The sequence below is a fragment of the Vigna unguiculata genome, chromosome 3, assembly GCF_004118075.2.
Source record: "Vigna unguiculata cultivar IT97K-499-35 chromosome 3, ASM411807v1, whole genome shotgun sequence".
Taxonomy (NCBI): domain Eukaryota; kingdom Viridiplantae; phylum Streptophyta; class Magnoliopsida; order Fabales; family Fabaceae; genus Vigna; species Vigna unguiculata.
In genome coordinates this window covers 47281901-47353989 of record NC_040281.1, presented here as the reverse complement: position 1 = coordinate 47353989, position 72089 = coordinate 47281901, and the positions used below count along the sequence as shown (strand labels likewise).

The window sequence follows — 72089 nt, the reverse complement described above, 5'->3', positions numbered from 1 at the left end:
TACAAATTTTGCACCTCTTAAGAGTTGTTTATTGTGTACGATTTTAACTGGGCTTTACCAAGTTCACTCTCATATGTTCTTTCTGATCTTCGATGAATTTGGATCTTTCTTTCTGCACATCCAAAATTTCTTTTACACCTCCAAAAAAAATTAAATCACAAAAATATCATTTGACCATTTAAGTGAAGTTAGGCACATCACACCCCCAAAGGATGTCGACTTCTGATAAAGAATATTTTTGGAAGTCAAAATATATTACCTAAACTCGACTTTCGAAAGTCAAAATATATTATCGAAAGTCAACATATATTAGTAGAAGTCGACTTTCGAAAGTCAACATATATTATCGGAAGTCGACTTTCAAAAGTCAAATATATTTGAAAGTGGAGGTGAATGTCAATATGACACAAGCAAACTGATAGACATAAAAAAGTAAATATAAAAACTATTTTTTATTTTTAGATCTTTATATATTTAAAAAAAAAGAGATTTTAAAATGAGTGTCATACAACATGAGCCGAACAGGCACTAAAGAGATAGGAAAAGAAAATATTTTCTACATTTTTCTTTTTCTTCCCTTATCAGCACTCACACAAACACACATGCTTCTTACATTTGTCAGGAGAAAAACAAAAATATTAAAAAATAGACAAGAAAAAAAAAAGTAAAGGTAGTTGTAATACGGAGAACGAGAAAAATTAGTAGAAAAAAATAGACATTAAAATAAATTGTAAGTTAGAAATAAAAATTATGCACACAAAAAGATGTATCCTATTGATATATTTTATTTATTATTATACTATATTACTATTATTAATATTTAGAAATTATTCTGATATGAATATTTCTTATTTGTTTTCTACATTCATTGTATCACAGATATTCCTTTAATATTATCAATGGTAATTTAAATATAATGTATTTTCGGATTAAAAAATATATCCTGGTTTATATAATTCAGAATATAATGAAAAAATAAAATACATCCTAGATTACAATTTCGCAATTTCGAATTATATGATCCAAAATGTATTTTTTATTGTGTTACTAATTACACTATTTTCCGAATCTGGAAATAGATTTCAGACTGGACAATTCCGAAAAAATCACTTTTAATGAATACCAATTTTGGGTTATCACGTTTTATGGATTGTAGGAAGAGAAAGAGGTTCAGAAAGAAATTCATTAATGCAATCAGGCTTGGCCCATCTCTTTTCATCTATTTGGGCTTGATAAATTATTATAGAATGGAAATCTGGTCTGGATGGTGAATTCTAACAAATATAAACAAATCATAAAAAATAATTTTCTAGGTATATGTACAAATATTTGTTTTACTATTTTTTTATTTACAAGTGAATAACAAATATAAAAGTACTAGGGAAGTGAATTATTAAAATCAATTACTTTTAATTTGGTTAAAATATCAGAATAAAAAATGTAATTAGATGTACGTGTACTGTTGTTTTAATCTATAATTTTATGGAACACAAGTTTCCACGACTTGGTATACTTAAATTCTTCCTTTTAACATTGCATTATCAATATTATTGTGCTATGGTTATTATCATATTATACTGTTATATTATTACTATTGTAAGGCATTTTTAATATATATATATATATATATATATAAAATACTGTAATATCATTAAATTAATATACAAAATACATTTTTATTTATTAAAACAAGGTGGAATAAATAAAGAAAATAAAAAAATAACTGTAAATAAGAATATATGTCAATTTTTAAAAAATATATAAATAATTAAATTATAATAGGTAAATATTCTTTTCATATACAATTATAGATTATTATTATTATTATTATCGTGTATAAATATATGATAATATAATAATAATAATAATAATTATAATAATAATAATAATAATGATGATGGTAATAATAATTATTATTAATATTATTGAAAATACATAATTATAAAAAATAAAATTATTATTTTTTATTATTAGAATTTATAAATAATTTATGAAATTGAAATAAATAAATTTTTAAAATTTTGTTGTAAATAATTCTTTGTTTATTTTTAAGTATTTTATAATTAAAAATGGTTAAATTTAAAAAAGGCAGTGTTCACTTTGTTATAATAAATAATAATAATAATAATAATAATAATAATAATTATTATTATTATTATTATTATTATTATAATTATAAAATTAAATATAAATAATCTATATTATCTTCATCTATATTATTATATAAAGGGTTTCTTCTATTTGTTTTCTAATTTTACGCTTTAAATAAATATTTTGGGATCTCCTTCTTTTATGTCCACATTTTTTTTTTTAAATTTTAAATAAAAGTTTTTCTACACAAAAATAGTTATTTTATTAATTTTATCTTTAAGTATTTAACTCTAAAACTTATCCATTTTTAATTATAAAATTATGTAAAAATTATTAAAAAATTATAACAATTATTTACATACAATAAAATTTTAAATATTATTTTGTATTATCATGAAAAAAATTAAACATGTAACAACACAGATTTCTTCGTATACTTTCATTAGGTACTCAATAATCATAAGATTTTGATAATAGTAATAATAATAAATAAAAATGAATTTATTCATCTTACAATTCTTAAAGTTATAAAAAATTGTTTTTCAATATGCATTCCACATAAATCATAAGTAATTCAAAACATAAAATGGAAACTTAATATAATGTTAAAAAAATGAAACATATTTTCTAAGATATCCGTATACTAATCTTTTAATTTTATATTCTAACTTTCGTGCTAGTGTCACCTTCAGCTCATATAAGTACTTCGGTATATAAAAATATACAATCATAACATTAGACAAGAAACAAAAGACACATAAATGTAAGGGTAAGCTAATGCAAAAGAAAAAAAGAAGAAGAAGAAGAGCGAATATACCAGAAATAGTAACATGTCACACTAATTATGAATAATATCAAAGTATGTTTGATAGAAGAAAAGCTCTAGAAACATCTTGTCTCATTTCTCCACATATTACTACATAAATACTCACATAGTGAACATTCTTTTTAAAGACCAACATAAAAACTCACACAATGCATTTAAAAGAAAAAGTTTAAGATGAAAGCAGTACTAACTTATTCTAAAGATTATAAAAAAAAATGCTTCAAATTTATGGGTGGCAATGTGGGGATAGACAAGCCCGCCAGCTTGCCAAAATGAGCAAGTTGACATTTTTAACCCGCTAACGCGTTTTGATCCTGCCCACGTAGTCCATCAAATCATTGGACCAAAGGCCAACCAACCCGTCTTTAGCCCACTAACTCGTTCTTATTTTATTTTAAATTTAAAGATAATTAAAAACATTAAATTTTTCATATTATATATTTATAAAGATATAAATATGTAATACTATTATAATTTAAATCATTAACACTTACAAACTAAGTTCCAATTTTTAGTTATAATAATTATTTAATTAAAAATATTAATTAATTAATTAAAATATTACAAATATTTATATGATTAAATATTCTTTAAATATTCATTTCTAAGTATATATACAAACAAATTTTATAATTAAAATTAAAAAAAAGTATCGGGCCATCCGATTAGCTCGTTGGCTTGTCCCGTGGCAGGACGGGTTGCAATTCCAGACCCTTTTTACAATGAGGGACCAACCAGGTGGACTCTTTTTGGTAGACCAGGGGTGGGATGACCCATTTTGCGACCCTTATACTACTCCATTACTTTAGTTCAATATTATAGAGAATGACAAAATAGATATAGATAATGTTTGACCAGGGATGTCAATGGGGCGGGTTGGGAACGTATAGTAGTTCTCCCGTACCTTACTCGCTGGATAACTATTTGTCCCGTACCCGTACCCATATCCATCAGGTATCCGTTATGCGGATACCCACATAATTTTTTAATATCCACGAGTATCCTCGGGTATTTACCAAAAAAAAAAATTATAATATATTTTAATCGTAAATTCAAATAAAAGACAATACATAGCATTCATAAATTTTAAACAAAGTCCAAATAACCATTTAAGTAGTGTTGAATAACAATTTACAAAGAAATTAATTTTTTTTAAAACTAATTGATAAAAAAGTAACTCATTCAAAATCAATATGTTAATATTTTATTAGTGAATTTTTTTAATTTAAATTAGAGTATAGCGAGTATGGGTATCCACGGGTACGAATATTATTATATCCGTACTCACTTCGTTAACATGCGAGGTATTAAAAATACTCGTACGTACCCGTTACTCGCGAATATCCATTTACAACATTCATTTCTTATCTGTTGTAGGTTTTATCCACAGATACCCATAAATACAGATTTTTTTGACATCCCTAGATTTGACAAGTTTACCAATCCAAAAAAATCTTATCAAGATAGAGTTTAAAATCCGCAAACTTGATCCAATCTGAAAAAGGTCAAGATGATCCTTTTGTCACCCCTAGTCAGTGTTGTACAATTACACAATTGCAACTTTCTTATTAAGGAAGGATAATACCTTACACATGGATGAATTTAATATATATATATATATATATATATATATATATATATATATATATAACTTTAGGTTAATTATACAAATTTGTTGGGAATAGTTTAAGTGTGAGTCAAAGTCCCACATTGGATAGAATAGACAAAGTTAAACCCTATATAAAAATAAAGACCCATAACACCATTACTTTAAGGTTTTTGAGTTAAAATGGTTTCAAAGGTCTTATATGTGTAAGAGTAATGTCATATAACTATGTGGATCTACAATCTCTCAATGATCATAACCATAAACCATATGTGAAAAATATATATAAACCCATCAAAATTATATATTATACAACATGCTTTTATATTCTCAAATAATATGACACAATTAATTCAATTGTACATTTGAATAATTTTTAAATCTTCAAAAATATCATATTAAATAACTCTAAATCTAAAATAAACTTGAGACAATCTCAACTTGTCTTAAATCATTCATTTTCAACTCTAGATTCAAATCTATATCAAAATCTGAATCAACTAAAATACATAAATTTATTAACTCTCCTTACCTTAATTTATGCCTTTTTAAGAAAAGAATCCAAAAACTAGTGAAGTTGGGGAATACTAACTTGTCCCTGAATAACATAAAATCTAATTCACAGATAAGATATATATTAGTACAAATTTGAACTACAAAAATTAATCTAACCAACTTAAATATCACACAGAACAACCAACGCACACATGCATAATTACAAAAAAGAGAAAACTAATTATTTGAGAGAAGAAAAATATTTCAAAAATATGATTGAGTCAAATTATCTTAAACTTTGTTGAAAAAAAATATAAGAATTAGTTTTAAAATTAAAAAAAGTAGAAAAATATAAAAAAAAATGTTTAAAGACGTAATAACATTATAAAAATAATTAATAAATATTTAAATTTATAATTTATGTACTAAATATATCTTAAAATTTTAATTCTTTTCTTAAATAATTTCTGAAACAAAAATCATTTACTTTATCGATTTTTTAATGAAAAAAATCATGAATTATTATGTATATTAAAATACAATCAAATAAGATAATTGAGATTCAAGACACTATAATCTCACAAGTAAGGTATATGAAAAATAAAATTATACCAGTAAGTATTTTCTGGTTGATTTTTGTAGGATGTTACAGAAATTAAATTAAATATCAATTAAGAAGGTTATAATTAATATATAACTTAAATTAGATTTTTTTAAAGTACTTATATTTTTATTCTTAAGCTAATTGAAAACTAATATATAAGTAATAATATCTTCCTATAATCATACAATTTTTTATTTTTAATTCCTAAAAAAAAATGAATATCGTTTGACATTTTTGTGTGATAGTAGCTATAATATGCATGTCATTGTCACACATTCACAAGGTGGGTTTGATGTATACTTTTGTTGAGACACCTTAGCAAAAAATGGTCCCAAACAGATGTTGTTAGAAAATAAAACTACAACGATATTTAGGATGATTTTTGTAAAATTTTATTAGAAAAGAAATAGTTGAATATGACGTTTTTTATTTCAGAAAAAAAATCCATATATAAATTATGATAATTTAATGGATAAAACTCATCTTAAAGATAAAAACATAATAACTAAAAGTTAAAATTAAATATTTTATAAAATTGACTTGAATATGACATTTATTGTTACTTTTATTTATGATACACGAATTGTGATAATTTAAAAATTATAATATTGTAATAAATATAAAAACAAACAACATAATATTCCACAAAAACTATATAATATCAAAAGGTTTAAAAAATTATCAACATTTTTATTATCCGATCAAAGATACATTTTCATGTATTACAATTTTTATTTTTCCATTAAGAGGACGAAATTTGGAATGATGTTTTCTAACTCTTAAAATTTCCATTTTATTTATTTTTTTGTTAATTTAACTATTTGGAAAATTTTAAAATATCAAAAAGTTAACCAAACACGTTTTTAGATATACTTAAAAATAACATTCTAATTAATATTTCTAGAAAGCAGATTCTTAATAATAACGAAACAAAATAGGGTATCCTAATAGATAAGTAGAAGTACATGACTATTTTTCTTTCCAACACAAAATAGTAAAGTTTAATAATTTTCAAAAACAATAAAAATAAAACTCTGATTTTGGTTGTAAGTATTTATTAATTATTTAACAATGCTTTGATAATATTTATTTCCTTCCAACGTATTAGAATTAATATTTATTGTGATTAATCTTTTTTAACACATAAGAAGATTTATCAACCTATTTATAGATGTGATAAAGTTTTGAATCTAATTTTATTTTAAACTTTTTTTTTTGTTTTGAAATTTTTTTTAAACATTTTATTTAATAAAATGCTTTGTCATTTTGTTACGAATTCCACTTTGACAATATTTGTTATAATTTTAGGTAATGTTTGACTCGGACAAAATTAAAATTGAAGTGATATTTTAATCGTATAAATATATATGGTTAATGTTGAAAATGTATTTATATATATATATATATATATATATATAATATTAAAACGGACATACATATATAATTTTTATGTTATTATTTTTCACAAAATACATACAGAGGAATCAAAAGTAATTTAAGAGTGAACTGTTTACACTTTCAATTATGCATACTTGTAACATTTGTTTATCTATGAAGTATTAACATAATTTCAGAACACATAACACATAAAATAAGTATGAGTTATCCTTTAAACGAATATCTATCAAAAAAAAAAAAAAAACAAGTATTGAAGGAAAAGTTTTTCACAATGGTAGTTAGTGCTTTTGTCGGCCGATGCTATCTGTTATCCAAATTATGTATACGAATTTGGGCCAATCACGTGCAATCATTTGGGCTATAATTGGGCAGTGTCGTGAGTTAGGTTAGAATATAAATAAATGAAGAATAGTGACCGGTCCTCATCACGGTAACACAGCATCGCATATGTGATCTGTCCTCTGAGTTCCGTAAAAAATGGTGATTAATCCAACGTTGTAGGACCCATCATTTATGGCCCAATTCCACCTTTTCTTACAACAATAGGTTCCGCTGTTGAACATGGTCAGGGTAAAAACACCATGGTATTTTTATTATATCACCAGAGTCTTTATAACATTATCTTTATCACTGTCTTAATTAAAGAAGAAAAAAAATATGATACATGAAAAGTATTCATTTTAATGCAATAGAACTAGTTTTTTGTGATGATAATGGTGACAAGGACCAAGGTTTTGGGCCACAGAAGATGCGAGAAAGAATAGTGACAGTTACTTGAAAAATGATTGATATCATACCATGAAGACATAAGATTAAAAACGATACCGATACGCTAAACATTTGTACTGTTATTTGGGGCATGACACGTGACAAGTGAATGGTGGTGAGTGCTACATTTCCTCAGATCTGTGCGAAATTAGAAATGGGAAAGTTGTATGCATGCGTGTTTGTTTATCTACCTAAATTGGTGTCTAGTTGTGGGAAGAGGTTGAATGCAAGACAGCGATTTTTTATTGTTGGGCAATCTGTTTGTGTTGTGCAATTAGAGCGTACATACATGTGTATACGAAAATATGGCACGCAACGATGCTATAGTTGCCACCTGGAGATGCTGAATTTGATGACGACCCAAACCCAAACCCCATTCACTTTCTTCAACACACTTGCTATTAGCCCAACAACACTCCCTTTGGATCACTCTTGAATGGACAAATGAAAACGAAACTACCACACTATCATCACCATTAACTTCTTTAATTCCTTTCATCAATTCACTCTATCTCCTCCTTTACTCATTTTTTATTAGGTGCTGGGAAATTCTACAAACAACACTGCCAAACTTACAACTCATTACTGCATATACATTTTTTTTTAAATTATAATAAATAAATAAATAAATAAAATAAAAAAGAGCTGATGAATTAAATAACACGGACTAGACAAGATTAAAAATGTGAACCTAATAAACCAAATTGATAATAGACTAATTGATTAGTTCCTAAAATAAAACAGGTTTTGCCATTCCTAAAAATAATTCATAATCTCTAAACATGCGAATATGATCATTTCATATTATTTAAATGTTTTAGCGAAAGACTAAATGAGAATTATAAAAATTGAAGTGATCAAAAGCATGGACTAAAGTAATCCTAATTTCAGGAGCTGAGTACATGCTTTTAATGTGTTCGGTGCGTATGAGGGGCGCAAAATAAACGCGGGATAATTATAATAGATTTGAATAAATACGAAATAAATTTAGTTATTAGATACGTTTTCATCGTTCTTCACCTTTTCCATTGACTTCTTTTTCCAAACTAAATAAAACCGTGAAATAGAGTTGCAACTCCTTTTTCTATTTTTTTAATGTTTTCTCTGAAGTGGAGCTTCCTCGTGTGGCATACAAATGCCTGCTGCTCAATTATTCTATTTTATCTGTGTGTTAAGTGTTAATACGGATAAACTTTTTTATGTGAACCCACAAGAGAAAGATAAACAACGCAAGAGAAGAGACGAATTTGGGTGTCTTATTTGGTTATGTTTAACATGATTAACTACAGATTTATTTTCTTTATAACCTGTCATCATCATATTAATCAGTAATATGCCAAAATGAGAACATTTTTCTACGCTATACGAATTGTAGCAAAGTAGATTTATGTTGTGTTTTGGATGCGTAGAACAGAAGAGAAAGTGATGCATGTATGTATGTATTTCATGTAATTGAGTTTGTTACATCACGGATTTAGCATAATTAAAGTAATAGGTATGGTGGTTGGGTTGAGGAAAACATTGATGATATAATTAATGGATGATGTTTGTAAGTTAGGTAATGTGACAATTACTCCACGTTGGAGATAGGTATTTAATTTGTATTTAAGAATTGGATGAAGTTGCGATTGCAAAGCATAAAGTATAGGTCGTAATTAATCCGATGATTGAGTTGAGTGTTTAGAAAGGAAATTTATTATATTGGGAAGTGAGTTAAGATGATTAGAGCAGAGAGGCATAGTGCTTTCCACCAATGATGACAAAATAATAAAAACAAGGATTATGGTTGAAATGAATACCATTTAAAGGCCGACAAAGAAGCCACCATAAGACATTTGTCTTTGGCTTATCTAGGAGTATTACGTGTGTGCACACGTATTATACAAAACACTAAATCATAACATCACACTACCTCAACTAAACTTCCCTAAGACTTTTTCACACACCTCTTGTGATTCTCAATCCACAAATCCCTCTTTGTTACTCTTTTTCACTTTTCAAATATGAATCCACTTCCTATCATACATGCATCTTTCCCTCTCACTTCCCTTTTTCTTTTTTTATATTTCTTACAAATTTTCAGTTTGCTTTCCATCGATAAATGTTTATCGAAACACTTGTTACTTTTCTTTTTTTTTAATTTCATTCCTTGTTAAGTTAGTATATTACAAATACATTCGTAATCTGTACTCTTAGGTTTGTCTCCAACCAATCTTATTTTGACCAAATAGTTTCCATTCCCAAATAACAAAGTCAACTTGAGTTCTCCTTTTTTTCTAATATGCTTGTGAGAGTCTCGTGTGAGGATCACGAAACATGATTCAAGCCATTAAGATTGAATAAATTACTTGATGGAAAAGACTGTGACCAGAAGGTTAACCTGATTGATCACGATGTATAAATATATGTATAAGACCTAAAGCGTAAGAAGGACAATAATGAGAAGAATTAAATGTGTAAAAATATAATGACGAAGAAAATGAGAATGCTTAAACTGATTTTTTGGGTCGCGGCTTTATCACGCTAGTTTTTGGCAAGGGTACGTAGCAGGGTCCATGGAGCGGGTGGTTCAGCAAATTTTGGGTGATGGAACATGCTTAATTATTTTTCGTCAAACTTAGTTATGAATGCATGAGAAAGTGAACCACATAAATTATTATTAATTATAAAAAAATTGTTTGTCGGATTGATGATAAAAGGAAGAAATTGACCTGTGACCGGTTCAATTGTGAATTTTGGTTTTAGAAGCTACATTTACGAGTAGAAATACTCAACTGGAAATATCTGAATTTTGGTATAGCTTTCACACTATTTGGGTCCTCGCGTAATCAGCGTAACTTGTAAAATTGTTGGTCGTGGAATTGGATGGAGTGTAGAAGGAGAGAGTTTGTGGGATGTGATGATGACGAATTCAATGGTTAAAAATGGCGTATGAAAGTGATGAGGACGACGACTCTCATTAGTAGTTTCCAGGAACTTGTCTCCTTTTCCGGGAAACTCTCTCACCATATTTATTGGCCCACCCCAATTCTCAATCATGCGTCCAATTTTAATTCAATATAATTTCTATACGTTTTTAACTCTTGCTTTTCTTTTTCTTTTTTTTTTTTTTCACCGTGTGATTCGTATCATACTCCCACTTGATATTTTATCTTTTAAAGGAATTGTGAAAGGGGAAAAAAAAAAAACTGTGCAAGCTAATTTTTTTACACAATCACTGCAATATATGCAGAATAGTTAAATATATAAATAATAAATATTTGGGATAGTCTTATCCCGTCTCTGTTTTTCAATGTTGAAGCGTCCAATTCCAATCATGATAGCGTGGCTAGAACGTATATAGCAGTGGACACGTGATCGTTACCTTTCATTTTGAGCAGTTGGGAACACGATATAAAATGACAAATGAGAACTAAAAAAAGGTTTGCACGAATTAGAAAATAATATATAGTAAAAGCTACGCTTTATTGTTTATTTTTAAATATTTAATTCATTAGAATAAATTATTAAATTAAATAAAATGATAATAACAAGTACTACTTTGATGGAAAATATTTTGACAGGGGTTTGAGGCAATTTAATAAAAAAGATGTGAGAAAAGGGAGATGGAAGGACTGAGCTTGAAGGAAAATCTCATGTTGAGATTTTGAGAGAGACCGGCCCATTGGGTTATCACGTGGAGGTGTGACCCACCAGTCCCCTTAAAGGTAAAGCATCTCACTACACCACATCATCTACATAATAGATTCTATCTCTATCATCACCACAAATTACTACTAAATCTATTTCTCAAAATTCAATGTTATTCCAATATTTATTTTCAAAATCATAAAATATTTTTTAACCTCTAAAATGTATTATAATTATCTTCACTAAAATTCTCAACCATAGGCCAAGAATAAAAACAGAACAATTGCACACACTGTAATTTTAGAAAAAAAAATTCTAGTAATACAATAACAAAAATAAGATTTAGAGACTAAATTAATGTTCCACTATCTGATAGTAATTTTTCTTAGCTGTAGTATGATATTTAATTAAATTGGTACGGTAATTCTTTTTTAGAAAAAGAATGTACTTAAAAATGTGTAAAGTACCTTTTTCAAATTTTGTGATTTGGTGGTTCTTGATGGTCAGTGAGAGAGAGAGAGAGAGAGTCCTTTGTTTCCACACATGCTTAATCACAGCGCTTGGTCATTCTCTCTCTCATTCGGTTTCTCCTTAAGCAACTGATTTTCAGACAAAAACACGTGAGCTAACTTCCCCCTCCGGACCTTCAACCTTCGCTAACTTAATAATCATAGCCTCCAACCCAAACTCATATAGCTATCTAGCTTTTGAATATACCTTCCCTCCTCCCCCACATGCATTAAAAATATTAGGTAGCATAGGAGCTATTACATGATTGCAATGACTTCTTTTTCCCTTTAGGGTACTACATTAATGTTCAACTTCATCTTTCATTATAAGAGTCAACATACATGCACTATATTTCAAAAATAATCATCAATCTTTTTATTAAATCCAGCTAAAATAACGTTTAGTGATATCATTTTCCGTAGACGTGACTAGATCAATTAACCGCGTCCGAGTTACTCATTTTTACTAATTCACAAACATTGCATGATATGACTCATTTCTTTTTCTTCGGGGCATTATATTTTAGTAGCGTTTTAGTCAAAGACATATAATTCGGATTTGGACTTACAATAAAAAATGTTTTCATAGGTACACACACGCGCACCAACATCACACATGTAATGAACAATAAAATAATAGTGATTCATTCCTTCATACATATGGATGTCTTCTTCTATAACCATTTATAAACATACAACAAAGGATCAAAAGTAAAAAGTAATTTTGATCAGCAGTTACAAATTTCTACAGTATTAGTTAATTACACCCTTAACCTTTTCACTACCTGATGCAGTAACCCATCATACGTATTCTATCCCCCAACCAAAAAAATACAAAGGTTGCCGGGAAACTCTTCTTTCGTTGTTCTTTTTTTTTTTTGTTCTTTTTTAACGACAAAAATAAAACTAAAAACCTAATTCATAATAAGAATCAATCAACATGCTGCAGAAGGATTGGCGAAGGGGTTGAAGAAGTGAGGTTTAGGAGCCATGGAGAAGGGTGACTTAGTGGAAGCGCCGCCGCCGACGCCGCCACCTAGCCTCTCACATGAGGGACACATGGTGAGGGTTGCCGCAGACATAGGCATGTAAAGGGGCTGAGCCAGTTTCAGTGCCTTCAGCTCCTGCAGCTCCTTCTGCAACCTTCTGTTCTCGTCTGTTAATGTTTCACAACACTTTTTTAGGAACTCGCAGTCCACCTCTGTCTGCTTCAGCTTTGTTCTGGAACACAAAAGCAAAAGATATTAATTAACAAGTTCAAACATTGATATAACATATGACCCGTTTCAATAATACGAAGATGCATAACATATATAAGGTTTTAATGAATCAAAGATATTTACCTGGCTCTCCGGTTCTGGAACCACACTTCGACTTGTCGAGGCCGAAGACCTAACTGCTTGGCCAAAGCTTGTTTCTGTTTCTGTAACCCCAATTGAAGACGACAATATGAGTGATGATATTGAAAGTCATGATATGTATTGATGCATGGAGGAAAATAATATTAAGAGGGAGATTATGATTACAGGATTGAGGGTGCTGTGTTGTTTGAAGCTTTCTTCAAGCAAAGCGGACTGTTCTTTGGTAAGCCTGAGTTTCTTCCTGGCGGTGGTGCCGTCTTCTTCTTCGTCGCTGGCTCTTGAAGAAACCCTCTCTGTCTCTGTTGCATCGGCCTCTTCACAGCTGAGATCCCTCTCCCTCTTGACCCTTCCACTTCCACCGGAGAAGGAGGAGATAGCACTGTGAGGTGAAGTCTGTTCAAGAGGGTCCTCAGAGGAGAGTTTGAGCAGCTGGTCCGGGTAAGTGTGGCGGGAGAGAGCCAACGTGAGTGAAGGCTCAGCCTGGGAGTTAGTTGTGGAGATGAAAGTGGATTTAGAGGAATAGGGGTTTGGCCTGTGAGTGGTGGTGAGATGATGAAGGGTGTTGGAAATGGATGGTGGTGACGGAGTGACGGTGTTGTCTGGGGTGGATGTGGTCAAAGCTAATCCGAGAATAAGCTGAAGGCCTTGATCGGTGGGATCCTGATGAAGACCCATCATAATAAGGTGATGGAAGGAGGAAGGAGGAAGAGAGGAAGGGAATAGAGAGTGGTTTAGTTTAGATGATGATTAGATGATGGTGTGGTTTATAAAGTGTGATGGGAGGTAGGAGAAGGGTGAGAAGAGAGAAGAGAGAAGAGAGAAGAGAGGGAGGGGAAAGAGAATGAATGTGACTTTTTGTGGGGGCAAAGGGTGGGTGGGTGGGTGGCTATGATTATTATTAATCAAAGGGCGGAATGAGTAGGGAAAGGAATATGGGTGTTGGAAATTATGAGCTCTATATCTGTTGCATAGGTTGACCATTATGTGCCCCACTACTGTTACCTCCATTATGATAACAGACAAAGTTGGATAATCTTTCTCTCTGGGATCCTATATTGCTATACAACCCTAACATCTTCACATGCCAATGCCAATGCAAACACACATCAAGAGGGTGGGTGATTCGCTTCCCTTCGCCACCCACACACGTACCTATATTACAATACATAATTATTGCCACACTTTAATTCCCTTCCCACACCGTAGTATGTAGCAGCTTCACTTTACATTGTCCCAATTATTGGCCCCCTTTACTCCCACTTTACTCCTGTCCCACCACTCCCTTCATATGTTTTATTATTATTCGTTACATTACATGTATGTAATTTGGAAAAAGATGGAGATGGATTTGTGTTTTCCATAATTGTAACAGACCGGCATGAAGTGTCTCCCACTCCATGCCGGGGTTAAGCAGCATGTCATACATGCATGCACCTTGCTTATTACCAATCTAGCATAGTAGTAGTAGTAGTTGTTAATGAAGGAGGAATGTGAGGGATGATGGTTATTATGAATGTGGAGAGTAGAAAGGGATGTGGGGGATTTGTTAATTTCGAAAACAAAAGAAAAGTAGGTAGAAGACAGAAATGGAGTTTCAAAGAGTTATAATGGCGCCAGAATATGATTCATCAACAAGAATCCGGATCTTTGCTTAACTAGAAAGTTGATGTGGAGTGTTCCGGACCTACTTCTCTCTATTAGTACTACAAGCACTTCCAATAATGCATTGTCGGCGATGCGTTGCACCAATTGCCTCACTCATAATTCATGATCAACCTATAATATATTCACAGCCCTAGCTACCAAATATGTAACGCCGTTAACCCCACATCCCATTTAATGCTTACTAATTATCTAATTAATTTATTTATTCATCTAATCTTAAATTTCTCATCGCTATGCATTCATGCACGCCCCCTCAGCCACCGCATTTCTTCAAATCAATGTCTTACCACCCTACGTGCTAATTAATTCACCACCCTAGTTGCAACTTCTACTCACTACATGACCTTATTATAGTTACAAGGAAAAATATCTCTGAGTCGTTCAAGTTGAATTAGAACTGAGAGGAATTTGGTTGGAATTTTTCTTTTGCCACATTAAAGGTGTATCTGGGTAATGATCACAGCTCACTCAAATATGGTGATGAAGTAAATGAAAAATTCAAATGCATTTCAATTTGGTTGGATCGCGTTGATAAAGTAAATGGAGAATTTGCAAGTGGGTAGTCTTATTATGAAGAACGGCTTATTAATTATTTTACTTATCATCATAATGCTTTCGGTTGAGCAATTAAATTGAATATATTTAAACCTAAATTAAAACCTATTAAGTGATTAGCTTATAAACCTAAATATAAACCTATTAAGCAGAATTATAAATTGATTTAGTGATTAGTTTATAAAAGTATCCAATACTTTGTATTAGTTGTTGTATTACTATTTCATTGTATAAAATTTAGACCGGACCAACTGTTATATATTTTCAGTAATTGAGTTAATGACAAGCTATTAAATTATATATGACAATAGAACATAATTATAGATAGAATGATCGATTTCTAAAATAGTTTTTATTCTAAACTATATAAGGATGGAATAACTATCTCTAAATAAGTTTTATACTTACAAATTTCACAATTCGAATAAAAAATAAAATCTGCCTTATACAATTAGGGAAAAAAAATAAAGACCTTAATTCGTTGTCTTAAAGATTTAGAAACATTGATTGGACTTCTTGATGTCTATAAATAGATACAAATAAAAAATTTAATATTTGTTATACTTATTTAGCCCATAATTTAATTTTTTATTTCACACTGTAGTAGACTAAAATGATAAGTAAACATGATCCAATTTGCTGTTGCGTATTGATTGTACTAGATATCATTTAAAATAGATCTAATGCATATTTTTTAAGATTATGTTTTGAATCCTTCTGACTCAGTTTAGTTGTGAGATTTAAAAGAAATACAAATTATTTTGCAATGATTATATATTAGTAAAGAAACTTATTTATTAAATAAAAAGCATTTTTATGACATTATAATATATATAACTTAACTTAAGTTTATACCTGATTCATTTTATTATTTAACTATGCATAAGGTTAAAGTGTATATATTATCTTACAGAGTCGGATTTACTATTTGGATTAGGTCGAGTTCGCATTTAAATTAAATTATTATACCGAATCTTTGGGTTGGAATGATAGTAAATAGGGCCAACTCAAATGTAATCTGACATTAATGTTGGTATAACTATTAAAAATATTTTGCCGTGGAAACGGAATGAATATTTTAGGTAAGAGGAACAACCATAAACTAATGAAATTTTGTTTTTTTGTTTTATAGAATTTGTAGATAATCCAGACTATGAATGAAATGGAAGTACGAAAAGAGAAAAGATTCTGATTGAAATGAATTTAAACATTATTATTATATCGAACCATGCCGACAAATAACCCGAGTCAGCTTACATAAAAAAGAATAAGAATGTATTAACTAAGCAGTGTGTAGACGAAGGGACACCAAGCACGCTTCTTTTGTCTAACTTTATATGGATGCATCGTTCATTATTTATACCTCAAAATTATTTCAATCTCATCATGGATCATAAGGTCAAAAAGAAAACAGAAATACTACCTTTATATCATATTAATAATAATTATCGTTTCCCTTTTTGTTGCCTGCAACAAATTTCTATCATCCGCATGCCTACTTAATTCATTTTTTTTAGGTGAACTTCTTTATTACGACGTGGCTACCTATATATGACGCAAGGATTACCAACTCTTTAATATTTGTTTCCCAAAAATTTAACAATGCATATTTTTTTTCTTGCTACATAAAAAAAATTAAGAAAAAAAATTATATCCCGGTCTTGAGTAAGTATTTTTCACAGTAGGAGAATGAAAAAAATCCCCAAACAAAAATCTCTAAGGTGTAGAGATAATCATAAAAGATTATAGTTGTTATCCCCTTTACGAATGTTTAATTTAGTGGATAATAAATAAATAAATAAATAAAGTCGATTTATTAGAAGGGCATTATGTAGGTGTTTTGTCAGGGAGTGGGTGAATACGAAAAAGAAAAGCAGACAATCAACCGTTGTTTTGTTTTGTTTTGTGAGTCCAATCAAGGCACCCAAAGTGAATGGAATTTGACGTTGACACAGTGAATGAATTTAAATTTTAAGGCCGAAAGCCTGGAATTGAACATGATTTGATGAGGATTAGGAATGGTATTATTGGGGTATTTGTTCTCCTAAATTTCACTTTATGGGGTGATTGGCTATAATCATAATAATATTCATTAATGTGAAATATAGTGATGATCAAAGTCTTGGATTTAATCAAATCAGCCAACAATCTGATTCCACGTCACATCCCCACAACAGAGTGACATGAAACCCAACAAATCAATGGCGGTGGTTCTCATGTCATCTTCACTAAATAATTTTGTTTTGCTTACATACCAAATTTTACACATACCGTAGATTTTGTTTTTTTTTTTTCTTTCAATTATTAAAATCATTATTTTTTTTAAATGATATGAATTGGTCATTTTCTCTTAGATATATGATTTCAAGAAAATATATTGTAAAACGTTATTTCATATAGCTATAATTTGCTTTTGTTGGATTTATGTTCTAATGTATAATTTTAAATATGTATATAAATTATTTTAAATATTTGAAGTTTTTTTATAATAAAAAAATGTTTAAAAAAAGTCATGTTAAAATACAATTTTTATTTAACATAACTGAAAGAAATCACATAGAGGACCAGTTATTCACAGAATTAAAAAAAAAACTAAATTAATCTTTTGTTATAATTTCTCAACTTTCTTTTTATAAACAATTTTTCCAGTTTTTTTATATATATAATATTTATGTATGTATGTGTTTGTGAGAGTGAAATCTAAGATTGTGTTTATGTGTAAAAGAAATAGCGAAAGTATAAAAGAAAACAATATTAAATGTGTGTATTTTAAAGTGAGAAAAGAATGGGATAGGTGGGAAGCGTAGACACGTGGGGAGATGAGAAGATGTATGTGCGGAACAGACATATGGGTCCCACCAATGATTTGGTGTTGATGGCATTTGATTCCGTGAGAAAAAAATAAAGTAAGATTATTATGGGGCTTACATTACAACTTATGATTTGAGTTTGAGATAAGATTTTTCTCATATTTGTCTCTTCCTATTCTCTTTCTCCATTTATAACCTTTTTATTTTAATTTTCAGTGTTAACAACGTTTGAGTTGATATTAAAAAAATACATATCTTCCGTTGTTTTTAAATTATAAATTATAGTGATAGGTTTCATTTTGATTTACTTTTTCTTTTTTTACTTATTTAAATTAATAATTGATTATGTATATTATGATTTAAATATGAATAAATAAATTATAATATATATATATATATATATATATATATTCATAAATATGAAAATATTTTATTACAAATAAATTAAAATAAATACGTAATTTAAAATATATTTATTAAATAATATAACAAATTCTAATACCAATATATATGATTAAATAATCATAAAATAGAATTTAAATAATAATATAAAATAAAAAATTAGGACTATGAAACTTAACTTTAATATAATAGTTATAAATCCAGTTGCTAACGTGACTATAAATAAAATTAATGACTACGAAGAATAAAACAAAAAAAAAAAATCATCATTTCTCTTGACCATAATTTAACACTACAAGTTTTAAGTTAATCGTATTTAATATTTATTAATAGTTTTACGTCATTCTCTAATAGAAATATATAGTCCATACATATTAAAAAAATGGTTAAATATATTTATTATTATTATTATTATTTTCTTTTTATTCTTTCTAAAATGTTTTTTTTCTGTAAAATAAAAAATCATTATAACGATGTAATAAAAGAAATCAAACATAATTATAATTGAATATTTATGAAATATTATTAAATAAAGTAAAGATGATTTTTTTTTTATATTTAAGAATATTGAAGGTATGTTTTTCTTAGTGGGGAGGGTGATCGTTTGTGTTTTTATTTTTAGTGAAATTTTAAAATCTTTATCTCAAAAGGTTAGGTTTTTGTTTCTTCATCTTTTTGGGATTACTGCTCCTGTTTTCGTATTTATTAGTTATTATTAGTTTCGATTATTTTAAGTTTTTCTCTGTGATTAGTAAGGGTGGTTTGTGTCGACCTTGTTATTTTGTACTTATTATTTCCACGTCAAATAATTTTCTAGATTAGGTTTTGTGGTTTTTATTCTCTCATCGAGGAGAGTTTATGTTAAAATCTGTGTTCTGTTTTAACTTCTTATGCATTAATTCTTTTGATTCATTTAGATATTTTGTGAGATTACTTATTATTCTTCTCACGATTTTTCTTGGGAAAAATATGAACTCATCCGTTTCCATATTTTTTGGTTGCGGTTTCTAGTGTGTTACTTGAACAAATCTTTTTACCATTCAATCAATATCATTTTATGATCATGCAATTCAATTTAAATTAAAAATATGTTGTTGTTAAAATATTTTTTTAAGATTTCTTAGTTTTTGGATATAGAGTAAAATTGTAATTCCTTTGACTATATCCACTTACGAGAAAATAGAATAAAAATTTCTTTTCATTCTCATCATAAAATATCTAAAGAATATTTCTCTCGCCCTCTATTATTTCATTATATTCCTTGTGTCATTATATATCTATTTAGATACCTCAAACAATGCTTCATTTCATGTTATGTTGAACTTTTTTAATAAAATTTCAAAGTCAGAAGTCAAAACAAATAGTTGTTTTAATTAAAAAAAATGGTACCTAGCTTTGCCTTAATAGTATTGCATCGATTTTTTTCTTCTTGATTACTTGTAGGAGCATTGTAGTAAAAATTAGTTTTGAAAAAAAAAAACATTCTGATAAAAAAAATATTAGTTTAGAATATAGAGTGAGTGAAAAAAAAAAAAGAATATGTGGTAGTAATTAATTTAAAACATTAACACATTGCAATCCCAAAATTTAATAATTTCCACCCAACACTTGTGTAACAATCATGTTGAATGAGGGAGGTTTTTGTGAGTATGGTGTAATTAACTTTTTTTACATACAAAAATAGATTTGATGTTCAAAAAGCTATGAGAAGGGATGTAAAAAGAAAGTACTTACAAACAAATATTTGCAGGTAAAACTTATAATAAATAGAAAATAGATAGTATAAATAGATATTAACAAAAAATAATTATGGATAATTTTTTTACTCACTTATTAACCGGACGGGTACCGGTATCCATACCCCATAGTTTAAACATAATACAACATATAGTAGTGTATTTCTATCATAAATACAACATTAAGCTAAAGTCGTCAATATAAATACAACATTTACGTAAATTAAATTTCAATCATAATCGTATGCAGGACATCCATAAAGTATTTAAACTAAAGTACTTTTCAAAAATATAGAAATAAGAAATTGAAAGAGAATATTTTTATAAATTAATACGGTTTATGTATTATAAATGGAATTACAGAAAAAGCGTGAAATTATAAATGGTTGTTTCTAAAATTACTATAATCATGGGAGACATTATGATGCCCAAGATATAGTGTAATAGTTATTATTAGTAATCAGTTTTAAAGACATTATTATGGTCAGTGTTTGCATCAGATGTCGTATTCAACGAAACCGTGGCTTACTCACCGTCTATACTACTTCCGGGTCCACTCCACTCAGCTGTCACACAACATTACTCTTCTTGCCACGCTCAATCATATCCCTCAAGAAAACACAAAAAAAGTACCATTAATTGCGACTCTGCGCCAAGACAAAATCAATTTCGAAAAACTTTTTTCATTAAACTAATTAATCAAATTTTATATTAATTATACCTAATTGTTATCCTTTCCAAATAATAAATATTTAAAAAATGCAATTCGACCACTTCTAAAAATAAAAAACTAATCACATAAAAAATCTATGAATGCAAAAGTAAAGCAATAAAATTATGGTTAAGAGTAAAAGTTTAAAGCACCGAACCGGATGATGAAAACTAGAAGTAGTATATAAGATTAACACAGTGAAATGATTGAAATGGTGGTGGATGTTTTGTCATCTCTTGTTTCTTAATCGTACACTTAAAATATCAAGTTGATTCATAAGTGGGATCAAACATCATACATTTAACAGGATAAAGTTGAAGAACAAGAAAGAGACGAAGAAATGAAGCAAAACAAATAGGCATATAAAACTATAAGGAGCTTGAGGTGAATCAGTTTTCATTTCCAGGTGCCACAAAACTTATCTTTACATCCATAAAGCTCCACTCGTAAATTGTATTACTTACCATTCCAAACTAATTAAAAAGAGGAGGGAAAATATTTTATCTATTTGATCGAAAAGATCAATTAATCTGAGTGAATATAAGATTTCACACCAGCTAGAAAATGAATGAAAACAACTTTAATTCATGTTTATTCTATTTGAATTTAATAAAAAAGTAAAAAATGTAAATATTTTATGATGGTTAGCTAGGGAAGCGGATGAAAGTGTGGATGGGATTTGTATAGTTGCAGAGAGAGGGGAAGATAGTAAGAAGATAATTATAAGGGCGAGTAAGATGTTGAAAGTGGAAATAGAATATTAGGTTTGGGGAAAAAGGTGGAAAGAAAAAAATGAGTGTTATGCAGATGATGGGGTGATGAAGCAGAAACGTTGAAGGTGAGAGAAGAGAATGATTGGTGGGGAAAGGACAGGCAAAGCCTAGTCAGAATATTAGACATAAGTAGAATTTAGTGTGTTTGATATCTGAAGGCGTGAAGGAATGAGGGAGCATCCATCCAACACTTGCACCGACTATGAACCAAAAAAGCAAAAGCTTTTAGCTTGTCCCACTTGAACTCTCTTTTCTAACACTTCCTCTCTCAACATGCTTGCGTTTAAAAGTGGTAGTAGCAGTGAAAGCACACACAGCCATGTCACCCCCACTAACGTGACTGTCAAAACCCTATCAGGTCCCACGCATACGTAATTACAAAATAAACCAAATGTGTTAATATGAAGGTAAAGAGGGTGGTAAGTAAGCAATAGCCGAAAAAGAGATTGAGTGGTTAATGATGGAAGGGTTTGGCTGTTATGTTGTGGCAGAAAGTTAAGGCAAGAGGGTCCCAGGGGAAGGGGAAGGAAGGTTATAATAGGAGACAGATCCTCTTGGGGCACAAATGGATTGTTGTCAGTGGAGGAGATAGCATGGTTCGTGGATGAGTGTGAATATCATATCATAGGACCTAGTCACATGCCTACCCTCCCTATGCTACCCCATTTTTTAAAAATAATTAATAATAAATACAATGCATTAACTCTATTGATCAATGGGAAGGGGTTTGCTAGCTCCATGTGTACGTTGGTCCAACACGAGTGGATCACCATGGCCGAATGGTGGATATATTTGGAACAAGATAAATCTTTCATCATTCAGGAGCAGACCTTCGCAACCCCATACCCAACCCATCACATTATTGCCACCTAATTCTACAATTACCGAACATGTATCATTTTTTACTTCAAAAAACACCTTTTACACTTACTAGGTTAGTGTTGAGAGCATCGGAAAAATAAATTATTCCAAACATGGGATACACGGTTAAAATGAGTTATTTGGTCGGACTAATTAGTTATTTAATAAGTCAATTCAATTAGCTTATTTATTAAAAAGTCTAAAAAAATTGAAACTTTATTTCACCAATTACAAGTTAGTAGTTTAAATAGATTATTTTATTTAATTAAAATATATAAATCCATTAGTACTTAATTTTTACCGGCCAACATTGCTAACGGTAAAGTTTTTAGGACACTTACACAAAGATTTGGTACGTAACTTATTTATATTTAAAATTCAAAATTTTGTAACTATTCGAACAAAATAAAAAATATAACACTAGTGTAGAATAAACTTTTTATAGCGTCCAATATGCACGATTCATGCGTAAATGAGGTATATGAAGAGGCGGTAGCATTTTTGTAATTTTTTCGAACTTTTATGTCTCGGTTGTACATAGAACCGAGGCATGACCCACCCCCCCCCCCTCCCCCAAATTTTATTTTTTCTGTTGCTTTGATATTTTTAAATAGGTGGCAGACTTTTATGTCTCGGGTCTCCTGTAACTGAGGCAGATAGATGTTTATGCCTCAGATCTCTTATAACCGAGACATATTTGATTGTTTTTCAAGTGGAATATGCCTCGGTTTAAAATCAACCGAGGCAATAAGTCTTCTTAGGGTTAAAAAGAAATCGTGCCATTGTTCGTCTTCTTCGCGTTAGCAGCAGCATTTTTTCTCTCTTCCATTTTCGAACGCAAGTCTCGTTGCAGAAACAAGTTTTTCGTGCCCCTTCCTCTTCAACTTCTCGCGTCTTCCTCCTCAGTTTCTCGTCCAACTCCTTGATTCTTGCGAGCAACTTCACCTTCTCCCTCTCGCAGTCCTCCAATTTCGAAAACGCAATGTTTCGTTTCTCTTCGGCGTTTCTTAGAGCGGACACCTTGGACTGCACCAACTCCATAAGGTTCTTGTGTGGTGCCATGTTCTCGTCGACCTCGCGTTGGAGCTGGTCGGTGCGACGCCGTTTCGATGCCGCTTCGGATTTAAGTTGAGGATAGAACTGGGAGCAGAAGACATACTCGATCTGTCCGATGCGGTCCTTGGCGTCTTGAATTGAAGCGACGAGAATGGTGCTGAGATTGCAGACGTGGTGTGCGGTGCCAGAGTCGGTGAGAGGAAACCCTAACTTCAGAGAGGGAGGGTGGGTCAGATTTTTTTTTTTTTTTAAATTCGTGATACCCATTAGGTCTCGGTTCCCTCCAGAACCGAGGCAGTAACCCTCGCATATGCCTCAACCGAGGCATAAACAGATCTTTTTTACCTCGTTAGTATATGTCTCGGGTAAAAACCGAAGCCAAAAGGTCAAAATAACCGTGGTCAAATCCCTTCCTTGCACTAGTGTAAATAGATTTATTTTGTATTTTACAATATTAACCAATTGTAAAAAAATACATACATTACAAGAAATGCAAAAAAAAAAAACAACAACTAATCCAATATTGATGGTTGTAATTTGGGATACCGTTCTTTGTGATTTATTTTCATTGATAATTTATTTATTACAAAACTACCTTTACATTATACTTCGTCCATTATTACTCTGTATCTATTTCTATTGTTCCAAAAAAATAAAAAATACAAATACAAATTGTGTTATGTATGAAATTCTAATTAAAGTTAAAGTAAAATAGAGAACAGTTCAATTGAAATTATAGTAAAATAGAAATCAAAATCATTAAATGTGTAAATGAGATTAATTCACAAAATAAGTGATTTTTGCATCAAAATGATTTTCTTAGTGACAATTAAAATGCAAAAAAAAAAACAAGTGTTTATTCATCCTGTAAAAACGAACTCACATCAAGTTCAATTAGTTATAAATAATACTAAAAAAGTAATGAAAAAAATCTTTAGAAAACAATTAAATAATATATATATATATATATATATATATATATATATATAAATATAATTGGAGGTACAAATCAGAAAAGTTTCAATATCAATTATCAGTTCGTACGTTGGAACTGGACATATAATATCACCTGAATTTTAGAAACCGACATTGTATATTCCAGTCCTTTATAACATAAAAGAATACATTTTATATAAATTCTTGATTATAACTCTTACGATATCATGTTGTTTTTGTTTATAGTCGGTGGGATGTGACTTGCTACATCCATTCTAATAAATAATATAAGTATAAAGTAATTTTTTAATAGTTATTTACTTTATTGGTGTGAAGATTTATTGTTAAAGAGAAATTAGGAAGAGATGATTTTGTTAACAAAAGGAAGAAGATATGTTTCTTTGATGATAATAATGATTTATGAAGAAGTAAAAATACTTAATGATGATGTATGAAAAAAATGTTAAAAATTAAAAAAATATTTCGATTCAAGAGATATATTGAAGACTTAAAAGTTTAGTTGTTTAGGTCTTGTAATATGTGTATGTTATTTAAAATAGTTAAGTTAATATGTCAAGAGTCAAAAAGGCAAAAACCAAGTAGTAAAACATCAAGAGAAATTTATTTATTTACAAAACTCACTAGAATAATTGATTATTCTTAGTGATGTGATAATCAATTATCTCAGTTAAAAATGATTTTTAAGAGAAGCCTTTATGATAATCGATTATCACTGCTAATAATTGATTATCACCTACTGATAATGGATAATTCTGGCTGATAATAGATTATCACAGCGAGAAAAATGTATTCAAAAAAGTTGTTGTGTATGATAATCGATTATTTGTGACAGTTGTGACTTAACTTTTCATATTCTTAACCTAATTTCTAAATAGGCTTCTATAAATAAAGTGTTAGGCTTTCATTTGAAAAACACAAAAATTAGAGAAGTCTGAGTATCTGAGAACTCTCTGTGGGAAGACTTTTAAAAACCTAGTGTGGGTAGAGCGATAACTTTAATCAAGTGGGATCTTGAGTGATTGAGTGTTGCTGTTGTTGCTAGGAGAAGTCAATCATCCTTTGTGTGTTTCAAAGGAGATGTTAATTCCTTGTGTGATTCAAGGAAGGTGTTTTCACCCCTTGTAGATTTCAAAGGAGATGTCTTCATCTCTTGTGTGATTCAAGAGAGATGTTTCTTAATTCCTTTACTTTCTTATCTGTGATTGTATTTGTGATTTATTTTAGTGTTTGAGTTAATCTTGTTTTTAAGAGATTAACAACTGGATGTTCGGTCTTTTGATCTGAACCAGTTATGCAATTTTCTCTTCCCTACTCTCTTTATTTTATTGTGTTTCTTAAAAATAAAGGAAATATTTTTAATTGAACTTTGAGAAAAAAATTTAAAAGCACAATTTTTATTAAGAATCTAATTCACTCTCCTCTTAGTTTTTGTCCAAACACTAATCATTTTGTTGCACATTTTTAACGTATTTGGAGTGACAAGTGTGCTCAGTTGCATTTGAAAGTAAGAGAAAAAGAATGTATTGAGGGATGTAAATATATTGTATTTTTGTTATTTTTTATTAATATTTTTTTCCAATATATTCATTTAAATATTTTTTATAAAATAAATCTAACTCATCTAAATAAAATTTTATATTACTTTTAACATTAAGGACAATTTGGTAATTTTGTTTTTCTTTTTATTAAACTTAATTTTAATCTATCACATCAATCAAATCATTCACACACTATACCTCTAAATCCATTCACTTTCACCTTCAAATTCCTTAAAAATAACAACATAAATTTCATTCTCTAATCCGCTCAAATTCATCATATCCCTCTCTTCTAAATAAATACTCACAAGTGAACATACTATAAGGTTGTGTTCTTTTGGGATGAATGGTTTGAGGGAGAGGGAAAGGAAGATATTGGAAGAATTAGAGGATGAAGTTGATATTGTTTGTTTAAAGGGATTTAGAGGTGGTTTTAGAGACTGAAGTTTGTGAAAGCTTGTGACCAAATTGACTAATGTGATATATTAAAAAAATTAATAAATAAAAAAATTAGCTTACCAAAATCTCCTTATTGTTGAAAGTAATCTAAAATTATATATACATGATTTAGAATTATTTTTATAAAATTTTGTTGAATGATTGAAATTATAAAAAAAATTATGTTAAAAAAATGAATAATACAGTATATTTGGTATGAAAATAAATTTAATATATAAGGTGGGAAATAATTTATTTACATGAAGATTTTATTTTATTTTTAATAGTAATTTTAGAAATGATAAATTTTTATTATAACTATAACAAATTTTTATTTTTGTTATTAATTTTTATTATGTTGTTTTAATAATAAGAAAAATTAAATAAATCACGTGAAAGAAAAACTAAAATATGAGGGAATAATTTCATAAATTGGAGTGTGTTACCCTATAATCTCGCCATGCCCAGAGGGATTGCATTTGGAATGAATCCCCTACATATCGCTCGACATCACCTTTTATCATTTCAAGCAAATAAGGTAATCACTTACTAATCTTCTTTTCTCATTTTACACTACCAGTAAATCCTTTCAAAAGAACATAATGTAAATCTTACATGCGTGATCATGATAGGAAGTGCTCTTGTTTCCTAAATTAATTTAATAAATTTTCTTAAATACAACTCTAGATCAATAATAGTATGATATAAGATATCAAATGAGTGTTAACATAAGATTTTTCCAAAAATAATTATATTAAATTACAAAGAAAATAAAATCAAAATTTACTAGCTTTATAATTTTTTTATTATAAAAAGTATAAAAATAATATTTTCAGAGTTTTCTAACCGTTGTAATGTATTCAGATCTGTATATAATACTAAACGCATTACCTTTTATATGAAATAAAGTTATTTTAAATCTTAAACTTTTTATTTGTAATAAAATTAAAGTGCACATAAAATATTAAATCAAATTTTTAACTAATTATACAATTACTAAAATTAAATTTATATATATATATATATATATATATATATATATATATATATATATATATATATATATATATATATATAAACTATAGCTATAAAGTGAGTTACTTAAAAATAATGAAAGTCGATGGTAGTGAATGTCGTAATCACAACTTACTAAATACGAAGAAAATTAATATTAATGTTGACAATGTAAGACATGTCAAAATGGGTTAGAACTGGTGAGCTAATTTGGCTCAGTACAAATTTGAGCTAAGTTGAGTTGAAAAATTAACTTTGTTATTATTATGGACGAAAATGGATTGGGCTAACTTAACATGTGTGTTGAGTTGGGTTGGGCTCACTTAACCTGCAACCTACTTATTTTTTAATTTTTTTTAAAAAAAAAAACTCTTATTTCTTTATATGTTTTTCTTGATATCTTTGAGATCCTACAAATTTCAATATACAAAAGGGGACAAAATTATTTTCATCCTAAATATTTGAATATTTGAGAATGATTAATTTTTTTTTTACTTTTATATGATTAGTGAGTCAACCCATTTAATCCATTAACTCATGGTGCATTGAGTCAAGTTATAAAATTTCTAACTCACCAAAAAGTGAGTCAGGTTTGGCTCATTCATTTTTAACCCAACCGTGTGAACAGAGTTAACTCACTTTAACACCTATGTATAACAATAACAATAATTTTTTTATTACTATTATTATCACTCTTAACATTGTATAGGTTGTCATCACTATTATTTACCAATATCTAGTTCATACATTAATATCCATAAAATAGTAGACAAAATTCAAGTTTATCTTAATCTTATATTGCCTACTAAATAAATTTAAAAAGAATCAGTACGAACTTAACAATTTTATCATGTTCACTAAATGAATTTCAAAAGAATTAGGACAAACTTACTTAATAATGTAGATGTTATATTTAATGGTAGAACTTGGATAAAATATTAAGTCAAGAAAATTATGGGTGCTAAATTAGATCTTTTATATATCAATTATTAATTTTAGTTAAAATAAGTCTTCATTTCTTCTATTTGTTTCATCTACTAAAAAAAAATATGAATATCATCTTTCACCTATTTAGAAATAAATAAATTTATCACCACTCACTAGTACACACAAGACAAATTAATCGTATGCAAGAGAAAAATAGTTTGTTTAAAAAAAATGTAAAACCTGAACTTACTCAAAAGAATATAATGATGAATTTAAAATGTTTCTTAGTTTCTCAATTTCACTGTAATGCAATTTGATTTTGAAAAAGATGAGAGATTAAAAATGAAAATTGAAATAGAAACGAAAGAAAGTAGAAATGACAACACATACTTAGATTTTAATTTTTTTTTCCTAAAATTAATATGAACAATATATATATATATATATATATATATATATATATATATATATATATATATATATATATATATATAATCAAAGGAGAAAACCCAAGATTCAAAAGCCATATTAAAATTTAGCCATAATTAAATGCATAAAGATTCGTTAATGGTATCAACAATCTATTCTTTTTAAGTACACATTGAATTATGAGACCAATTCTGTAGATTTAAGCAAGTGACAAGAAACATGTTCTTGGTTTCAATTTCTTACAATTCAAAAATTTACTTTTAAGGAAAAAATAACTTTTATTCCCTATACTTTTGTTTTCATACTTAATTTTAGTCCTCATAATTTAAATTTTATGAATATAGTCCTCAAACTTTGAAAAATACAAAAACAAAATATTCATTCACCGTTGAGTAAGACTTTTAACTTTTAAAAACTCATCAAATTAGTTTTTTCGTACTTAAATTCAATATTCAGTGACTAATTCTGATTGTGAAAAGGTTAAAAATATATAAACAAACTTATCCTAAAGTTTACAACTGATTCAAAGTGTAATACTAAAATCAAGTTTGTTAAAAGGTAGAAGGACTAAAAATATATATTTTTAATTTTTAATTATTATAAAATAATGAAAATAGGCTAAACATGTAATAGATATTTTTGTTGATTGTTTGATTATTTATATTGAGAGAATGATTGAAGTTTGATATGTTGTATATTCGATGAACAACATTGAACTTTTTAACAAAAATGAAAAATGAATGGTTTGTTTAACTATTGAATATTTATAATTAAAAATGTTGTAACCCCTTTAATTATGGGATTCGGAATTTATTCTGGATTGAAGTCTCACATTATAAAAGTGTGTTATTGGGCAAAAAAAAAATGAAGTTTAGATTTTTTAATGATTTTTTTCTTTTGTTCATATGTTGTGTCTTCACTGATCATTATTAATTTTAAAATTTTAAAATATATTAAAATTATCTTTAAAATGTCAAAACAATAAGTTTCTAATGCTCACTAAGAAAACATCACAACAACACTCAAGAAAAATGGAACTCCCAAAAATGGTTCTGAGATCATAAATCAACCAACTTTAATAATTTGAATTGTGCTTAGGTTAAATGTGTGAGGTAGGTACTCCATTTCCATGAGGCTGAATCACGCGGCAGGTGAAAACGATGAAATTATGGTTTCCTGAGATGGCCTCATTGAATAAAAGTCGCAATTTGATGATGCCGCTGAAGACCCTGAATGTGTGTATGTGTATGTGCCAAAATGGTCGACAGAACTGTGAAACATTGCTTTTGGTAGTTGAATATCGATCTTAGGTCTAGAAATTAAGATTATGACCAGAAAAGGATTTCAACAATTAATGACTCTGTAAACTGTATTCTGCCGTCACGCTATGAATTCCGTGTAATTTCTAAATTCCAATGGATTGGTGTTCAGTTTTTTTTTTTTTTTCCTTTTGTTATATTGAAATTAATGTAAATCTTCTAGGTTTGAGTTGAGTTAAATAATTTGTGTCATAAGATAGGAAAAATCTTTTTTATTTATGATTTTTAAATATTTATTTTATAAGATATTTTAGAACTCAAAAGTATATTAGACATAAATAAGAATTATACTTACAAATTATAATATTTAAATTAAAAATAATAAATAATTAAATTTTCAGATAATTTCTTATAATCATTATTTTTATTACAAAATTGAAATGATCGGCTAGGTTAGTTTGGATTGTGATGGTAAAGAAAACTCAATCCAATATATTTAAATTGGAATAAATTAATTAACTTATCCTATTATTTAATCCAATAGATATTTCTAATCAGGATAAATATGCAAGTATGACATAAATTATATGAAAAGTTGAAAAGTGATGATCATCCAATAAATTTAAAACTGCATAATAATATCATCAAGATTATTGTAACACCCCACGAATACAAAACTATACAAAAAATATATTACACAATTATAATTATCTAAAGTTAAATATAACTAGATATTATATTAATCAGTCATTTTGTTTTATAGATTAGTTTGCCTAAAGATATCAAAATGGGTTTCAACCCGTGAGCTAATCCGGCTCATCACGGGTTTAAGCCGGGAGTTAAACGGGTTCGAGCCGGGTTGAAGGTGAATTGACCTACTTAACCCACCAACATTTTTTTACAATTTTTTTAATTTTTTTTAAAATTTTTTTAATAATTATTTACTACTCCTATTATATCTGTTCATAATTTCATATTTTTAAATACTAGAATATTACTTAATTATATTTGAATAGTTTGAATGTTTAATTAATTTGATTGTCAAGTTATATATATGTTGATACTTTAATCTTTAACTATAATCTTTATAGTAAATTACTCAAGTAACCATCTTATAAACAATTTTTTTCTAAATTAGCATGAAAAAAATGTATAGTTTTTTTATTTATATTTTGTTGAATAGCATGATAGAAAATTTGTAATATTAGTCATGCTTTCTTAGACTAATGGATACTTTCTTGAAAATAATTCTTCATATATTGGTGATGAGCATGATCAAAACATTGGTTCTTGATTTAACTATGATTATCATCTCATGGGTTACTTAAAAATTTAGTTAAATATTTGAATACTAAAAAAAGAATTAGGTGGGTTGGTGAGCCAACCCACTTAACCCACCAACCCGTGGTGGATTGAGCCGAGTTACAAAATTTCTGGCTCACCAGAAAGTGAGTCGAGTTGGGTTCACTCATTTTCAACTCGACTCGTGGCGAACCAACCCGTGTTTGCCCGTGTATTGGTATTATAGAGGTAAATGAATTTTGTTTTCTTTTTCTCCATTACCTTGGTGTCGGAAGACATATTTTCATGTTCATCCTACTAATTTATTTTACTTATCTCGCATAGATTAAAATTATTTTAGTTCATTGACGTATAGTTGTTTATTCATCAAATTCTATTTTTACAAGTTTGAGATGTACCCACAAAATACATGTATCTACATGTTGTTATGTGTTGTCGACATTTTCTAGGTTAATTTGTTTGTGTCTTTAGTTTTTGAATTTGTTTATTTAATTTTATTAGTATTTAGTTGGATTAAGAGATTCACACGATTCTTAATTCAAAATTTTAAAACAATAAATTTATATATCTTTATTTCTACATGATGCTTAATTATTTTATTTTTATTTAATATAAAACTTAAATTTATATTTAAATTCTCGACCCTAACGATTAGTTTCTTTTTATGTTATAATCTAGCTTTAAATAAGCAATGTTATGTATGTGAATGCACCGAGATTATTCCATCTCCTGATGACTTGTGTGAAAGTCATGTCTTCTTTGTGACATCATGTTAAAAATCGGTTACAAAGTGTCGCCTGCACAACGATAATTTGGGTCGGTGTATCCTTAACTAAATGGTAGGAAAATAATACTCAACTAATTATTGGTTTAAAAATATGAATAATTAATAGCAAATCTTAATTAATCATAATGTAAATTTGGATATAGTGCCTTATAGATCAAAGAAGGAAGAAAAAAACTGCTTAAAAATAGTTTTTTACACCTTTTCACAAAAATTAAGAAAAAGAATTTGGAATAATATTATGGTGATTAAAAAAAGGGAAAGTATTAGTTTGGTGACGCAAAGTTCCTGAAAGATCTGGTTATATTGTCTTTATTCTCCGAGATGACTCATGTTTACATACACACAGTGTGAACAACAGAACGAATTCCAATGCATGTTTGACAAACCATAATAGGACAAAATTATTAAATACACGGTACTATTTGTCAGTGTTGTATTGATGACTCAACATACTTCGGTCTGAAAACATCGTTCTCGGAATGATTTTATTGTATACAGAATCTCAACGCTTTAGTTAATTAAATTGTCTTTTGCATGTATAAACCGAACTTTTTTCTCAATATGAAAAGAATATATATATATCGCTGATAATCTTCTCAATTTTAAAGCCTCAGCTTTCAGAACCGATTCAATTCTATTTTTCTGGAAACACCTAATATACATTCATGAGTAGAATCAAGGCTTTTTTAATTTTGAAAAACTTTCTCTTTCTCGTTTGATTACTTGACATTACATCATGCGAACGTGTTAATAAAGCATGGGTTGTTAGGGTTTATAGGGCACATAGAACCCTGTTTAGATGATCCAAGGGTGGTTGTGTGCCCCTAATGGAGTGCAAAATGTACACAAGAATATAATTCCAATTGCTATAGGATCCAGCTGTCGTGGATTTCACTATACCAATGGTTTTGAAAGGTAGTAATTTGGTATGTCAAACAGCATAAGCATCTTTATATCGTATAATCCTGATTCCGAGCTCATTAGTGCAAATTATGAAAATTGAAGGTTGACCTGTGATTATTCTTACGTGCTACACTAGCACAGAATATATATAAATTCAGTATAGAAGCTTCCAATTACTACTAGGGTATATATTTGCATATATTCCAAGCATAAACCCAGTTTATGGCACACTTTAATAATAGTGCTTTCACTGTGGTCACTAGTTTCTCATTCTCCCAAATAATACCACCTGGTCCCTTCAAAACATCTACGCAGATTCTTCTACTCTTCTAGATAGAGACGGATTAAGATAATGCGAATAAAATGAAAACAAATTAATGATGAATTATTCAGAATTACCAACTCATGTATCAAGTAGTTCAATATTACGCTAAAGCTAAATAAAACTCATATACTGTGATGACGCATTGGAGTGGTTTCCTGCCATTCATATTTAATATTTTCTAATTTAAATTAAATTGTTAATATGAATATTGAATATTATGTCCATGTATCAACAAAATATTAAAAATAAATAAGTACCAGTTATTGCCAAAGCAAAAGCAAAAGTTTATAGTAATTAATGTACAAAATTCTAATGTTAAAAAAGCAATGGATGAACCATATTAGCGAGAATCTAGTAAATATTTTTCTTTACGGTCATTTTTTTCTTAGATTTCTTGATTTGAGTGGCGTTATTCTTTAACCTTAAAGTTTTATGAATCAATAACTTAAAAATCATTTAAAAAATGACTTTGACATCTCATGTTATAAAAAAAATAAATTGAATTGCTTGATTTGTAAATGACTTATTAAATAGCGAAGAAGTAAAAGAAAAATAGATGTACAATACAAATAAAAATGGCCCAACCCTCCTTAGAGTTTTGATTGTGTATCATTATTCAACATCATATTAAAGAAAGAAAAAGAAGAAGTAGAAAGCAGCATAGGAAACTTAAAAGAGATATGAATGATTACGAATTGCTTTAATCGGAAATGATTTGCATGATGTTCTTATCCCAAATAGGATTAATTGGTTTTATAGTCAATCCCAAATATGATTATGCCGATAAAAGCAATTCCCGAGTATGATTAAATTTTTGCTAGGGGTATTTTTGTTTTTCTGCACTCTCAGTAGAAATGCATATGGACATGACGGGGTGCAATAAGAATTAGCTCATGTACATGCAAGGATTTTGGGTCCACAACAACTTTTGCATTATTGAACATCTAAAACATGGTTCTGAAAGAAAAAACATAGTACTACGGCCCAAACGCGAACCAAGGTCCATAGCCCAAATGTACATGTTGGAATTTCGTAGTCAGAGGACGTGACTTTGTAATTGACTGTGCGAGTGGCACGCTGGTTGAGCTTGGCAACAATGGGAGAACACAGATTGAATTTGAGCACGCTTGTGTTCAGTGTTGCAATCATCATCCTGGTCTCTTACTCAGCAAAATCACAGGCGTTGAAGCATTCCCCGCGATTCCTAGGAAAATTGGCAACAACAGGAAACCATTTCGCGCCACCGCAATTTCATTACGAAACCAGGTACTTCCAACAGCGCCTCGACCACTTCAGTTTCTCGGAGCTACCAACGTTCTCGCAGCGTTACCTCATCAGCACCGAACACTGGGTGGGCCCCCAGCGCTTGGGCCCAATTTTCCTCTACTGCGGCAACGAAGGAGACATCGAATGGTTCGCCCAGAACACTGGCTTCGTCTGGGAACTCGCCCCTCGGTTCGGGGCCATGGTGGTTTTCCCCGAAGTAAGCCTTCCGCTTCCTTAGCTTAATAAATTATCCACCTTCAACTTCACTAATTGTTGTCAAACGAAATTTCTCGATTTCACAACTTGTTTCTACGCGCGTGAATGTGACAGCATCGATATTACGGCGAGTCTACGCCTTTCGGAAGTGCAAAGGAAGCGTATAAGGATGCCACTACCTTGTCGTATCTCACCGCCGAACAAGCGCTCGCTGATTTTTCCGTTCTCATCACTGATCTGAAGCAAAATTTCTCGGCCAAGGATTGCCCCGTTGTGTTGTTTGGAGGATCATATGGTGGAAGTAAGTAACACTATTACCGGAGATCTCAGGTTAGCTTGTGATATGGCCAAATAATTGAACTGCTAAATGAGTGGGGGCAACCCTCTGTTATGTTACGGAGCTGAGTTTCGATTTTGAGTATGTCTAAATTCAAATTCTAACCTTGTACTAGAGTCCAGTGGTTACTGTTGGAAGTCACCTAATTGTAAGTTCTCATTGAATTACTCACAAATATTCAGTCATGGAAATTTCTTTCTCGAGATGTTCAATGGTGTTCAATCCTCTTTGAGATTTCACATTAGTAATACCGTGTAGTATGGGGCATTACTTCCAAGCCATAACTAAGTGGTATTTCTTACATCTAATCCTCTATAGGAACTACTAATAAACTTGCAATAGTGACGTATTTATCATTTAGAGATTTGTTATTCCACTTTAGTTGAATAAGTAAAGTTACGTCTTTGTCGAAGTGGGAGTAACTTTTCTCTTCTGCAAGTCTACAGCATTCTAAAAAGCCAAAAATCTTAGTAATAGGTAAAGAGATAGGAATTTGTGAAAAAACTGACTGCTAAATTTTAGGACTTAGTTAAAATCAAAGACAAAATATATATATGATTTGAGCAAACCTAAACAGGTCATTATGAATGGTGAATAGATAGTTTTATAACCCTTTTGAACATTGTTTTGCAGTGTTGGCTGCTTGGATGAGACTCAAGTATCCTCATATTGCTGTTGGAGCACTTGCTTCTTCTGCTCCGATTCTTCAATTTGAAGACATCGTGGCACCGGAAACATTCTATAACATTGTTTCAAATAATTTTAAGGTAAGTCAATGCGTTTACGCCATTGTTCAGGTATCTGTCAATGTGGTGATTAGTATATTATACTAACGGTTTTACTCCATTGTTTATGTCCACAGCGTGAAAGTTTCACTTGCTTTAACTATATTAAACAATCTTGGAATGAAATAACATCTACGGGTCAAACGTATAATGGTCTTGAGCGCCTGACGAAAACCTTCAACTTATGTCAGTAAGGCATTTAGAAATATGTCTGCATGACATGATTGTGAGTGGTGATATCCATGTTTTGTTATTTTTCTGTTGTACTCATTTAGTCAAGCTAATTGAAGGAAATTGAAGAGTACTGGAGACCTGTATGACTGGTTGGAGTCTGCATATAGTTATTTAGCGATGGTGAACTACCCATATCCTTCTGATTTTTTGATGACTTTGCCTGGACACCCTATCAGGGAGGTTAGTATGGTTTTGATTAGTATATGATCATTATACCACTTATTAGTGATATAAGTCCTTTAGTAATAGAAGACAATTCGGCATTGAAAGCTTTCATAATTTAAATATCCTTGAATCACAATAACCATATAATGAACTGCAACTTTGCCTTATAATATGAAGGATTCATGATCATAATATGAAGGATTCATGATCGGCTTTGCTTCATGGATTTAAATAACAAAAGAACAATAATTGAAATAAGAACATAAAATGAATAAAGGAAACAATATGATCTGAAAATGGAATAGAAAGCGGCATGAAATATAAAGAAAAATAACAAGTAAGGTAAGTAATGAAACTAAAAGAAATAGAAAAGACGGAGAAGAACTGAAAATGGAGAATACGTCACTTAAGATTAAACTCAAGATAAGTGTATTGGAGAATTTCTAGGATATTAATATTATAGTCAAAGGAATGATCACTTTCTCATGAGAAAAATGCTCAAAAAACTGAAATTTTCATTCAATCCATTGTGCATTACAAATAAAGGAGACGGCTATATATAGTTATAGTTCTGAAAATTCAAATTTAAATCTGGAGTTTTCTCCCATGCGGCTGTCATCTAGGATGTGTAATACATGCTTGGGCCATACTTTCAATGCTCCTTGAGACACCATGTTTTCCATGCTCACTTGAACTCTTCTCTCCTTTCTCTTTGGCTGAAAATTTGAGGATACAATTGGGCTTGATTGAGTCTTCACCAATCAATATGATTATATATATGGTCTTTTATAGGTTTGTAAGAGGATTGATGGGTTTCCTGCTGGAACTAATATTCTAGAGCGAATATATGAAGGAGTGAATGTCTACTACAATTATACTGGAAAAGAAAAATGTTTTGAACTGGATGATGATCCTCATGGCATGAGTGGTTGGGATTGGCAGGTTTACAAGAGTTACATTACATGTTTTTTCTCCTTTTAATTTCACTAGTTGCTGAATAAGTATTGAGGCCCAGTAGCGCAAATGCTTGAGTAATGTGTCTTCTTTAATCCTAGTTTGTTCCATTTTTCTTTTTCATTGTATAGGCTTGCACTGAAATGGTTATGCCAATGTCTAGCAATCAGGATTCCAGCATGTTTCCACCGTATGAGTATAATTACACTTCTTTTCAAGAGGAATGCTGGAATGATTATGGAGTGAAGCCAAGGCCAAAATGGATTACTACAGAATTTGGCGGGCATGTAAGGAAATAATTACTGTTAAAGTTACATTTCCATTATTGAAACTAAAATTTTTTATCATCATTTGATATTCTGGTTTAGTTTATAATTTCCTCCCCTGCGCCCCCACCCTCCTAAAATAAAAGTCAATTTTACAAGTTTTAGGGCGTGTGGAAAGGCTGAGATAGTTATTTATTTTTCTAGTTGTGAAAGAGTTTGGTGACTTGATATTAAATCTGACTTGGACGAATATATGATCGAAGAAAAGAGGAAACAATATATGCTATGGAGCATAGTGTAGACAGTTATTTTGGGTGACCTAGTGAATAGTGTGCTAATATAGAAAAACTTATAACATGCATATTCTGTGCCATCGTCACTCTGATAATAATGAGATTTCCTTCTCTATAAAAATGTACTCTTGCATGTATTAAACCACCCGCTGATGTGTTAACCTGTAATATGATTATCGAGGTGACTGCATTTCACTTTTTTATATTCTGGCTTGACAACGTTGCGTTTGTAGATCTGCCTATATCAATTTTGTCAGAAGTTTCTTTCTACTTGCAACACAAATTCATTCTGCCAGAAAATGAATGAAAGATAGCTGATACTTTGAAATAAATGGTCCTATCCCTTGGTGATTTTATTCGAATAGATTGATTGCATGAAGCATCATCAATTAAAACTAAAAAGCAGTATTCTGATAAAATGCTGTTTTAATCTGATCTGGGCATCTTGTTTGAAGGATATCCATACCACCTTGAAGAAATTTGGAAGTAATATAATTTTCTCAAATGGTCTCTTGGATCCATGGAGTGGTGGAAGGTGATATATTATTTATTCTGTAAATATCTTGGCTATTATGTTTTATATTTTTCCAAGAAGTTATCTTTGAGAGATGTTATCAAATTCCAACACGCAAATTGTTTCTGGTACAGCGTTTTGCAGAATATATCTGAAAGTGTTGTTTCACTTGTCACTGAAGAAGGTAAAAACATTTATTATTTTGAAATTGTTAATTTCCTGCTGTATGTATCTGAGTCTATTGTTTTGTTTAGTTTTCCATACGTGTCACTGTTATAACTACTGTTGTTTTGGTTTATAGATTGAACAATTACATGAAACTTCCTCATAAAACTTTTAAAAGTATAGAGTGCTAGTGAGTTCCTAAGAGTTCTCAATCTTGTTGATAACATTAAAACATGAAAAAAATAAGTGTTTTTAGTTCTTATACTCTTAGTCAATCATTATCAAGGTCCTTTTACTGATGTTGATAGATTTAGGCTCTGCTAATAATAAATTCTTAGAGAATATGAACTAAAGCCAAATGTTTTCTAGAATTTGAGACCAAATTCATCAATATAGGAACGATATTTACGTTTGACCAAAAGCATAATAATTAAAAACATATTCTTTTCCTTGAATAATTTATTGATGTCAAAAGTTACTTAATTTTTTTTTTCTTAAACTGTTTCTTAGGTGCGCACCACATAGATTTACGTCCTTCGACTCAAAATGATCCTCGTTGGTTGGTAGAGCAGAGGGAGACTGAGATAAAGCTAATAGAAGGGTGGATCAGTGACTACCACCAGAAAAATAAAGCTATTTTTGATATGTAACAGATCTATCTACTATTTGCTTCATAGCTATTCTGTATAGCCACGTTTGCTTGTGATGAAAGAAACCTTCTGGACGTCTAATTATAAAAGGACATTATTTCTAAATTATATATATGTATGTATGTATAGTGCACCCAAACGAACTAAAGTGTGCCTTCAAACGCTGTATCTTGTTTCATTTCATTATTCTCAAGCTCCCTTCTCTATGAAAGTAATCATGTTTTACAAATGTTGTGAGTTGAGTTTTTTGTCTGAGTTTTTCTCCTTCCCCAGGTTGATAACTAACATCTGAAATGCTACTAGAAAGAAATGCAAACAAAGGAGGTTGCTACACACAAGGAATTCGAGGAAGATTAAAAATCAACCAAGAGGAAGATGATGTTATAACTTCTAATAGATATGCTTGTTATAAGGAAAAACTTCAAATGTCGTATAAATGAGATGAACAAGTAGTCAAATAACTAAGATCAACAATGATTACAATGGAAGAATTTATCTATCGTTGGGGAGAATACAAAATATGCAATAAAAAAAGTTTATAAAATAGTTACAACTTTATGAAATTGATGCAACTAAAGACCCTAAATTGAGTCAAAAGGTATCATTTAAGTTTATGAGCACATGTGGAGCATAGAATTAATGGTGATATACTTTCTTTTTTAATGATATAATTTCTGGAACAATCATTAGAGGTTCATTCATCTTCCATGTTTGGAAATCAATAACATTGATAGAAAAATTGGATCAGATATTTTGGTGATGTTGTTTCTTTGAATGATAGTACTTAGTGTAACAAAGAAAAATATATTGCTTGCCTTAAATTTTGGTTTTAACAATTATAGGGATCCAACCACATTTGTCCAACTTTGTTATGAGATGAAACAACTAAAGAGATTCAAAGAACCTCCTAACATACTAAGATAGGTTATTAGGTTTTCGTTACAACTATATTAAGATACGAGAATTTGAAAGGAAAAATTAGAATATTAAAATTGTTCTCGATTCATTTACATCAGCTACAACCCTAAATAGAAATGATTTTAGATCAAAAAGTGTCCTGACTAACATATAATTATTCTATGGACTCATTAAATGAAAAATTTCATCTATTGGAGTTCCTTATAGTGTCTTGTGAGTGAACGAGTCCAGATTTTTTACTATTCTTTTTGTGCTGTCTTCTACTGAGCATTAACAATACATTGTATTGATATTTTAAATATCTTTTTAATATATTTTAAAACGTCAAAATTAGTCATAATCAGTATATTATGAAGATACAATAGAAGAACAACAAAATAAAATCCAACATAGAATCCAAATTCCTTGTGAGCTTACTAATTGGATTGATCCATGTTGTATCACATTATTATCTTATTAGATATGATGATTTAAGTACACATTTAGCAGTAAGTATGTGAAATACAAAAAGTAGTATATTGAATTTTAATTTATCATATGACAATTTTTGAAAATTTTAATTCATTTTATGAGGCAAATATATGGTTTTTATTTATTAATTTTTATTCTATTGTTATTCCTAACAAATAATGACAGTGAATGTTATTTTTTTAAACTATTTTAAAGTGAAAACAATATTTAAGATGTCCAATTTGAAATAACTAAAATTAAAAGCAATAGAGTGGATTTGTTGATAATATGTCCTTCTCCTTACAATGATGTAGTAGTAGGGAATTATATAAAAAAAAAATCATATTAATCGTGAACTCTGATCAGTGATCTTTAGCCATTGGCAACAAAAAAAAATGTAGTTTAACAAGGCCATCTCCAACGATAATATATTGTATAGTTCTTAAAGCTAAGATCCAGTTTTTATTGAGTTTCTTCATTCGGGTAAAATAAGGTGACTGCCAAAAGTGTAAATAGCATAAACCTACCAAGTTTCTTATGGAAGAGCTCCCAAAAGCCCTGTACATAAATAAAAAAAAAAAAAGTGAAGTAAACTTGTTTTTTTTAGAGTCCAGATTTTCTACTGCTTTATTTTTTGTGTTGTTCTTTGTTGAGCATTAAAAATATACTGTTTGATATTTTAAGGCTTAAATACATTTTTGTCCTCATTTTGGTAGTGTTTGTGGTGGATGCAATGACAGATTATAAGAGGGGTAGGCGGGTGCCCTGGCCCCCTATTTTTTTTTGAAATTTTTTTACTTATGTATTTTATTTAAAAAAAATTAAACTATGTATTTTATTTTAAAATGTTTTAAATTATGTATTATATATATTGAAAATGTTGAAAATTCATGAAAATTTAATTGAATATATTTTTATTTATTTTATAAAGTATAATATTTAATATTAATAAATAATAAAACATAAATTAAATATAATAAAGAATTAAAAAATTAAAAAATATTTTTTAATTTTTTTCCAATTATTTTTTAATTTTTTATATATTGTAGTGATTTCTCACACTCATTTGTGTGTGTTTTCCTTTTGTTTATGAAAAAAATGAAATTAGATACAAACTCGTTATTTTTGCTCTCATCTCTTTCTTTACTCGTGTTTCTTTCGTTTGTTTATGAAAAAAAAACAATTAGACACAAACTCATTATTTTTGTTCTCATCTCTCTCCTTTATTCTCTTCCATTATCGAAGAAAAAAAAGGTAAGTGTATTGTATCACTTGAAGAAATATAAGTCTTTGGTTTATTCATTGTTTATAATATAGAAGAAAAAAGTAATGTATTATATTTTTTTCATAACCGATTTTCAATTATAACTTGATTATCATATATTTTGTTTCTAGTAATTACGTATTTTAATTTTTATTAGTTTATGATAAATTATTTTTCAGTCTTAAGTTTATATATATATATATATATATATATATATATATATATATATATATATATATATATATATATATTGTAAAATAAAATGAAAGATAAATTTATTGTAGACAATTTTAGCTCTGATTCAATTACTTTTATTTTTGTTTTAATTATTAATGAAAGATCTTAAGAAACTTAACTATTGGTTAAGGATCTTAAGAAACTAAGGAAAATCATTTATATACTTATATATTTTATGTATGTGTGTGAATTCTTTTATAGTTACAATTATACTCATGTTTTTATTGTATTAATAATACAAATTTTGAATGTATTATTTTGGCTCCTCCAAAGATATAGGTCAAGATCCGTCATGGTGTGGATGGTCCTCATTTTGACAGAATGTTTAAAATGGTCCTCATTTTCACCGAATGTTTAAAATGGTCCTCATTTTCGCAATTCGTGTTTTATTTGGTCATTTTCTGTAACACTGTTTAAATCATTAACGGAGCATTGTACAGGTGGCATGGTTTGTATTACCTAATACAAACCGTGCCACATGTACAATGCTCGGTGAATGATTTAAACAGCGTTACAGAAAAGGACTAAATAAAACACGAATTGCGAAAATGAGAACCATTTTAAACATTCGGTAAAAATCAAGACTATTTTAAACATTATGTCAAAATGAGGACCATTTGCAACAAATACTACCAAAATGAGGACTAAAAAGGTATTTAAGCCGTATTTTAAATATCTTTTTAATATATTTTAAAATGTCAGAATTAGTGGTAATCAATGTATTATGAAGGCACAATAGATGAACAACACAAAACAACCCAACAGAGAATCCAAATTCATTTTTTGATTGTATATATTCTTTTCACATAAGAATGTCTAACACACTATTAGTTTAAGTGTTTCATAATATAAATATTTCATTTATTTGGCAATATTAAAAAATTATCTTCTTTATTCTATTATTATTAAATTTTGTTTCAAATTTGAAGAACTCTTTTATTTCGTTAAAACCATTTTCGTTATATATCAATCATCGACTAAGTTGATATTTAAAAAGTTTTTTAAGATCACTAATGCATGTTTTCATCTTATCATACTCTTTATTATACATTTGTTTTTCTTTGTACAATTTCATTCAATGGTTTTTCAAATTGTTTATAAGACACACATTTGATAATTTTTTTAATATTTTTATTTTTTGTTTATTTTTATAATATAGAATACTATTTTGATATTTTTTATATAAATATTTTTATTTCCTAACTCATTATCATATGTTTAATTTTATCATTATAATTTTATAAATAAATTTTATTTACTGTAATATAATAATTTTATGTAATCGTCATGAATCTTTTTTATCACCATCTAATATATATTGAAGTTCAAGAGGTGAAAGATCTATGTTAAATTTTATAATTATTAGTTGGGTTAAATATGATTTTGGTCCCTCAACTTTAGAACTACATGGATTTAGTTATTTTAACTAAATTTTGCTAAGTTTATTTGACGTTTTAAATGCGTTTCTCAGTCAACATTGAACCGGAAATGTACTAAACTTTGTAAAGAAAACAAATGCCACCATGAAATGCATTTGAAACATCAAATAAACTTTATAAAATTTGGTTAAAATGACCAAATCCACACAGTTATAAAGTTGAGGGACTAAATTGGACTAAATTTCAAGGAGGGACTAATTTCAATTTTTTACTAAAAGTTAGGGGACTAAAAACACATTCAACCCTTATTAGTTTAATATGTGTTCTTTTTATGATTTTGATAAAGTGATGTAATATAACTTTTATTAGTATATTAAAACAGAAATTTCATTAGAATTTAAAAGTTTGAAGTAAATAAACATTTAAAATATTTTTTAATTTTAATATTTATTTTCCTTTCATATAATTTTTTAAAAATATTTTTAAATTTTATCAACTAGGTGTCATTAATGTTTATAAATTTAATAAACATTTTGATTCTTATGAAATTTTATTTTGCATTCTAATTTGGAACGTATATAATTATAATATAATGTATTTCTAAATATTTTATATTGAAGAAGGAACACTCCTCCTAATATTGAATATTTAGCTATGATACATCGATACTCCAAACTGAGTCATGTATCCGTGTCCAATATTTTATCAATACTTATCAATGAAGTATCTAATTTACAAAGTCGCAGTACATTACAATACAATCTTTGAATAATGACCAATTTTAGTAACAACAAATAATTAGTCACTATATAATGACCAATTTAGGTATCAATTTAAAATTAAAAATGATTGACAACTAAAATAGTTCAAAAAAATTATAATTGGTTTCTAAATTGGTCACAAACATTAGCTACCAAAGTTTTGAATACCAAAAATATTGGTTTCAAAATTGTTCACTAAACATTAGTTATCAATGTTTTGACTACCAACCTAATTGGTCTCTAACATATTTTTTGTTATTATAATTGATCATTATTTAAGAGTTTTCTTGTAGTAGTACTTTTATGATGACAATAATTTATATTTTTTATGTTGAAACCTTTAGTAATATAGTTTTAATTTAGATTCACACAATAACATCATATATTTATTCTGTTTTTAAGAATTATTGTACATTTTTCAATATTCATATATCACGTATCTATCACGTATCATATCCTATTATTTTCAAAATAAACGTATTGACGTATCAGATATGTGTCGTATCTGATACATGTATCGTATCCATGCATCATATATATTTAATAATAATTTTTTTTCCTTTACCTTAATTTTTATTATTTTATAAAAATTAATTAGTTAATATTAAAACAGTAAAAACTTGATACCTGTTAGAGTTGGGTATGAGGGTGAGATAAAATTTTTCTCTAAAAATAAGTATGTAATAGCAAAATCTGTCATCGTCTCGCCTTGCGATCACTGAAGGCATAATTAGGAATGTTATGGGACGGGTAGGATATGGATAGTAGGTCTCCCGTACCCTATCCGCTCGATAAATATTCGCACTCGTCTTCATATTCGTGTGGGCATCTGTTATGCGAGAGCTCACATATTTTTTTAATAACCACGAATATTCACGGGTATATGGAGTATTTACAAAAAAAAATTAAAATATTTAACAACATATTTTAACCATAAATTCAAATAAAATACAATACATAACATTTATACATTTCAAACAAAGAAATATAGATATTTTAAAATCAATATAAAAAATAACTGATTCAAAATAAATGTGTTAATATTTTAATCATGATTTTTATTTATTTTTCAATTTAAATTAAAGTATAACAAGGACGCATAATTACAAATACAAATACTATGATACTCATATATGTCTCGTTAAGATTATGTGTAAAAAATACTCATACCCATAAATATTTATTTACAATTTTTATTCTTTACCCATAGTTTTATTCACATATATTTGTGGATATTTATGGGTATGAATTTTTTGAAATTCCTATACATAATTATCGAGTGCCTACAGAACTATTAATGGTACAATAGTTTTGGGTAGAGATGGCAAATAAACCCGTCCCCGTGGGTATTGCCCGAACCCGTCCCCGTTTTGACGGGGAATCCCCGCATTGACTGGGTATGGGTATGGGTATGGGGAATCCCCGACTTTTTCAGTTGGGTATGGGGATGGGTATGGGGATGTACATATACCCGCCATAATACCCGTCCCCGCCATATCTCCATTCTCGTTTAAATTATTAAAATATTCACAATTATTCAAGTAACCCCTATATATATATATATTTTTTTTTTTTTCTATTTTTTTTTCTTTTAATTATTTCATTTGTCATGAAACTCATTCTCATCTCCAATATATTTTTTATCTTATCATAACCTTTATGTAATTATGTTAAAATGATGTATGTTAATTAAAAAAAAATTATGCCTCACATTTGAATATTTATATTATTTTTTAATATTTTTATTTATTATAAATTTTTCTTTCACATGAGAATGTTTATACTCTCAATTTAAGATAATATAAAAAAAATTCTTTACTTATTATTATTATTAATTTTTGTTTAATTTGAAGAACTCTTTTGTTTCATTAAAATAATTTTCGTTATTTTTCAACCATTAATTATATGTTAATATTTGAAAAGTTTTCTTAATTCTCTAAGATATTTTTCGTCTTATCATACCTTAGTTATACATTTGATTTCCTTTGTGTGATTTTTTTCGATAGTCTCTCAAATTATTTCTAAAACACACATTTGTTAGTTTTTTAATATTTTTATTTATTTTTTTTATTTTCATCATGTAGAATAATATTTCGATATATTCTATCTAATTATTTTTTATTTTATAACTCATTATTAATCATAATGTAATTTTTTCACTTTAAATTCTGTTTGAAGTGGTTAAAATTTTATATATATATATATATATATATATATATATATATATATATATATATATAATGATATTTAGGAATAGTATATGATAATTCACTACAAGAAAAACATGAAATGGTGACTGATTTAGTCAGTAACCCATATCAGTCACTATTTTTCGTCATTGGTGGTAGTAGTTGATTTATTGTCTGAATCAATGACTAAATTAGTGACCGATTCAATGATCGAATCTGTACTTGATTTAGTGACCAATTTAATTACTAATTTATATGTAATTTAATGACAAATTTTTTGGTCACTAATGATATTTCTATTTAATTTTAACCACTTCAAACATAATTTAATAATTAGTTCTGTAAGGTATTTTTCATTTTATCATACCTTAATTATACATTTGATTTCCTTTGTGCGATTTCTTTCGATAGTCTCTCAAATTATTTCTAAAACACACATTTGTTAGTCTTTTAATATTTTTATTTATTGTTTATTTTCATCATGTAGAATAATATTTCGATATATTCTATCTAATTATTTGTTATTTTATAACTCACTATTAATCATACTGTAATTTTTTCCACTTTAATTGTATAAATAACTTTTATTTACTACAATATAAAAATTTAATGTAATTGCTATGAATATTTTTTTGTCACTATCCAACATATATTGAAGTTCAAAAGATACAAAATCTATGTCAAAATTTTATTATTATATTTATTATTTGTTCTTTGTGTCATTTTGATCAAGTGATGTATTATAACTTTTATTAGTGTATAAAAAAGAGATTCATTATAATTTAAAAAATTGAAGTAAACAAACATTTAAAATATATTTTAATTTGAATATTTGTTTTCCTTTTATTATTATGTTTATTATTTATTCTTTGTGTCATTTTGATCAAGTGATATATTATAACTTTTATTAGTGTATAAAAAAGATATTCATTAGAATTTAAAAAATTGAAGTAAACAAACATTTAAAATATATTTTAATTTAAATATTTGTTTTCCTTTTATATTTTTTTGAAATATTTTTTAATTTTATCAACTAAGTTCATCAATGTTGTAGTTTGCAAATTTAACAAATGTTTTGGTTCACATGAAATTTTATTTGGTATTCTAATATAAAATGTAAACAATTATAATTTATTTTAAGGTATTTGGCATCGAAGAAAATCCTCCTAATATTGAATATTTCATAATATTATGTTTTCTTTACCGTAATTTTTTTTCTTTTATAAAAATTAATATTGAAGTAGTTAGAACACGGGTACGGGTATGGGTACGAGACTATACCCGTTACCCGGTGGGGATGGGGATGGGAAAAAAGTTTGATATCCGTTGGGTTTGGGTATGAGGATGGGGATGAATTTTTTATGCGGGGATGGGTATGGGATAGCGAAACCCGTCCCCGCCCCGCCCCGTTGCCATCCCTAGTTTTGGGATGTAATAATTAGAAATTTATTCCTTCCAAAAAATAAAATACCTCTTCGTGCCTTCCTTTTCCACAGAGAATTGCGACTCTGCATTTTTAATTCAGACTTTTAAAAAAGGAAAAAAATTACAAATATCAAGTGAAAACGAGGTCGTTTAGCTTCTGTCACGTCGCAAACACAACATCCACACTCACTCTCGAGAGAAAAAAAGTAGCGAACGAGCTTTATTGTGTGAGTGGTAAAGTTCGTTTCCTTCAACGTTCCAATCTGTCAAAGTCCCACCGCGCACAAATTAAATTCCAAAGCAAAGTAAAGAATAAGAAGCTGTAAACAGAGAAGACGCCACGATTAGTGAAGCGGAACGCAGAGTGAGAAAGGGTTTTGCTTTTTGAAGAATCGCGTTCGGAGTCAGAAATGGAGTTATCGACTCCTAATTCCTCCAAACCCTTATCCATTACGCCTGGTTCTAGGGTTTTGAAAAGCCCTCTCACTGATGAACAGATCTGGAAGCGTCTTCGCGACGCTGGCTTCGACGAGGAATCGATTAAGCACAAGGACAAGGCTGCGCTCATAGCTTACATCGCTAAGCTCGAAGCTGAGGTTCGTAATTTTCTCCCTCTCTGTAACTTATTTTTAATTTTGAATTGCTTTCATTGAATTGAATTGGCGGAACCGTAATCGGACTATGCAATGCGATCGGATTAGTGAGGTAGTTTGTTAGGTTGGGGGATTTTAGTTTTGAGTGGGTTTTTGATATTGTGTGCGGTTGGGTTATTTATTTAATACCCATTAATAGTCTTTTGAGATGACGAATCATTTATTTGGGTTCTTCTTTAAGATATACTTCAATGATGAATTTCACTGTCGACGTCGCTTCATATGGTATCTTGATTATTCTAGTACGAGATCTTCTTTTTGTGTTGCTACTTCTTTGGTGCGGTCCAACTTGCGTGATAATTATGGTGGATAGGTCCTCTGTTCATGTTCGTTAAACACAATAGTTAGTGATTGGCAGCACCTGGTAATGTTATGATTGGATATAAAGCCAAAGTCCTTGTTCAGAATTCTCTTCTATTTGTGGGAAACTGTTTATTCGGGCTATTTGTACTTTTGTAGAATGCTTTGAATTGTGTATTTGAAGTGTGTAGCTAATTTTATACATTGATAGTTTGTAGTGGATTGAATTCATTTTAAACTACCATTGATTTATTGCAGTGGAAGTGGAGTATGTGAATCCTAGAATCTTCATTCCGAGAGGGCTTTTCTCTAAACACCTATTAAACGCTTAAGAGTCCAAGGGGTTAGTTTCACAGCTATGCATGTGAAGATATTTTGTCGAAGACAACACAAATTTAAACACATTATTCAATTTGTTTCCTAATAGTTTATAAAGTTTCCTTGTCATCTGGGATGTTAATTTGGCTGAAATCATTTGGTTGCCCACCAATTAATATTACTCTGAAATTTCCATTGTTTTTGTTTATCTTGGTGCATGTATCACAAATAACAAAGTTTTCTTTCTTTTATTGATTGTTGCATTCTGCCCTTTTTGCATTGTTTTCCTTGTCAATTGAATAGTTTTCAATTAGTTTTTCTGCTTGGTTGGTTGGTTAGCATACATCACTTGCAAAGTCAGATGAGCAAATCGAGTTGATGCTTAATTTGCTAGTGCTGTGAACTGGTTTGCTTTGCTATCACGCAAAGCAACACTTTCCCCCTTTAATTGAATTGCATTTTCAAGTGAATGCTCCATGAGTGGTTTACATTGTCTTTCATTTTCATTAGAGACAGTATTTCTTTTTCTGCTGTTAGTGCTAACAAAATCTATCAGTCCTTTCTAACTTTCATTTTGACCTGTATGATGTTGTGCAGATATACGATCACCAGCACCACATGGGTCTTCTCATATTGGAGAAAAAGGATTTGGCTTCAAAATATGAACAATTAAAAGCCTTGGCTGAATCATCCGAGTTAATGCATAAACATGATTCTGCAATGAATAAATCTGCATTAACTGAATCAAGGAAACGTGAAGAAAGTTTGAAGAAGACTGTAAGCGTCAAAGATGCATGCATCGCTAGTGTAAGTTTATGGAATAGTTCTCCTCCTGTCAAAACCATTCATGCTTGCTTTTTCATATATTTATTTTGCTAACACTTCTAAGGGGTTATTTTTTGTTGTCTTTTGTAGCTTGAGAAGGCCTTGCATGAGCTGCGTACAGAAAGTGCTGAAACAAAGGTTGCAGCTGAGAGTAAATTTGCTGAAGCAAGCCAATTGATAGACGAAGCACAGAAAAAAATTACAGATGCTGAAGCAAAGGTGCGTGCTGCAGAATCTCTGCAGATGGAGGCTAACCGATATCACAATGCTGCCGAGAGGAAGCTTCGTGATGTTGAAGCCCGTGAAGATAATCTCAGGCGGCAGATAATGTCTTTCAAGGCCGAGTATGTTACTTACTATCTTCCAAGTTCATATTTGTGACTTTGAGCGTATTAACAGTTACCTCAACAGGCAGAAAATCTTATCTTTCAAGTCATAGTATGTTACTCATACTTGCAACTGTTGCATGAAGTTAGCCTGTTACTTATTATCTCCCTAGTTCATTTTTGTGATTTAGAGCACATAAGCAGATTAAGTTGTGCCTTGACATTCTGTTATGTCGTTGGTGAATCAAAGTATTTGTTTGCTTCAGGTTCCGTAGTTGAATACCTAATATAACCACTCAATTTTTAATTCAAACAATTGACAGGATTATGCATGACGCAACTAATTAACTGTTAACGTACCTCCTTTTAACACTTAGCAACATGAAATGCTATTAAGTTTTGTGGTTATAAGTTCTGCACCCTGTGTATGATTATAATCTCTCTTTGATCATTGAAAACGTTGATAGCTTCATATTGTTTTGAAAATTATCTTGATGTCTCTCTCTCTCCCCTTTTCTCTCTCCAGTTGTGATGAAAAAGATAAGGAGATGATTCTTGAGAGGCAATCACTTTCTGAAAGGCAAAAAGCTTTGCAACAAGAACAGGAAAGATTACTTCAATCACAATCCTTGCTCAACCAGAGAGAGGAACACTTTTTGAGTAGATCCCAGGAACTAAACCGTCTTCAAAAAGAGTTGGAAGATGCAAAAGCAGAAGCTGAAAAGGAACATGAAGCCCTACATGATGCGAAAACCACTTTAAAATTGAAGGAAACCACTTTAATGCATCGTGAAGAGGTTTGTTTATATTTGAAATATCTCAGTTGATGATATTAGTATTAACGTTTTTATCTTTCTTGTTCATGTGTGGATTTATGTTTTGTGAAAACAGGAACTTACTAAATGGAAAACTGAGCTGAGTAAGAAAGAACAGGAGTTACTTGAATTTCAAGCGGAACTTTCTAATAGAGAATCTGTACATTTTCTCACCATTGTTTACTTTCCATTTTAATTTCTGATCCTTTTCTCTATATCATTATTCTTTTATTGTTGGGAAAATGTAGGATGAAACTCAGAAAGTTATTGCTGGTCAGGAAGCCGCACTGAGAACTAAAGAATATAATTTGGAAGTTGAGCTACAGATGAAGCGCAAATTGGTTGAATATGATATTGAGACAAAGAGACGGGCTTGGGAGTTGAAGGAGGTTGATCTTAAACATTATAAGGATGAAATCCTGGAAAGGCAGAATGATTTGGAAGTTCTGTCAAGGTCACTGAGTGAGAAGGAAAAGGATCTGAAGGATCTGTCAAGTGCTCTCGAAGAAAAAGATCAAAGGTTGAGTGCTGCTGAGAAGGAGTTTGAGCTAAACAAAGTGCTTTTGCAAAAGGAGAAAGATAATATTGAACAAGCAAAGCAAGATCTGCAGAATTCGTTGGCATCACTTGAAAATAAAATAAGACAAGTTGATATTGACAAGGAGAGACTCGAAGCTGTGAAAAGTGAAACTGGTGAGTTGTCAATTTTGGAAGTGAAACTAAAGGAAGAGATTGACCTTGTCAGATCTCAGAAGTTGGAGCTTTTGGCTGAGGCAGATAAGCTCAAAGCTGAGAAGGCAAAGTTTGAAGTTGAGTGGGAGCTTCTGGATGAAAAAAAGGAAGCGTTGCAGAAAGAAGCAGAATTCATAGCAAAGGAAAGGGAGGCGGTTTCCAGTTTTATTAAGAATGAGCGTGACCAACTAAGAGAAGAGAAAGAAAATTTGCGTAACCAGTACACCCAAGACTTGGGGTTTCTTGCCAGTGAACGTGAAAACTTCATGAACAAGATGGCACATGAACATGCTGAGTTGTTTGGCAAGATGCAGCAAGAGCGGGCAGATTTCTTGCGGGACATTGAGGTGCAAAAACAGGAGCTGAATAACCTCATTGAGAAGAGACGCGAAGAAGTTGAAAGTTATTTGAAGGAAAGAGAAAAGACTTTTGAGGAAGAAAAGAACACTGAACTTCACTATATTAATGCTCGTAAGGAGAAATTGGCAAAAGAGTTGGAACAGGTTTCCTTGGAAATGAAAAGGCTTCAAACTGAGCGGGCTGAAATAAATTTGGATCGCGAGAGGAGAAATAGGGAATGGGCTGAACTTACTAAATGTATTGAGGAACTTGAGGTTCAAAGGGATAAGCTCCAAAAACAGAGAGAACTGTTGCATGCTGACAGAGTTGAAATTTTTGCTCAAACTGAAGAATTGAAAAAATTAGAAGATTTGAAAGCTGTCTCTGATGATATTGCTATCACTGAAATGCTTAAATCTGATATGGAGTCTAGCCAAAAGAAAATATCTTCAAGGAAGAACTCGAAGCGTCAGACGCCTCTCACACATGGTGGTGATAAAATCAGCAATGGTTTTGATACTCCATTTGTGGTGAAGTCATCTGCTTGTTCTCCTCCTAGCCCTGTTCGATTCTCATGGATAAAACGGTGCTCTGAGCTTATTTTCAGAAATGCTCCTGTGGCTTCTGATACAGATAACGGGAGCAACAGGCAAAAACACTTGGGAATTGATATTGGCAAGGGACAACAAACTGGATTTACTTTTGAAGAACCAAAAGTAATAGTTGAAGTACCATCTCGAGATGATGCTAGAAGACGTGAGATTGAATCTGAGGCGAAAGATGTGAATGGAAAAAGTGCTCTCTTGTTTCCAGATGGACATCTTGTAGGCAGACGAAAAAGAGGGAGGGGAAATGTGACTAGTAAAGTTGGTGATCCACTAGTTGATCTTGGGCAAAATAAGAAATCTAGAGCGGAAGAACAAACAACTGAAAATCCTATTGACCAGGGCACTACACGCCGGTACCACTTCTGTCCACTAAATCAATTTATTTCTGAATGTAGTTTTTCTGTATTCAGAAGTAATCTAGGTGCAGTCTAATTCAGGAACTTGTTTATTGATTTTATTTTCAGTGTTGTTTCAACCCAATCAGAAGTCTTGAAGGTCCAGCAGGTGTTAACATCATCAAATCAAACGCAGGGTAACACTGAAGAAACTCGTGTAGTAATGGTTGATAAGGTTATTCATGTGTCAGAAGTGACTTCTGAAAAAGTTGATGCTCTCCCTATCCACAGTCAATATGGAGAAACAATTGATATAATAAATTCTAAAACTAAACAGGAAGATATTTTACCCCGTGTCTCAAGGGTATCGGCAAGCACCGAAGAAATATCCAAAGGAAACAATGGGCAGGTTTCTGAGAACTGCTAGTGTTAGGTAGTGGCTTACAGTCAGTTTTTTGTCTTCGTATTTACTATGGTTTCGTATTTAGGCCAAGTCTTTTCAATGTATACTGCTTTCTTTTGGTTCCGTTTCTGCATAAAGTTTCGCTTATATGTTCATGCAGGTGTTGTTTGACTATGGATATGGATTGCAGGTGATGTGAGTACTAGTACTGGTAATTGGTGTGGTTAAGATAAGTATATATTAGGAGTGTATGAGGTGCGTCTATTAATGAAATTAAGCATGTTTAGCTGTACATTCCTCTCAACTGTATCTCCTGTTCATTCTCATTAGACAGTGTTGCATCATGGAATATGCTATTTTCATTGAATTCATCCTCTTGCAATGCAGGATGTCATAGGGAATGGATTCTTCATTTGTTAGTGACTTGGAGATGGAAATGTTTGTAGAGCTAACTAGGGGATGTCTTCTTTGTGTACACATTTAATGGATGCAGTTGCAAATTACAATTAGGGTGGGGTAAATTGTTAATACCATAGAGTTCGGATAATAGGGATGTTATGTACTCCAAAAAGAGTAAAAGAAAGTGATAAAAAATAGATGAGAAAAGCAGTTAGAAGCAGCCAAGGGTACGTTACTGCCCAGAAGTGTTGGTTGCGGGTCAGTGAGTTATTCTGTCATTATTTTGTCTGTCGTGTTTAAGCCCTTCAGATTGTTTTTTACGCAACGCTGAATGTCATGGTGTAGCCGTCAATGGTGATTTTGCTTGCGTCTGCAAACATGGTGGTTAAGATCAGATGTATCTGAAGCTTGTGTTAGGCTGGTTCTATATTTTTCTTTAGTACTTTGTTGCATGAATGCTATTCATACTTTTCAAGGTTTTGAACTTAATTTAATGTAATACCCCACCAAATAACTTTTTTGAGTGAACCAGTTTTGGTTTTTTGTGTAAAAACCATGTATAACTGCAGATTGATGGTCAGAATTATGTCCGAAACTCACTTGACTAATTAATATAGTAAAAATGTTAATTATATTTCAAGATGCGTACACACATGTGAATTGTTCAGCCGTAAGTTAAATATATATGTAAGTGAAATACAATTGTCGTTTATAAATCGATTTTGACGTTTAATTAGATATATATTTACTTACATATAATGACTACATTATATTGATAATGTACAAACTAATCATTACCACTAGTCTAAAATTCGTAATGTTTTTAATTGGTATCATTAAATTTAACTGTCTCAGTTAGTTGCTATTAATAAGCATGATCCAAAATACATACCATACCACTTGTAATGTTGTAGGATCAAATGTAAGATATAAAAGAGTTGCAATTAACAACCATAATAAAAAAAATAGTGAATGTTGGGAATGTACCGCATGGGGCGAATAGTTAATTGTGCTTCTGGCTTTGTGTGCGCTTTTGCTACATGCTCTTTTAGGTTCAGCTTGTGTTATTTTCTTCATGCTCATCAACAATTTTAATATTTCCTTCAGGCTCACTAGTTGCAGAAGGGATAGGACACTTTGGCTCTAAAAAACATGACTGTTTTTGAGTTGTAAAAGTAAAATATGTTATTAAGTAATAAAATAAAATAAAGTATGTGTTCATTTTGATGAGAAAATTTATACTTACATGTTAACAATGAGTATGCAACGTAATGATGATGTCATCTCATTAAACAAAAGTCAAAAAACAAACACTTCAAATATTTTTTTTTAAAATAATAAATAAAATGAAATTATTCATTAAGTATTACTTAAATATAAAAACAACAAAAAAAGGACCAAGTAATAAAAACTTGAAAAAGTGTATAATATAATAGAAGATGGACATCATAAAGGAGTGAATTTGGAATATAGTAGGATGGAAAATCTATAAACACACTACCTCTAGTTTGAATAATGAATGTATTAGTGCAATATTTTTGTTCATATTTAAGAATAATTAAAATAAATAAAGCTTTCTTTATTCATGTTTTTGTTCTCCTTATTTTTCTTTTGGGAGAATGTTCACCTAAACATAAACATTATATATTATAATATAGGAAGACTAGGCAGCTAAAAACAAGTATTTGATCTCCTTCCTTGTGTTTCCTGCTCGCGAAGATAAATAATAATATCGATACCCTTGTTAATTTACATTTTTCAGTTTTGATCGAAAAAAAGTGAGGTCTTGATATATATGTATGCAATTTGAGCAGGAGTAAAAGAATTTCAGCGAAATATAACTTCAGAATAAATAAGAAAAAGTTTTGGCAGACCTCATAATGATTAAGAGAAATAATTTCTTCTTCTCGTAATAAGGATATATATTATATATCGCGAATGTGTGCACATTTTTTAAATATAAATGATAATTTTTTAAATATAAATAATAATATGTTAGTAAATAATAATAGTGTGATGTTATTAAGTTAATATATAAAATAAATTTATATTTATTAAAAATAAAGTGAAATGAATAGAAAAATTAATTGTTGATGAATAAAAAAAAAATTTAATAAAAAATAGGTAAAAATAACCATTAATTTTTTAAAAAAATTAATAAATAATTATATTGTAAATGGTAGAATTGGTATTTTGAAATGTGAACACAAAAAAGGAATTCTCTTTATAATGTAATGATATATATATATATATATATATATATATATATTAAATTAATGAGATTAAAAAAACTTGTAAATCAAAGGGATATTATAATAATTAACAAAACTAATCTTATATTAAAAAAACATACAATCATATAGTAACAACATTCTAAGATATGTTATTAAAAGTATAAATAGAATGAAAAATATTATTAAATTAAAATAACACTTATTTCGAAAGTCTGTTTTCTCTTACGAAATCATTATTGTGTAGAGTGAATGAGGATAGAATATATTTTGATTATGAAGCAGGGTTTTTCATTTGCAAAGGTGAAACCTGAAACTTTGTTGTGTCCTTTTTGACTCGTCTCCTCCATTTTCATTTTAATTGCTTTTAAGTCTATAAACGTAACCAAGAAACAGCGTCTCTATGCAACTACTAGTTTGATTGATTCCTTTTTCTAGGACTTAGAAGTACCTTTCTTCTTAGAATGGATACAATACTACAACTCAATTATGCCCAAATTTCTTCACACACACACACACGCTTAGAACACCATTACACCATTACATCGCCGACACTCCATCCTTGTCATGCTTTTATATATATATATATATATATATATATATATATATATATATATATATAAATTGTTATATTTACTAGATATAAAAATAATTTATTATATATAAATAAATAAAAGATCATACTTTACAGGTCAAATTTTGTAAAAATAAACTAAATTTAAACTCACTTTTTAACGTAATATAATCTAATACTAATAAAATTTGCTGAGTTTATTATATTACTTGCTATCCATAAATATTTAGTCCAAGATATTTATGCTTAGGTTGTGAGATAAGTATATGAAAGATTTTACATCAATTATAAACAAAATAAATTTATCATATACCAATGAAGCAAATAACACGTTGGTTTTAGGTTAGAAATTTTTAAGTGTGAATGAACTCTATGTAAAAGATTAATCTAATTTTCACAAGACAAGCTAATATTATAATTAATTCCGCTGGCGTTAGAAAAGATTTTCGCGTCTAAATCTGTGAAATTAAAATTGCTATAATAGGAGTACGAGACAGCTGGAAAGTAGAAAATAACAAGCGTGTATTGCATATTCGGAAACATATAAAATGGTTTCTTGGAGCTGCTTTACGAAGCATCTGATTGACTTTGTTTACCAAGTTCAACACCGAAAATATAATTAAAGCATAAAAAGTTAAGAACAGTTCTTCTTTAGAAGTTGTCCATTTGAAGCTTCCGGGAAATTTGTGGTTAATTACACAAGCTTTCACTGGGTCTCACTGTCGCTGTTGCTTTCTCTCTCTCTACCATTACCTCCTCCTTTCTCTACGTTTCCGAACAATTTTCATCACTTTCAGATTGTTGACAAATTCATCTCTTTAATATGGAGTCGATGTGACTGTTGTCCAAAAGCACCACACCATGTTCTAGAAACTTAATTGACAGAGACATTATGAAGCACTATTTCGTTTGAAGTTATCCCAAATATATGTCCACAGTAAGCAACAATCATTTAGTTTAGTGATATTTTGACCGATTAATTGAAAATCATACTTGTTCAGGCAAGTCTCAAACCCTAACTGATTAGGCCTTGTGAGAAGAGGAGAGTGAGGATCTTCTATATACCTTAATTTGGTTTGGATATATAGCTAGGAATGACAACGGAGCTGCACGAAAATAATACTTTTGCTATTCTATATTTATTTTTATAGGAAAAATTTATCATTATACTTATATAAAAATTCAATTAATATCAAATTTTTGTTTTATTTTCATTCTTATTGGATAACGAATATATTTTCGTATTCATACTCGTACCGATTTTTATACTGTTTCAATATTAATTAATTTTTATAAAATAATAAAAAATGATGATAAAAAAAACATAATATTATCAAATATTTAATATTAAGAGAATAGTTATTTCTTTGATATCAAATATTTATAAATAACTTATAGTTACATACATTTCAAATTAGAATACCAAATAAAATTTTATGAAAAATAAAATATTTATTAAATTTGCAAACATTAATGGAACCTAAGTAATAAAATTTAAAAATATTTTTAAGAAAATATAAAAGGAAAACAAATATTCAAATTAAAAAATATTTTTAAAATATTTAAAATAAAATTTTAAATTCACTTCAATTTTTTAAATTCTAATGAATATACACTAATAAAAGTTATAATACATCACTTGATCAAAATCGCGCAAAAAATAAATATTAAACTAATAATAATAAAATTTTAACATAGATCTTGTATCTTTTGAATTTTGATATTGGATGGTGATAAAAAAAATAATAGCAATTACATTAAAATTTTATATTATAGTAAATAAAATTTATTTATACAATTATAGTGACAAAATTATTATATGATTAATAATGAGTTAGAAAATAAAAATAATTATATAAAATATATCAAACTAGTATTTTACATGATAAAAATAAACAAAAGATAAAAATATTAAAAAATTATCAAATGTGTGGCTTAGAAACAATTTGAGAGACTTTTGAATGAAATCGCACAAAAGAAAACAAATGTATAATTAAGGGTATGATAAGATGAAAAGTACCTTAGATATCTAAGAAAACTTTTCAAATATCAAACTTAGTCATTTGTTGAGAAATAACGAAAATTATTTTAGCGAAACAAAAGAGTTATTCAAATGAAACAAAAATTAATAATAATAGAGTAAATAGGATAATTTTTTTATATTACATGGTAAATGAACACTTAAATTGAGAGTGTTAAACATTCTCATGTGAAAGGAAAATATACAATAAATAAAAATATTAAAAAATAATAGAAATATTTAAATGTGAGACATACAAATATTTAATTAATATACGTTATTTGAACATAATTGCATAAAATTGGCCTCGACTTTGATACCACTTGATGGGTCTATAAAAGGGGTTTCACTGGGGAGATACAATACCAATAAGACCTTAACCAACCCAACTACATAAGCATTGACACCACTCTCAACCCAAAACTTTAAGACAATGAGTTTATGAATCTTTATCCTCTATAAACCTAACATGCAGATACCAAATTGGTTTGGTATAATAAATACTGAGTACTCTAGTTGTAATAATGTCTCTAATAGACTTTTGCTTTTTAAAATATACCATTAACTAATTTATGTTATAAACTAGAGGTAATAAGAGAGAGACAAAGGAGATGAAGAATAGAGAATGAGAGAGTAGGGAGCAACTTCTGTTTCTATGTGTCTTGTTTCTGATAGGACGAGTCCTATTTATAGATACAACATGGTAATCCAGAAAGGATATAAAATTAAATAGTAAATACAAAATATTACATAAAGAGTAATGAATAATATGATTATCAATCATATGAGTAATTGTATAAATCAATGGACGACCATTAATTCATAACACTCCCCCTTGGGTGTCCATTGATAAAAGAATGTGCCTCGTTAAAACCTTACTAGGAAAAACCCTTTGGGATAAAAACCTAGTGAATGAAAAAGAGTACATCATTCTATATAATATTGTTCTTTGCATCTTCTATTTTTCCCCCTCATGTAAATTTACATCATTAAGATGGCAGAGTCAATCCTGTGAACCAATTGCTCAAAAGTTCTCCTTGACAAAGACTTTGTAAATAAATCTGTTAGATTTTCACATGAGCGAATCTTTTGGATTTTTACATCACCATTTCTTTGAAGATCGTGAGTGAAAAGAATTTTGGAAGAACATGTTTTAGATTAATTAAACAAGACATTTTTCTCAGACATTGATAATTTTTCTCAAGTATATTTAACTTATATAATGTGGCTATCCACCTATCCTTATAACCTGTTATCCTTGGTGTATGTTCCCATTTAATTATTAATATTTATGAGTTAAGAGGAGTGGATTGGAGGTATGAAGTCAAAATGATAGCCTTGAGCTGTAATGGTTTGAATGTTAGAAGATTGGAGGCCGTCAAAAAGGTGGTTTCAAACATGCTGGCTAGGTCCACGCTGCACACACGAAAAATATGAAGAAATTATTCACTGGGTTCTTTCTTTCTTTCTATATTTTTTTCTTGACGAAATGTTAATAAAGCATGGTTATTTCTGAATCTTGGAAAGACGGGAAAATTAAGAGAAGGTGGCCTACCACACCAAGACCATTTCTTCCCCTTGTTTAAACTATTATGGACTTTTTGTTTGTTACCCAACCTTTCTTTGTTTGCTTTCTATGCACATGATGTTCTGTACAAAACATGGTGAAAATTCAAACTCCCTCGTGCTTTATGAATACTTTTTTGACTTTCATTAATTCTTTTGTGTCATTGCTTTTTTAAGTTTCTAATTTTGAATTTAATTCTATGGTTTTTCAATAATATTTTCGCATATTATTCACGACTTTTGTGTGAGGGAGGGACTCTATTTTAAAATTATTATTATTATTATTATTATTATTATTAATATATATATATATATATATATAATTAAAGAATAGTCAAACACACAATTAAATGATGGGTCTATCGAGGGAATGATTGACTGAGGAATTGACACTACTCTCAATCCAAAATTTTAAAACATTGAGTTTATAGGTATTGATATTTATATATTGTATAACTTTATCATTTTTATCTTAAGTAGAATTGACACTCTCTAACTTCTTACTTGAATTTTTAACAATCTTTTTTTCAAAGACGAGTTTATTTTACATTAGTACACTTTTCTTTAAGTGAAAATATTCTTGACCATAAATACCTCTTAATCGTATTGTAATTCATCTTAATGAGACATATTTACTTGAGCTCTTCCCTAAAAATATTTTCTATACAAGGAACATGTTGAACTCGTATGATACGACTTCGATGAAACAATACATTATAAACAACGAAAATCTTATGTCCCTGTTTGTTTTCAACAACAAAAGCACTGGAACGGTGATTTAATGATAGTGCAAAAAACGGGGTAAGAATAAACACAATCTTTTTATTAGACTTTTCAACCTCATATGCAAAGAAAAGAGGAGAAAATCTTGGAAATCACGTTGGTATACATAAAAGAATAGTAATAATAATAATAATAAAAGCATTACTAATTGTGCATTACAATTAATATTAGTAATAATAATATAAATAAATTTATATTTTAATACTCAAAATATTAATAATAAATAATAATAATAGTAGTAATATAAAATAATATTAATGATAATAATAATTTAAACAATAATATATATATATATATATATATATATAAATCAAATTATTTACAAATTTTCATTACATCTTTCGTCATCTTTTCTTAATCCAAACAACTTCACTTTTAACTCTCTTTCCCGTAAAATTCATTCATTTTCACTTTTCTAAATCCATCATCCAATCCAAATATAGGCTAAGTCAATGAATTTATGGATCTTAATCTTTATATGTTGCTCAACTTTCTCATCTTATCCAATGTGAGACTTAGACTTACACATAAATTTTCAACACTTATAAATTAAAAGATGTTATGAAAATATATTTAAAAAATATGTAAAGAAAACAATTAAGAGAATAAAACGTAAATGATAGAACTAAAACATGCTGGATAGCAAATAAAAAAAAACAATTATTGAACTAATTATCTTTAGGTATAATTATGACCGTGTTTTATATTCTTTTTTAAATTAATTATTCAATTTTAAGAGTTGTATATAAGATTTGAACTAGGTAAATTAGTTTAGTTTAGAATAGGGGTCTTTGTAATTTATCAAAACATAATAATTTTTAACTGAATTAAAAAAAAGAAAATAAACTAAAATAGTTTTATTTGTATTAGTTGTGGTACAAATATTATTATTATTATTATTATTATTTATTAGTTATTAGTTATCAACACATAATATTAATTTATTTTCTTGGGGACATATCTCACCATTATATATAATAGTTAGAGTTCCACACTTATATATCATAGATTTTTTATACTCTATAATTTATTTTTATATCTCCCAAAAGATGCACAAGCACAACTTCACCTCCATGATACATATATCATATTACAAAAACAAATAACACATAATAAAGACCACTAAATTCAAAAGTCCTAATTCTTTTATGTCAAATAAACTTGGGTATGGGAATGTGAAGAGGGTGCCAAGTTTTTCCTCCCATATTATCTTCACCTCAAGCAGGATGGAAGGAGGAGGACACCCTTCTAATCCACACCTCCCGTCGTTCACAAATTGCTGCAAAGAACACGATTGAGCATCACAAATATATCTTTCTCAATCTGTCTGAACAATTAATATGTGGATGAGAACACACCTTAAATACAGTTTCTTTTTTCTTAAATAATGATAATTAAATATATTTATTTATCTTAATTAATTTACCTTATATATTTTATGATTTCAATAGTATTCGATATAAATATACTTCCATCATATTAAGTTCGATTAAATGTACTATAGCATTCTAGTGAAAAAATAGGTGTAATCACACCTGTGTGTCCGCATTTTTTAAATATTTGTGTTATAATATAAGTTATTAATATTTGTAAATTGATAGTGTGGGTGTGAGTATGGGTGGATGTTTGTGTGAATGTGTGCATCCTTGCGAGTGTGGGTGGTGGGTGAATGTTAGTGTGAGTGTGTGAATGTGTGGATACGTAGACGCGCACGTGTGTGTATGTGTTATAATTGTCTGGTTTTAAAGAGGGGGTTTCACTGGGGAGAACAACACCAATGAGACCTGAGCCTAATCACATAAGACACTGACACCACTCTCAACCTAAAACCTTAAGGCAATAAGTTTATGGGTCTTTATTCTTATATAGTGCTCTACTTTCTCATTTCTGGTCAATGTGGGACTTAGACTCACACTTGGATTCCTAACAATAATATGAATATTTAAAAATTGCGGACACATAATGTCTGTGAGTTATCATTAATATTAGTGACATTAATATTAATAATTTAGTAGTATTAGTCTTAGTATTGGTATTAACTTATTGTTATTATTATCATTATTTGTATTAGTCGTGGTAAAAGTATTATTATTATTATTATTATTATTATTATTATTATTATTATTATTATTATTAGTTATTAACACATAACATCAAATTCATATCCTTGTGGACATATCTCCACATTATACATAATAGTTATATTCTCACACTTATACATTATAGATTTTTTTATACTCTACCATTCATTCCTATATATCTCGAAGGATGCATAGCTTCATCTCCTCGATACATATACCATATTATAAACACAAATAAACATAATAAAGACTACCAAATCCAAAAGACACAATTATTTTATGTCAAATGAACTTGGGTCCATTGTGGTGGGAGAATGTTAAGACGGTGCCAAGTTTTTCATCTCGTATTGCTTAATACCCACATGCAAGAATGCACGTGAAAATTGCGTTTATTAAACAAGAGGTATTATGGCAAAAGGGCGTATATCACTCTCAAATCTTTTCATATCAAGTAGGATGGAAGGAGTTGAACATCCCTCTAATCCGCGCCTCCACTCGCTCAAAGATTGTTGGAAGAGAACATGATTGAGCATCACAAATTCGTCTCTTCCAATCTCTATGAGCAGTTAATCCGCGGATGACAACACACCTTAATTATTTTTTTTCTCTCTTGAAAAATGATAATTAAATCCATTTATTTCCTTTTTTACTTACTTTAATTAATTTACCTTGAATATTTTATGATTCAACAATATTCGACATATATATAGTTATATAATATTATATTTGTTTAAATATACTATAACACACTACAGGAAACATAGGTGTTGTGACAATTATGTGTAAGAATTTTTTAAATATTTTTTATTCTAATATAAGTTATTAAAATTTGTAAATTATAGTATGAGTGTGGGTGGATGTGTGCATGTGTGGGTGAATGTTTGTGTGAATGTGTATGGGTGTGCGTTCCTGGATGATTGGGTGAATGTTTGTGTGAGTGCATGTGTATGTGAATGTGCAGATATGTAGGTGCGTGTGTAAGGATGTGTGTGTGCGTGCGTATGTGTTATAATACGAATAATTAAAAATTGTGAACACGCATGTGCGAGAACACCTATGTTTTTGCGAGTTATTATTAGTATTATTTATATTGATATTAATAATATAATACTATTAGTCTTAGTATTGGCATTGATATTATTATTATTATAATTGTTTTTATTTGTAAAGGTAATTATATTATTATTATTATTATTAATTATTAACACATAATGTTAAATTCATTTCCTTGTTGACATCACATTATACATAATATTTATATTTTCGCACTTATACATCATAGATTTTTTTCATACTCTATTATTCATTTCTATATCTCTCGAATGATGCACAACTTTACCCTCACGATACATATACCATATTATAAACACATAATAAAGACTACTAAACCCAAAAGTCCTAATTCTTTTATGTTGAGTGAATTTAGACCTAATGTGGTTGGAAAATGTTAAGAGGGTGTCAAGTTTTTCATCTCGTAGTGCTCAATACCCCCACACACGCATGCACTTGAAAATAATGTTCACTAAACCAGGGGTATTTTGGTAAAATGACATATATCACCCTCAAATATATTCACCTCAAGCAGGATGGGAGGAGGTAAACATCCCTTTAATCTACAGCTCCCTTAGCTCGCAAATCACTACAAGAGAACATGATTAAGCATCGCAAATCGGTTTCTCCCCATCTCTGTGAACAATTAATGTGTGGATAAGAACACACCCTAAATATTATTTTCTCTCTCTTAAAAAAATGATAATAAAATCCATTTTTTTTCTACTTACTTTAATTAATTTCCCTTAGATATTTTATGATTTCAAATATATTCAACATAAATATACTTCCATCATATTAGGTTTTATTAAATATACCATAACACACTACCGAAAAGATAAGTGTCGTGTGTTATTGTGTATGTTGATATTTGTATGAGTGCGTACGTGTTTGAATGTGTGGTTACATATGTGTGTGTGTGTGTGCGTGTGCGTGTGTATATGTTATAATACAAATATTTAAAAAATGTGAACATTTAGGTGCGACACCACTTGTATTTTTATGAGTTATTATTAGGATTAGTGGTATTAATATTAATAATTTAGTAGAATTAATCTTAGTATTGGTATTAGCAGCATTATTAGTTTATTATAGTTATTATTATCATTATTTTTATTAGTCGTGGTAAGAGTGTTGTTATTATTATTATTATTAGTTATTAATACATGATATCAAATTCATTTGCTTTTGGACATATCTTCATGTTATACATAGTAGTTATATTTTCATACTTATACATCATTGATTTTTTTATACTCTACAATTCTTTTCTATATCTCCCAAAGGATGTACAACTTCACCTCCATGATTCATATATACCATATTATAAACACAAATAAACAATTTAGTAAAGACTACCAAACCCAAAAGTCCTAATTCTTTTTTGTCGAGTGAACTTCGATCCATTGTGGTTGGGGAATGTGAAAAGGGTGCCAAGTTTTTCATCCCGTATTGCTCAATACCACACACACACATACACATATTATGGTAAAGGGTATATATCAGACTTAATTGTCTAACCTCAAGTAGGGTGGAAGGAGGTGAACATCCCTTTAATTTGTGTCTCCCCTCAGTCCACAAATCATTGTAATGAACACAATTGAGCATTACAAATCTGTCTATCCCAATCTGTGTTTACAGTTAATACGTGGATGAGAACACACCCCAAATGTTGTTTCTTCTCTCCTTAAAAAGGATAATTAGATCCATTTTTTTCTTGTCTTCTTACTTTAATCAATTAACCTTAGATATTTTATGATTTCAGTAGTATTCAACATAAATATACTTCCATCATATTATGTTTAGTTAAATATACTATTACACACTGCTCAAAACGTTTGCTTTGTCACAACACTGTATCCGTATTTTTTAAATATGTTTTTATTACAATATAAGTTATTAATATTTGTAAATTGATAATGTGGGTGTGGGTGGTGCATGTGTGGGTTGATGTTTGTGTCAATGTGTCTGAGTCCCTGCCCTGCGTCTATGCCTATGTGAGTGAATGTTTATGTCAGTGCATGCAAATGTGAATGAATGGATACGTACGCGCGTGTGTGTGGATGTGCGTATGTATGTGTTATAATACGGATATTTAAAAAATGTGATCACACATGTGCGTCAACACATGTGTTTTCTCAAGTTATTACACTACAATAAAATTCTCAATTAGAAATCAATTTTAGAAACAAAAATAATTAGTCATTATAGTGACCAATTTAGATATCAATTTACAAAATTAAAAGTTGTTGGTTACTAAAATAATCACTATTATAAAATTGGTCACTATAATGACTAATTAATTATTGGTCACTAATTAAGTAGAAATCAATTTAGGAACTAAGTCATTTCGGTAGTCAAAATTTAGGTAGCTAATTTATAGTGACCAATTTTCTTTTGGTAGTAAAAATCATGGTAACTAATTTTAAAGACCAATGTAGTAACTAGAGATGGCAAATAAACCCGTCCACGTGGGTATTGCCCGAACCCGTCCCCGTTTTAACGAGGAATCTCCGCATTGACTGGGTATGGGTATGGGTATGGAGAATCCCCGATTTTTTCAATTGGGTATGGGGATGGGGATGTACATATCCCCTCATATCCTCGTTTAAATTATTAAAATATTCAAAATTAATTAAGTAACCATACATACATACATACATACATACATATATATATATATATATATATATATATATATATATATATATATATACTTTCTAGTTTTTATTTCTTCTAATTATTTGGTTTGTCATGAAACTCAATCGCATCTCCAATATATTTTTTATCTTATCATAACATTTATGTAATTATGTTAAAATGATGTATGTCAATTAAAAAAAATTTATGTCTAACATTTGAATATTTCTATTATTTTTTAATATTTTTATTTATTTTATATTTTTCTTTTACATGAGAATGTTTAATACTCTCAATTTAAGTGTTTAATAGCATAAACCTTTCATTTACTAGGTAATATAAAAAAATTCTTTACTTATTATTATTAATTTTTGTTTCATTTAAAAAACTTTTTTGTTTCGCTAAAATAATTTGTGTTATTTCTCAACCATTGAATATATATGTTGATATATGAAAAGTTTTCTTAGATCTCTAAGATATTTTTCATCTTATCATACCCTCGATTATACATTTGTTTTCCTTTTGTACGATTCCTTTCAACAGTTTCCAAATTGTTTATAAGACACACATTTGTTAATTTTTTAATATTTTTATTTATTTTTTATTTTCATCATGTAGAATACTATTTCGACAAATTTTATCTAATTATTTTTTATTTTCTAACACATTACAATCATACTTTAATTGTTTCACTATAATTATATAAATAATTTTTATTTACTACAATATAAAAATTTAATGTAGTTGACATGAATATTTTTTATCACCATTAGCATATATTGGAGTTCAAAAGATACAAGATATATGTTAAATTTTTTTTATTATATTTATTATTTGTTCTTTGCATCATTTTGATCAAGTGATGTATTATAACTTTTATTAGTGTATAAAAAAGAGATTCATTATAATTTAAAAAATTGAAGTAAACAAACATTTAAAATATATTTTAATATGAATATTTTTTTCCTTTTATATTTTTTTAAAAATATTTTTAAATTTTATCAACTAGGTTTCGCTAATGTTTGTAAATTTAATAAATGTTTTGATTCTCATGAAATTTCTTTTGATATTCTAATCTAAAATGTAAGCAATTATAATTTATTTCAAAGTATTTGACATCGAAGAAACAACCATCCTCATAATATTAAATATTTGATAATTTTATGTTTCCTTTACCATAATTTTTTATTATTTTATAAAAGTTAATTAAAATTAATATAAAGTATTAAGAAAATGGGTACGTGTATACGTACAAGATTATACTCGTTACCCGGTGGGGATGAGGATGGGACAAAAGCTTGATACCCGTTGGGTTTGGGTATGGGGATGAGGATGTATTTTTTTTACGGAGATGGGATAGCGGAACCCGTTCCCACCTCACCCCGTCCTGTTGCCATCCCTAGTAATAACCAATTATAATTTTTTATTCGTAATAGTGACTATTTTAGTAACTGTAACTAATAATTTTTACTTTTATAAATTAGTATCTAAATTGGTTACTATAGTTATTAATCATTATTGGTTACTAAAATTGGTCACTAATTAAAAGTTTTCTTGTAGTGTTATTAGTGTTAGTGGGATCCATATTAATAATTTAATAGTATCAATTTTAGTGTTGGTATTAACATTATTATTACTAATAATAATTACAACGCACACATGTATGTTCACTTTTTTGTGATAGAAAAAATAATGAAATTATAACTATAAAAATAAATATAAATAACTTTTATAATTTAATTATAAATAATTTTTATTTATTTTGTAGATAATTTTTATTTATTTAGCTAATAATTTTTATTTATTTTATTTAGGAAAATAGTTAAATTTAAAAATCTGTTAAATTTAAATAAAACGAATAACTTCAAAGATAAAAGTGAAAGAAAAACACAAAAAGGAAAATCTACTTTATCTAAAAATTATTATTATTATTACTATTTTGATTATCATTGTTTGTATAATTCGTTGTAAAAATACTATTATTACTATTAGTGTATTATTATTATTATTATTATTATTATTATTATTATTTATTATATATTATTGTTACTATTATTAATATTATTTTTATTATTAGTAGTATAAGTAATAATATTATTATTATTATTATTATAATTATCATTATTAAATACCAGTGTAAACACATGTCCTATGTGCACACGTGAGTTCATTTTTGTAAAACAAAATAGTGAAATTATATTTATGAAAATAAGTATAACTAATTTTTAAAATTGTTTTTATTTATTTTGTTGATGATTTTTATTTATGTAATTTATAAAATTATTTAATTTATAAAATGGTTAAATTTTAAAAAGCAATTAAATTTTGAAAAAAAATGAGTAACGTAAAAGTGGGCACTAAAGAAAATTTCTCTTTATATATAGATATAAATATTATTATTAATTTATTAGTATTATTATTATTTATTATTTATTAGTATTATTATTAATTTTATTATTCATATAATAATAATAATAATAATAATTATTATTATTATAATAAGTGCTAGAATTAGCATTAGAGTTAGAGATGTCAACGGGGCGGGTAGGGTACGGGTAGTAGTTCTCCCGTACTCTACCCACTGGATAAATATTCGCCCCGTACTCGTACCCATATCTGTTGCATATCTGTTATGCGAGTATCCGTCTATTTTATTCATATCCACGGGTATCTACGGATATCTGCGAGTATTTTCAAAATTATTTAAAAAATAAATATTTAATCATAAATTCAAATAAAATAAAATAAAATACATCACTGTCATAAATTTTAAATAAAGTTCAAATAAACTCAAGTTCATACAAGTCCAAATAATTATAAAATTAAATATAAAATGACGTCCAATACAATGAAAATTCTTTAAGTAGTGTTTTGATCGAAAAATCCACTTTCTCCAATTGATTCCTAAAAAATAAACAAATAATAAACCTCAATTGCCACGTGTCAAGCATTCTTATTTTGATTCCATCATTTGACAACAAGCATAAATGTCATTGTCTATATAGGATTTGATGTATATGTCCAATTTCAAATAAAGAAAAGAGAAGAATGTCGAGGGGTGTACTTGGAAGGAGACAACATACTAATACTTGAAGTTTGAAGAATGAAAACAGAAGATAAGATGTGAACTTAGAAACAATTAGGCCAAAATGTTTTTTGCTAATATATATATATATATATATATATATATATATATATATATATATATATATGAGGGTACTTTTGTAAATTAAAGTTTAGCGGGTACGGGTATCCACGGGCATGGATACTATGATACAGGTATTTAAAATATCCGTACCCGTGGGTAACGGGTATCCATTTTTAATATTCGTTTCCTACCCGTTACGAGTTTTATCCAAGATACCCGTACGTTTAAATTTTTTCGATATCCCTAATTAAAATTATTGTTAATAGTATTATGTTATCGGGATTAACATATTTGTATAAGTGTATTATTGTTAGTATAATTTTTAGTATTATTTTTATTTCAGTTTTATAATTTATAAAAATTAAATCTATTTTCAAATGTTGTTTTTTAACTTGAATATTTGTCATTATAAAAAAAAAATACTTGTGTTAACATATTTTATTTTAATAAAATATATAACTCAATATAACAATATTATTTTACTATATATCATTATTAATTTTGATGACTCTTTTATAATTTAACACAAACAAATTGATAACAAAATATTATTTTTTTAATTCTAATATTATCACTTCGAAAAAAAAACTATGTGTATGTATCAATAATTGTTTATTAAAAATTTTATATCTACATTATTATTATTATTATTATTATTATTATTATTATTAATATCTGTATGTATGTAGTTATGTTTAAAATTTTATTTTTTTTGGGATTACATTTAATAATATGTTTACATTTTATATTTATATGTGCTTTTATATTAAAATTTTAATACCAACTATATAATGTCTTTATTTTGTACAGAATCATATTACCTACTATGTCTACGTCTTACTTTAATCACATGCATACACATTCATTTTTATATAATATATAATTAAAAAGTTTAATTTTAAATTTTAAAATACAACAATATTGTTTTATTACACATGCATCAGTCAATTCTATAATTTAAAACAAATAAATTCATATTTAAATATTATATTTTATTGTTATCATTTTTAATATTGATATTATTATTATTATTATTATTATTATTATTGTTATTAATAGTATTATTATTAGTTTAATTATTATTAGTATAATTCATTATTATTATTAGTTGTATTTTCTATAATTCATTATTTTAACATAAAAAAAATTAATATTAAAATATTATTATTTATTTTTAATTATTTTGTTATAAAAAATTAATGATAATTAGTTATTCAATTTTTCTTATGTTATAAAACTTATTATTTAGATATTATATATATATATATATATATATATATATATATCATTATACATCAATATAACACTTAAATATAATCATATAAATAAAATATTTATTTAAATATAATAATAATAATTATTATATTAAGGTTCTTAATTCAATTTTTTTAATAAAATAACAAACAGTGCATTCGCCCGTTCTAAGACTATGTCTAACTTGTGATTGATGTGATAGTGGGTTTTCTATCTTGTTGACTTATAAATTGAAAAAACTAATATATTAATTATATTTTATCATTATTTTGTCTGGAAAAAAGGCATTGAGATACAAGTTGCCTAGTGCTAATTATGTTAAAGAGGTCCATCAAAATAAGTCCCTAGAGTATTTATGTCATTAGAGATTTGCTTTACATACTTCGTTCCTTTTATCAAATTCATTCTTATTGGAAGTACAGAGACGGGTTTAGACAAGAATAAAGAATAAAGAACAACAATAATTTGGACACGCTTATTATTT

General features: G+C 28.7%; 3 protein-coding genes across 5 annotated transcripts; 2 read left to right on the top strand and 1 right to left on the bottom strand.

The window, feature by feature from the left end:
• Nucleotides 1-12627: 12627 nt before the first annotated feature.
• LOC114179636 (homeobox-leucine zipper protein HAT22) lies at nt 12628-14148 on the bottom strand. The gene is made up of 3 exons (XM_028066049.1): nt 13454-14148; nt 13271-13350; nt 12628-13148 (listed from the first exon to the last, which is right to left on the bottom strand). The coding sequence occupies exons 1-3, from the start codon at nt 13964-13966 to the stop codon at nt 12863-12865; spliced, it is 879 nt and encodes a 292-aa protein (XP_027921850.1). The 5' UTR covers nt 13967-14148; the 3' UTR covers nt 12628-12862.
• Nucleotides 14149-34775: 20627 nt separating this feature from the next.
• LOC114179066 (lysosomal Pro-X carboxypeptidase) lies at nt 34776-39811 on the top strand. Of its 2 annotated transcripts, XM_028065269.1 has the most exons (10): nt 34777-35220; nt 35334-35520; nt 36190-36323; nt 36419-36531; nt 36632-36755; nt 37533-37682; nt 37826-37981; nt 38709-38788; nt 38902-38951; nt 39443-39811. In XM_028065269.1, exons 1-10 carry the CDS (start codon nt 34834-34836, stop codon nt 39580-39582), a joined length of 1521 nt encoding a protein of 506 aa, XP_027921070.1. In that variant the 5' UTR covers nt 34777-34833; the 3' UTR covers nt 39583-39811. The 2 variants fall into 2 exon arrangements, with proteins under 2 accessions (XP_027921071.1, XP_027921070.1); XM_028065270.1 differs by lacking the exon at nt 37533-37682 and having other exon boundaries at nt 34776-35220; nt 39443-39793.
• An 8557-nt stretch (nt 39812-48368) lies between these two features.
• On the top strand, nt 48369-54789 carry LOC114179525 (protein CROWDED NUCLEI 4). Of its 2 annotated transcripts, XM_028065895.1 has the most exons (9): nt 48517-48801; nt 49417-49501; nt 50074-50283; nt 50392-50645; nt 51154-51424; nt 51519-51602; nt 51691-53474; nt 53586-54114; nt 54247-54789. In XM_028065895.1, exons 3-8 carry the CDS (start codon nt 50095-50097, stop codon nt 53881-53883), a joined length of 2880 nt encoding a protein of 959 aa, XP_027921696.1. In that variant the 5' UTR covers nt 48517-48801; nt 49417-49501; nt 50074-50094; the 3' UTR covers nt 53884-54114; nt 54247-54789. The 2 variants fall into 2 exon arrangements, with proteins under 2 accessions (XP_027921695.1, XP_027921696.1); XM_028065894.1 differs by lacking the exon at nt 49417-49501 and having other exon boundaries at nt 48369-48801.
• The last annotated feature ends 17300 nt before the right edge of the window (nt 54790-72089 follow it).

Bases quoted from the DNA above. Each gene is read 5' to 3' on its own strand.
- LOC114179636 (XM_028066049.1), bottom strand. From the start codon at position 13,966: ATGATGGGTCTTCATCAGGATCCCACCGATCAAGGCCTTCAGCTTATT. The intron at 13,351-13,453 runs GTAATCATAATC...TTGGGGTTACAG, and splicing joins AACACAGCACCCTCAATCCT to AAACAGAAACAAGCTTTGGC. The intron at 13,149-13,270 runs GTAAATATCTTT...TTTGTGTTCCAG, and splicing joins TTCCAGAACCGGAGAGCCAG to AACAAAGCTGAAGCAGACAG.
- LOC114179066 (XM_028065269.1), top strand. From the start codon at position 34,834: ATGGGAGAACACAGATTGAATTTGAGCACGCTTGTGTTCAGTGTTGCA. The intron at 37,982-38,708 runs GTAAGGAAATAA...TCTTGTTTGAAG, and splicing joins CTACAGAATTTGGCGGGCAT to GATATCCATACCACCTTGAA. The intron at 38,789-38,901 runs GTGATATATTAT...TTTCTGGTACAG, and splicing joins GATCCATGGAGTGGTGGAAG to CGTTTTGCAGAATATATCTG.
- LOC114179525 (XM_028065894.1), top strand. From the start codon at position 48,616: ATGGAGTTATCGACTCCTAATTCCTCCAAACCCTTATCCATTACGCCT. The intron at 48,802-50,073 runs GTTCGTAATTTT...GATGTTGTGCAG, and splicing joins TCGCTAAGCTCGAAGCTGAG to ATATACGATCACCAGCACCA. The intron at 51,425-51,518 runs GTTTGTTTATAT...TTGTGAAAACAG, and splicing joins CTTTAATGCATCGTGAAGAG to GAACTTACTAAATGGAAAAC.